Raw genomic sequence first — 72089 nt, forward strand, 5'->3', positions numbered from 1 at the left:
TAGGCTTCCAAGGCTGCCTGCGATCGTTTTGATGGAGTCCGAGGGGCCGAGTAGGATGACCTCAGATTTGCTCTGGTTTAGTTGGAGGAAGTTCTGGGCCATCCAACACTTTATATCCTCGAGGCAGTGCATAAGGCTGAGTAGATTTGATCGGTTGTTGTGTTTCAGGGGGAGGTAGAGCTGGTCGTCGTCTGCATAGCAGTGGAAAGAAATGCCGTGCCTTTGAATGGCTTGGCCTAGGGAGAGCATATACAGGGAGAAGAGAATGGGGCCAAGGATGGAGCCTTGTGGCACCCCACTGAAAATGCTAGCTGGGGAAGAGAAAGAGTTGCCTATGTTAGTAGAGAAACTCCTGTTTTTGAGGTAGGAAACGAACCAGCTCAGGGCAGTGCCATCAACACCAACCCCGTACCGAAAACGGCCAATTAGGATGGTGTGGTCGACTGTATCTAACGCTGCGCTGAGGTCGAGAGGAGCAGGATTGCACAGTCGCCGGAGTCGATGGCGAGAAGCAGGTCGTTGTGTACCTTCAACAAGGCAGACTCTGTGCTGTGGTGGGCCCTGAAACCTGATTGGAAACGTTCCAGGATGGTATTTTGGTGTAGGTAAGGCATTAGTTGGTCAAAAATTACATTTTCAAGGACTTTTGAATGAAAGATATGCAAAAAGCAAAGAAGATCAAAGAAAAGTGGAGCCCACAGGTCCATTGTTGGCTGCGGGGCAGGTGAAACTCAACTGGATGACAGTGAAACTAGTACGACGTCTAGGGTGGGGCAGGGATGGAGTGTTTACTTCATTATCTCTCATCAGCATTGCCCCCCACCCCTCCCCACCATTTCCTCTGGCCTGTCCTTCCTAAAAATCAACTATTGATGAGTATTTAACCTCCCAGCTTTGATTTCTATGCAACATGTTCCGTAACGGTTATCAGATCATACCTGCTCGCCTCTATTTGGGCCCTTGGTTCATCTGGCTTATTGCAACTGCTTCATGCATTAAACTCCGGGGTTTAGAAGGATGAGAGGGTATCTCATTGAAACATATAAGATTGTGAAGGGTTTGGACACGCTAGAGGCAGGGAACATGTACCCGATGTTGGGGGAGCCCAGAACCAGGGGCCACAGTTTAAAAATAAGGAGTAAGCCATTTAGAACGGAGACGAGGAAACACTTTTTCTCACAGAGAGTTGTGAGTCTGTGGAATTCTCTGCCTCAGAGAAGGTGGAGGCTGGTTCTCTGGATGCTTTTAAGAGAGAGCTAGATAGGGCTCTTAAAAATAGGGGATATGGGAGGAAGGCAGGAACGGGGTACTGATTGTGGATGATCAGCCATGATCACATTGAATGGCGGTGCTGGCTCGAAGGGCCGAATGGCCTACTCCTGCACCTATTGTCTATTGTCTAAGATGGAAAGCCTGTGGGCTCGTCTCTTTGCCACTGTTAATCACCTTATCCTGCTTTTCACGATCTGGCATCTTTCCTTGATATGCTGCTCTTTTGCTTGTGAATTCCACTATACTTTCTTTCACCTGACCCCCTGGATCTCCCTCTCTTGTCATCTTCCTCAAGTTCCCGTCGCTCGTTAGTCCGGTTCCATCCCTTTTTCATCAGCATTGGCCACGTCCACTAGGTCACTTTAACCGCCTCCTCCTTCCCATTCCCACGCTGACCTTGCTGTCCTGGGCCTTGTCCACTCCCAGAGTGAGGCCCGGTGCAAATTGGAGGAACAGCGCCCCATATTTCGCTTGGGCAGCTCACACCCGAGCGGTATGAACATTGACTTCTCTAACTTCTCTAACTTCAAGTAACCCTTGCTTCCCCTCTCTCTCCTTCTCTCCCCCTTCTCAGTTCTCCCACCAGTCTGACTGTCCCCGATTACATTTTAAATTTTTATCATTTAAAAATAAATTGGATAGATATATGGACGGGAAAGGAATGGAGGGTTATGGTCTGAGTGCATGTAGATGGGACTAGTGGGAAATAAGTGTTCGGCACGGGCTTGAAGGGTCGAGATGGCCTGTTTCCGTGCTGTAATTGTTATACAGGTATATGGTTATATGGTTCATCTCTGTCTGCTTTGTTGTCACCTTCTCCCAGCTAACAATGATCTATTCCACATTTTCCTTGAACCTCGTCTCTTTTGATGTCTCGTTTTCACACCTTACCCTTCCTTGTCTCTGTGTCTCCCTCTCCCCTGACTCTCAGCCTGAGAAAAGGGTCTCGATCCGAAACGTCAACCATTCCTTCTGTCTGTCCCGCTGTCTGTCCGTCCAGCTGAGTTACTCCAGCATTTTATGTCTTGTCTTCAGATCATCACTCATGTTGCAGGCTGCCCCTTATTCGACGGTCTCGCCGTCCCCGAATGGGTTCTAGTGTCCTGGATCTCTCTTCCACCATCATTGGGTCTGTGGTTCTGCTCCGACACTCATAGAACGTAGAGCAGTACAGTACAGGAATGGGCGCTTCGGTCCACAACGTTGGTGCTGAAGATGACGCCAAGTTAAACTGATCTCATCTGCTTGCACTTCCATGTGCTTATCTAAAACCCTCTTCAATGCCACTATCGTATCTGCCTCCACCATTACCCCTGACGATGTATTCCAGGCCCCCACTACCCTCTGTGTTCGACCGAACATATAAGATTATTGAGGGTTTGGACACGCTAGAGGCAGGAATCAGTCCAGAACCAGGGGCCACTGTTTAAGAATAAAGGGCCTGTCCCACGAGCATGCAAATCCATGCGGCAAGCGCGACCTAACGTGAGCCGTACAGCCTCGCGGGGCCGGTCCCACTTCGATCGCCGGAGCCGTATGGAGTTGTGCGGAGCTGGTCCCGACATCTCGCGGGGCTCCGAAAAACTGACCGCGTTCAATAATTCCGCGCGGCAACAGCCTGCCGGCCCGCAGCCACCTCGACGCCGTACGCATCGCCTCGACGGGCATGCGCAGCGTCTCAACGCCGGACGCAGCGTCTTGACGGCGTACGTCACGCGCGAACTTCCCGCGGACTTCGCTCGAACTTCACGTCACTCACTCGACCTCCGCGCGGCCCCCGCTTCCGGTTTGGTCGCGCTCGCCGCATGCTCGTGGGACATGCCCTTTAGGGACAAGCCATTTGGAACGGAGATGAGGAAACACTTTTTCACACAGAGAGTTGTGAGTCTGTGAAATTCTCTGCCTCAGAGGGCGGTGGAGGCGGGTTCTCTGGATGCTTTCAAGAGAGAGCTAGATAGGGCTCTTAAAGATAGCGGAGTCAGGGGATATGGGGAGAAGGCAGGAACGGGGTACTGATTGGGGATGATCAGCCATGATCACATTGAATGGCGGAGTGGACTTGATGGGCCAAATGGCCTAATTCTGCTCCTATCACTTATGACCTTATGAGTAGAGGCCCAGTGCCGTTAAACGTTCTTCAACGTTCCTCCAGCATGAAACTAAACTATGCACTGCCTTGGCCGAGACCCTCTCCCATCCGGTGAGTGCAGCCTTTACCTGCAGCGTGACCACCCCACTAAATGCGTCTCAGCAACAGTGGGGTGGCACCTCAGTGAACGCACCCACCTCCGTGCTGCAGTTGGCCAATAACTGCAGCTGTTAGCACTTCCTACGCACTCGGTCGCCATGGAAACCGGAAGCAACTTCCCACGTATTCCACAGGTCCCTGCTCCCCTGCTGTGGATTAAACTCCTTAATTAGACTCATGGCGCATTTGCCTGCATTTCACCCCCTCGCTCAGTGGGCGGCACGGTGGCGCAGCGGTAGAGTTGCTGCCTTTACGGCGCCAGAGACCCGGGTTCGACTCTGACTACGGGCGCTGTCTGTACGGAGTTTGTACGTTCTCCCCGCGGCCCGCGCGGGTTTTCTCCGGGAGCTCCGGCTTCCTCCCACACACTCCAAAGACGTACACGTTTGCAGGTTCATTGGCTTCGGTAAAATTGTAAATTGTCCCTTGTGTGTGTGGGATGGCGCCAGTGTACGGGGATCGCTGGTCGGCGCGGACTCGGTGGGCCAAAGGGGCCAGTTTCTGCGCTGTATCTCAAAACTAAACCTAGCTAATCTCTCGAAACCCTTCCATTCCGTTTACCTAATCAAAAGTCTTCTGAAGGGTTATATACCAGTAATGATGGGGATTTATCTCACTTCAAACATCCCTGTGACCACATGGGTCTCCTCATGGTGCTCCGGTTTCCTCCCACATCCCAAAGACGTGCGGGTTTGTAGGTTAATTGTTCCCTGATGTGTTGAGGGGCCAGATGCCGAAGTGGCATAAGGTAATTCATGTGTGTATATATTTATATTATGGTATATGGACACACTGATCTGTTTTGTAGTCAATGCCTACTATGTTCTGTTGTGCTGAAGCAAAGCAAGAATTTCATTGTCCTATACAGGGACATATGACAATAAACTCACTTGAACTTGAACTTGAACTAGTGTGAACGGGTGATCAATGGTCGGTGCGGACACTGTTTGTAGCCATGTTGTCACCATCCCCTCAGCCAACAATTAACCATGACAAATTGGAGGAACGCCATCTCATATTCCGCTTGGGCAGCTTACAGCCCAGTGGTATGAATATTGATTTCTCTCACTTCAAGTAACCCCGGCATTCTCTCTCTCTCTATCCTTCCCCCGCCCGAGTCGCACCAGCTTCTCATTTTCATCCAACAAACAGCTGACAATGGCCTGTTTCCCTTATCATCATTACTCTGTTGCATATCTTTCATTCATTGTTCTTTATCTCTCCACACCGCCATCAACATCTCTCGCTTCCCTTATCCCTAACCAGTCTGAATAGACAATAGGTGCAGGAGTAGGCCATTCGGCCCTTCGAGCCAGAACCGCCATTCAATGTGATCATGGCTGATCATCCCCGTTCCTGCCTTCTCCTCATATCCCTTGACTCTGCTATTTTTAAGAGCCCTATCTAGCTCTCTCTTGAAAGTATCCAGAGAACAGGCCTCCACCGCCCTCTGAGGCAGAGAATTCCACAGACTCGCCACTCTCTGTGAGAAAAAGTGTTTCCTCGTCTCCTTTCTAAATGGCTTACTCCTTATTCTTGAACTGTGGCCCCCTAGTTCTGGACTCCCCCAACATCGGGAACATGTTGTTTAAGAAGGAACTGCAGATGCTGGAAAATCGAAGGTACACAAAAATGCTGGAGAAACTCAGTGGGTGCAGCAGCATCTATGGAGCGAAGGAAATAGGCAACGTTTCGGGCCGAAACGTTACCTATTTCCTTCGCTCCATAAATGCTGCTGCACCCGCTGAGTTTCTCCAGCATTTTTGTGTACCATCGGGAACATGTTTCCTGCCTCTAGCGTGTCCAAGCCATTAACAATCTTATATGTTTCAATGAGAAATCCTCTCATCCTTCTAAACTCCAGAGTGTACAAGCCCAGCTGCTCCATTCTCTCAGCAAGGAGAAGGGTCTCGACCCGAAACGTCACCCATTCCTTCTCTCCAGAGGTGGACTCGACCAGAGTTTGAACTGAAATGGCAGACAAAGCAGACTTCAGGGAGGTGGCTGCCTTTGACAAGAGCAAATTGAAGAAAAAGGACACGGAAGTGAAGAACACACTCCCCACAAAAGAAATTATTGATCGGGAGAAGAAAGCAGAGAGCGGCTAGTTGCTGAAATTGTACAGTATCCATGGCGGAGGGAGTCGCTCAGCCTTATTTGGAGAGATGAAGCCCATTTCTTACTGTGAACTGAACTACTGAAGGGGCAGAGCATTGCTAAATGGCTGCTGGTTCTGAGACCTTTTGGACCACGGCTGTGATTTATCCAGTGTTGTAAATGAAATGAATAAAAATTCAATTTGCACAAAAAAAAAAAAAAAAATCCCTTCTCTCCAGAGATGCTGCCTGTCCCGTTGAGTTACTCCAGTTTTTTGTGGCTGTCTAGTAAAAAAAAGAAAACACTGATTTTTGCGCCCTAATGGGCCTGTTCTACTTAAGCGATTTTTCAGCGGAATGCCGGTGACTGTCAAGTTGCCAGCACTCGCCTGAAAAACCGGGAACTGGAACGGAGACTGTCAGAGTGGAACACACACACACACGCACGCACGCACGCACGCACGCACGCACGCACGCACGCACGCACGCACGCACACACACGCACACACGCACACACACACACGCACACACACACACACACACACACGCTCACACACACACGCACGCACGCACGCACGCACGCACACACACACACACACACACACACACGCACGCACGCACACACACACACACACATACACACACACGCTCACACACACACACACGCGCACGCACGCACGCACACACACACGCACACACGCACACACACACGCACACACACACACACACACGCACACACACACACGCACACACACACGCACACACACACACACACACACACACACACACACACACACACACACACACACACACACACACACACACACACACACGGTGCAAAGCCGTGGTGATACAGACACACACCGCGATGAACAGGAAGGTTGGCACTGTAATTAAGATGGCTAAAGCACAGTGTACGGTAAGTCCTTTAAAAGAGGGGAGAAGAGAGGGGGAAGAAGGGAGAAGGGGGGAGAAGGAGGGAGAAGGAGGGAGAGGGCGGAGAAGGAGTGGAGACAACTTTGAATAAGCCAGAGATACACGGCTGTGAAGCTCGGCGGACATTTAACATTACCGGCCGGTTATCCTTGGTTCTGCAAACTACTGCTTATGTTTTTTTTCCCCAATGAGCCAATGAAATTCACCGGTCAGCACCGGCTACAACCTACGAGAACCTCCGAGAACCTTCGACCTCTTGGCGACCCACTAGGACCTCCTGGCGACCCACCTACGGCACGAGAATTCTCGCTACTCTCCACGGCGACTTCATTCTAGTCGCCGCTAATTTTTCGACATGTTGAATAATTCTCGGCGACCATAATGAGGTCGCGACTAGTTCCCAGAATGTGGGAACTCCTCACGACCATGAAGGCGACTCCCCGGCAACCACCCGCGAACACGTGGCGACCATGTGGCGACTGCATAGTGTCCTGCAGTCACCTAAGTGGAACAGGCACAGGCAGAAACTCTACCACAGCGCCATCTTACTGGCTTTACCTTGCACTAAACGTTATTCCCTTATCATGTATCTTTACACTGTAAATGGCTCGATTGTAATCATGCATTGTCTTTCTGCTGACTGGATAGCACGCAACACGCTTTTTTTTTAGAGATACAGCACGGAAACAGACCCTTCGGCCCACCGAGTCTGCACCGACCAGCGATCGCCGCACACTACCGCTATCCTACACACACTCGGGACAATTTACACTTACACCAAACCAATTAACCTGCAAGCCTGCACACCTTTGGAGTGTGGGAGGAAACCGAAGACCTCAGAGAAATCCCACGCAGGTCATGAGGGAGAACATGCAAACTCCGTACAGACAGCGCCCGTAGTCGGGATCGAACCCGGGTCTCTGGTGCTGGTCTGCAAGCGCTGTAAGGCAGCAACTCTGCCGCTGCCTCGGTACCTCGGTACGCGTGACAACAAACTCAACTGAACAGCGCGCCCCCTCCTACGCCCTTGTGAAGGGCCTCGGGATGTTACGAGGTGCTATGGAAATGCAGGGCTTGTGTTTTTGAAGCCTCGGTTCGCATGAGTCACTCCAGACATCTGCTCACGGAGCCCGCTGAAGGAACGAGAGGAACCTTGCACCTCTCACACAGTGACAGATGTTTCTAATCACATCCCACAGGAACACACAATTCCAAGGAGCACAAACATATATTTAGCAGCGAAGACCCACTCGGAGAATAATGATGCAACTCGCTGCCTGCCTCTCTTGAAAAATACTTCGCTCCCATTAATTATCATTCCGCCTTCTGCTGTTGGCCTTCTGATCTCTCATGCCAATCTCCGGGGCGGTTTTGTGGATAGCTTCTGAGACGCGGAGACATGCGTTCAAGTCCCGCTGTCAGGACTTGTAGCAGGTAAAGTATAGGTTGTAACATGGAAATATTAGCAACCAGACAAAGCTGTCTCTGAACCTTTGTTCCATTCCCACGCCAAGATACTGGAGGATTGCCAGTATTATAAGCTAGCACAACGCGTTATTAAGGGCAAGGACTTATAACAGACCGATAAACAGTCATTTTTTCTCCACTTCGAGAAGTGTACGAGATAATAAATGACTCTCTGTGCTGCAATGTGTACGATGTTGGGGAGAGGATGTTCCAGACGCACTCTAATTGCCAGGACCCGAGGGTCTGAGCTATTGGGAGAGGTTGAGTAGGCTGGACTCTATTCCTTGGAGGGCAGGAGGATGAGAGGTGATCTTCAAGTTCAAGTTCAAGTTCAAGTGAGTTTATTGTCATGTGTCCCTGATAGGACAATGAAATTCTTGCTTTGCTTCAGCACACAGAACATAGTAGGCATTGACTACAAAACAGATCAGTGTGTCCATATACCATAATATAAATATATACACACATGAGTAAATAAACTGATAAAGTGCAAATAACAGAAAATGGGTTATTAATAATCAGAGTTTTGTCCGAGCCAGGTTGAAAAGCCTGATGGCTGTGGGGAAGTAGCTATTCCTGAACCTGGTTGTTGCAGTCTTCAGGCTCCTGTACCTTCTACCTGAAGGTAGCAGGGAGATGAGTGTGTGGCCAGGATGGTGTGGGTCTTTGATGATACTGCCAGCCTTTTTGAGGCAGCGACTGCGATAAATCCCCTCGATGGAAGGAAGGTCAGAGCCGATGATCTTATGGAGGTGTTTCAGATTATGAGAGGAATTTATAGGTTAATGCGCACAGTCTTTTACCCAGAGTAGGATATCGAGAACGAGGACATACGTTTAAGTTGAGGAGGGTGGGGGTTGATGGTGGGGGGGGGGGGGGGGGGGGGGGGGAGGGGGATATATAATAGTAACTGTAGGGGCAACTTGTTTTCCACAAAGGGTGATAGATATATGGTGATCTTATTGAGGTGTATAAAAGCATGCGAGGAATAGATTGGGTAGATGCACAGAGCCTCTTGCCCAGAGTAGGTGAATCGAGGACTAGAGGACATAGGTTTGAAGTGAAGGGGAAAAGATTTAATAGGAATCTGAGGGGTAACCTTTTCACACAAATGGGTGTATGGAACGAGCTGCCAGAGGAGGTAGTTGAGGCTGGGACTATCCTACGTTTAAGAAACAGTTAGACAGGTACTGTACATGGATAGGACAGGTTTGGAGGGATATGGGCCAAATGGTGGGAATAGTGTAGCTGGGAAATGTTGGCAGGTGTGGGCAAGTTGGGCCGAAGGGCCTGTTTCCACACTGTATCACCCTATGACTGCGGAGAAAAAAAAATAGACCGGGAATTGCTGGAAATACTCAGCAGGTCAGGCAGCATCCGTGGAGTGAGTTGGTGTCTCAGGTTGACGATCTTCATTGGAACCTGAAAAACCACAACTGTTTCTCTCTTCGTAGATGCTGCCTGACCTCCTGAGTATTTCAAGCATTTTCCGTTTTTGTTTAAGTTTCCTGCTTCCGCGCTGTATCTCTAAAGGCTGGTGTCTCTAAACCCATTTCTCCAGATGGGATTTTGACCAAGTGTGAAGCCGAACCCATCCTCCCGTTCTTGCTCCGGCTCCCAAGGGAACATTGAGCAGAGTTAATTAAAGTTGAACGTCGGAAAATGTGAGGTGTTGCATTTTGCAAGTGATAAAAAAAAGATGACACCTAAACAATAAGATGTGTAAACGGGCAAAGAGACCGAGCGATACAGAAAAATAACACTTCAATTATCAGAGGAGATGCTGACAGAACTGTTTAAAGTTGTGGGTGGACACAAAATGCTGGAGTAACTCAGCGGGACATGCAGCATCTCTGGGCAGAAGGAATGGGTAGACAAAAGTGCTGGAGAAACTCAGCGGGTGAGGCATCATAGAAACATAGTAAATAGGTGCAGGTGTAGGCCATTCGGCCCTTCGAGCCTGCACCGCCATTCAATATGATCACGGCTGATCATCCAACTCAGTATCCTGAACCTGCCTTCTCTCCATACCCCCTGATCCCTTTAGCCACAAGGGGCACATCTAACTCCCTCTTAAATATAGCCAATGAACTGGCCTCAAATACCTTCTGTGGCAGAGAGTTCCAGAGATTCACCACTCTCGGTGTGAAAAATGTTTTTCTCATCTCCCCTTTATCCATAAACTATGACCCCTTGTTGTGGACTACCCCACCATCGGGAACAATCTTCCTGCATCTAGCCTGTCCAACCCCTTAAGAATTTTGTAAGTTTCTATAAGATCCCCCCTCAATCTTCTAAATTCTAACGAGTAACATCCATGGAGCGAAGGAAATTGGCCCGAAACGTTGCCTATTTCCTTCGCTCCATAGATGCTGCCTCACCCGCTGTGTTTCCCCAGCATTTTTGTGGGAGGAAACCAGAGCACCCGGAGGAATCCCACGCGTGTCACGGGGAGAACGTACAAACTCCGTACAGACAGCGCCCACAGTCAGGATCGAACCCGGGTCTCTGGCGCTGTGAAGCAACGACTCTACCGATGCGCCACCGTGCCACCCTCTTCTCCACTTCTGCAGGCAGAGGAAGAGGTGACTGTTGGAGTGGGCAGGTGGGCGGTTTGTCAGCCTCCCTCCGCGGTTTGTCAGACTCCCTCCACTGTTCACACACAGTCCTAGCCTGGCTGTGATCAGCTGAGCTGGCAGCAGTGTTGAAGCTGTAATGTCACACGCTCTGTACAGTCCATTTCCCAGCGCTGTTGAACAAAGTGGTGCAGCAGATTTATTGTTAGCATCGCTGCTTTTGGGAGCCTCAAGGCAGTCTTTTGATGATGTTCCAGGATCTACTCAATATTCTCCTCCTCACCTTGAATATCACCAATGCCTCTCGTGACCTTCCCTTCACCACTGATTCTCCCTGTAAGTTCTCCAAACTGCAGCATCCCCGTAACTGGCATTTTGTGTACACCGCCTACTCCCTAATGGAAAGATAGAAACATAGAAAATAGGTGCAGGAGTAGGCCAATCGGCCCTTCAAGCCTGCACTGCCATTCAATATGATCATGGCTGATCATCCAACTCAGTATCCTGTACCTGCCTTCTCTCCATACCCCCTGATTCCTTTAGCCACAAGGGCCAAATCTAACTCCCTTAAACATAGCCAATGAACTGGCATCAACTACATTCTGTGGCAGAGAATTCCAGAGATTCACCACTCTCCAACCCCTTAAGAATTTTGTACGTTTCTATAAGATCCCCCCTCAATCTTCTAAATTCTAGCGAGTACAAGCCGAGTCTATCCAGTCTTCCTTCATATGAAAGTTCTGACATCCCAGGAATCAGTCTGGTGAACCTTCTCTGTACTCCATCTATGGCAAGAATGTCTTTCCTCAGATTAGGAGACCAAAACTGTACCCAATTCATATTTCATATTTCACTTGGCCAGTGGTATGAATATTGATTTCTCTCACTTCAGGTAGCCCCGGCATTCCCTCTCTCTCTATCCCTCCCCCACCCAAGTCACACCCCCAGCTTCTCATTTTCATCCAACAAACAGCTAACAATGGCCTGTTTCCTTGATCATCGATACTTTTTTTACATATCTTTCATTCATTGTTCTTTATCTCTCCACATCGCCATCTTTATCTCTTGTTTTCCTTAACCTCAACCAGTCTGAAGAAGGGTCTCGACCCGAAACGTCACCCATTCCTTCTCTCCAGAGATGCTGCATGTCCTGCTGAGTTGAGTTTAGTTTAGTTTAGCGATACAGTCGTTCGGCCCACCGGGTTCCCTCCGACCAGCGATCCCCGCACATTAACACTATCCTACACCCACTAGGGACAATTTTTACATTTACCAAGCCAATTAACCTACAAACCTGTACGGCTTTGGAGTGGGGGAGGAAACCGAAGATTTCGGAGAAAACCCACGCAGGTCACGGGGAGAACGTACAAACACCGCACAGACAGCACCCGTAGTCAGGATCGAACCTGGGTCTCCGGTGTTGCATTCGCTGTAAGGCAGCGTCTCTACCGCTGCGCCACCGTGACCGCCCAAACTCCAGCTACTCCAGCTTTAGATAACTTTGGCAGACTGAATAAAGGAGAATCCAAAGAGACTCGATAAGTATATTAATGGAAATGGAGTAACAAGAGAATAGAAGTCCGCACCAACCAGTGATCAGTTGTTCACATTAGTTCTTTGTTATCCCACTTTTTCATCCACTCCCCACACACAAGGGGCAATTCACAGAGTGGATACCCATGCGATGTGAGTGGATACCCATGCGGCCGCAGGGAGAACGTGCGGACTCCACATAGACAGCACGCAAGGTCAGGATCGCACCCGGGTCTCAGACGCTATGAGGTAGCGGCTCTACCAGCACCACTTATCCAATAGGAAAGGTTTGACGGGATGCGGACTAGTTCGGTGAAGCAACTTGCTCAGCATGCACGGGTTGGGCCGAAGGGCCTGTTTCAATGCTGTATTTCTCCTTGACTCTGTTTACAATCAGTAGCGTCTCACAAACGGCAATGTGATTACATCGAACAAGTTTGAGCTATTTTTCCACAGTATGCTGAATGTATTATATTGTTCTGAACCCAGCGCTGAGTTCAACATTTGCAGCTAATGATACTGCCAGGTCCTATTTGCATCTCATTTGGACCCTTTTTTTTGTCTTTATTTGTTCCCCGGTTTTACTTTGAGCCGTTGCCCTGTGCGTCAGTGAATCGATCCTGCCTGCCCCAAAGCCCCCCTTTCGTTCATTTTCCGTCCCCTCTTCCCTTCATGCACCCGCTATAAGAAGGATATCTGCAGCGGTAGAGCTACTGCCTCACAGCCCCAAAGACCCAGGTTCGATCCTGACCACGGGTGCTGTCTGTACGGAGTTTGCGCGTTCTCCCCGTGACCTGCGTGGGTGACGTTTCGGCTCGGGACCCTTCTTCAGAGTTGGTCTTGGCATCATCTTCGGCACAGACATTGTGGGCCAAGTCAAACTCTGTTTGTCTAAAGAAGGGTCCCAACCCAAAACGACACCCATCCTTTTTCTCCAGAGATGCTGCCTGACCCACTGAGTTACTCCAGCACTTTGTCACTATCTTTGGTATAAACCAGTACCTGCGGTTCTTTTGTTTCTGACTTTTAGTTTAGTTTAGTTTAGAGATACAGCGTGGAAACAGGCCCTTCGGCCCACTGTGTCCGTGCCGACCAGCGATCCCGCACACTAACACTATCCTACACACACTAGGGACAATTTACAATTTTTACCAAAGCCAATTAACCTACAAACCTGTACGTCTCCAGAGTGCGGGAGGAGACCGAAGCACCTGGAGAAAACCTACGCAGGTCATATGGAGAACGTACAAACTCCGTACAGACAGCACCCAAGGTCTGTATCAAACCCGGGTCTCTGGCGCTGTAAGGCAGCAACTCTACTGCTGAGCCACCATGCCACCGCAATTTTATTGTACTGTTCTATGTTCAATGTTCAATTTTATTGTACTGTTCTATGTTCGATGATGTCTGTGGACCAAACATTAGGTCAGGGCACTGCAATGGCAGTCTGTGCTACTGTTTGATATACAGCGTGGGTTTCACATCATGGGCCCACTATCCCTCTGTTTATAGCCCGTCCTCAGATTTGTGAAGGATGCAATTAACCCCAGATATCGCAATAACCTGGGAATGGCTGCAAATGAATGACAGACTAACACTCAGATCAGACCTGCTGCATTTCAGCCTTTCAGCAACACGACCACGCCCCCATTGTCATTTTTAGAGTGTTTTAAAAGTTTGTGTTAATGTTCTCTGGTTTGTTTTATGTGGGGGGAGGGGGGTGGGGGAGGGGGTCGAAGGAAACTTTTTTTCCATTTCTTACCTTGCCGGAAATGCGATTGTTTTCCGGGTCGTATCTCCGGTCGCTCTGCGGCCTAACATCATGGAGCTGGTGGCCTTGTTCAGGACTGACTTGGAGGTGAAGGGTATGATTGTGTGTGAGTGAGTGTGTGTGTGTGTGTGTGCGTGTGTGCGTGCGTGCGTGCGTGCGCGCGTGTGCGTGTGTGTGTGTGTGTGTATATTACAATTGGTGGAGAGGTGGAATATTGCTTTGGGGGACGAGCCCTCTCGTGTGAAGCTGGGACCCAACGGGTCCCACTTAGTCTAATCTTTAATTACAAGCCCAGTGAGACTTTCCCAGTCTGGTGTTAATCATCGCATCACCTACTGAGGAGAGGTTGGAATGATGTCTCATCTATTAAGGTGGATGCTGCCGAGTCTCACATGTGGATGATCATAATCATAATCAGACATTATTAGCTAAGTATGTTTTAGACAATAGACAATAGACAATAGGTGCAGGAGTAGGCCATTCGGCCCTTCGAGCCAGCACCGCCATTCAATGTGATCATGGTTGATCATCCACAATCAGTACCCCGTTCCTGCCTTCTCCCCATATCAACTGACTCTGCTATTTTTAAGAGCCCTATCTAGCTCTCTCTTGAAAGCACCCAAAGAACCTGCCTCCACCGCCTTCTGAGGCAGAGAATTCCACAGACTCACAACTCTCTGTGAGAAAAAGTGTTTCCTCGTCTCCGTTCTAAATGGCTTACTCCTTATTCTTAAACTGTGGCCCCTGGTTCTGGACTCCCCCAACATCGGGAACATGTTTCCTGCCTCTAGCGTGTCCAAGCACTTAACAATCTTATATGTTTCAATTAGATACCCTCTCATCCTTCTAAACTCCAGAGTGTACAAGCCCAGCTGCTCCATTCTCTCAGCATATGACAGTCCCGCCATCCCGGGAATTAACCTTGTAAACCTACGCTGCACTCCCTCAATAGCAAGAATGTCCTTCCTCAAATTAGGGGACCAAAACTGCACACAATACTCCAGGTGTGGTCTCACTAGGGCTCTGTACAACTGCAGAAGGACCTCTTTGCTCCTATATTCGATTCCTCATGTTATAAAGGTCAACATGCCATTCGCTTACTTCACTGCCTGCTGTACCTGCATGTTTATTTTCATAGACCGATGTACAAGGACCCCCAGATCCCGTTGTACTTCCCCTTTTCGCAACTTGATGTCATTTAGATAGCCATTAGATAAATGACGCCATTTATTGCAAGCACATTGCACTCACAGTTCAGTTGATTCACAGCTTAGAATGACAGTCATGACCTCTCCCTCGCGATCTTGCAGAGTGACTGACTCACGTCCAGGCATCCGAGGATTTATAGCCCTGCCCCCCTCCACCCCCCCCCCCCCCCCCCCCCCCCCCCCCCCCCCCCCCCCCCCCCCCCCCGGAAGGGGCGCTACCTTCATCGCGGTGATTGACAGGTGAGAGGACCAATCAGCTGATCTCAAGGTTTTTTAAACACGCATAACTTTTTTATTTTTCATTGATGGGAAAAATCCTCGGGACTGGCTCAGCGGAGGAGGACTGTGAGTAAGATGTCCAAAAATCACAGCAATACAGGGTAGCATTGTTTCTAAATTCAATATACAGCGCAGACAGGAAGGGGCCAAGAAGACTTTTAATTATATAGATCGATGGTTTGATTTTAGGAAGGATTTTAGTTTTGTTTAGAGTTTAGAGATACAGCATGGAAACAGCCCCTTCGGCCCACTAAGTTCATGCTGGCCATCGATCACCCATTCATTGTAGTTCTCTGTTATCCCACTTTCTCGTCCACCCCCTACACTCTGTATGAGTCTGTGACTATTCAATCTCTCTCTACCACAGTCATTTGGTAGACTGGAGTCTCTGGCGCCGTGAGACAGTAGCACCACCAGCTGGTGTGCTGCCATTGACGTTGTATCGTCTCCTGATTATTGAAAGACATCTCTCCGAACCATTTTGCAGCACCACTGAAAAAAAAATGAATTTAATAAAATTAATAAATTTACTTGGTTATTGGTTATTAATAATCAAAGTTTTGTCCGAGCCAGGTTTAATAGCCTGATGGCTGTGGGGAAGTAGCTATTCCTGAACCTGGTTGTTGCAGTCTTTGGGCTCCTGTACCTTCTACCTGAAGGTAGCAGGGTGATGAGTGTGTGGCCAGGATGTTGTGGGTCTTTGATGATACTGCCAGCCTTTTTGAGGCAGCGACTGCGATAAATCCCCTCGATGGAAGGAAGGATGGAAATTGGAGCACCCGGAGAAAACCCACGAGTTCACTGGGAGAGCATACAAACTCTGTACAGACAGCACCCGTAGTCAGGATCGAACCCGGGTCTCTGGCGCTGTAGGGCAGCAACTCTACCGCCGTGCCACTGTGCTGCCCTATGAGATGAGGTTGGGAGCGTTCCCTGGTGTTGGGCCGAGTGGCCTCAATTTTTGCTGTATACGTGTATATTCTGAGACTCAGTGCTCCTCCTTTGAAGTGCTTTACTTGTCAGTGCTTAACCTCAGGCACACCTTCTCCCCCTCCGTTATCAGGCTTCTGAACAGTCCTTCCATAAGCTATGGTACTGTCCGATTCACCTCTACCCCATGGCAGGCATTGGACTTTGTCTCTGCAACTGATGCGCTACAATGCTGAGAACTATATACTGCACTATATGCCGCCATTTATTTTCATGTATTTTGTGTTTTTATGACTGTTGGCAGATCAATTTCCCTACTGGAATAAATAAAGTTCTATTGTAATCAAGAATCAAGAGTCAAGATTTTTTTTGTCATATGTCTCAGATAGGACAATGAAATTCTTGCTTGCTGCAGCACAACAGAATATGTAAACATAGTACATAACGGGAGAAGAAAAGTTCAGTGTGTGTATACACATGCACACATACTCAATAAATAAATAAATATAGTGCAATAATAATAATAGTCTGTTGTAGTTCAGAGCTTATTTGTTGTTGTGTATAATAGCCTGATGGCTGTGGGGAAGCAGCTGTTCCTGAACCTGGACGTTACAGTTTTCAGGCTCCTGTACCTTCTTCCCGATGTCAACAATGCAATGAGTGTGTGGCCAGGATGGTGCGGGTCTTTGATGATGTTGGCTGACTTTTTGAGGCATCGACTTCGATAGATCCCTTCGATGGTGGGGAGGTCAAAGCCGGTGATGGACTGGGCAGTGGTCACAACTTTTTGCAGTCTTTTCTGCTCCTGGACGTTCAAGTTGCCGAACCTGGCCACGATGCAACCAGTCAGAATGCTCTCTACTGTGCACCTGTAGAAGTTCAGGAGAATCCTCTTTGACATACCGAATCTCCGTAAGCTTCTCAGGAAGTAGAGGCACTGATGTGCTTTCTTTATTATTGCATCAGTGTGCTGGGTCCAGGAAAGATCGTCAGAAATATGCGCGCCCAGGAATTTGAACATTTTGACCCTCTCCACCATCGTCCCATTGATATAAACAGGATTGTGCGAATCATGGCTGATCTATCTTTCCCTCTCAACCCCATTCTCTTGCCTTCTCCCCATAACCCCTGACACCTGTGCTAATCAAGAATCTGTCCATATCTGCCTTAAATAGCATGCAAAACTTTGGCGGCAAAAACAAGGGGGCAGATTGTCAAAGGGGTTAGGTTAGGTAAGGGGGAGGTGCAGCGAGACCTGGGTGTCCTTGTACACCGGTCACTGAAAGTTGGCGTGCAGGTACAGCAGACAGTGAAGAAAGCTAATGGAATGTTGGCCTTCATAACAAGACGATTTCAGTTTAGGAGTAAAGAGGTTCTTCTGCAGTTGTATAGGGTATTGTGTTCCGTTTTGGTCTCCTAATTTGAGGAAGGACATCCTTGTGATTGAGGCAGTGCTGCGTAGGTTCACGAGATTGATCCCTGGGATGGCGGGACTGTCATATGAGGAAAGATTGAAAAGACTAGGCTTGTATTCACTGGAGTTTAGAAGGATGAGGGGGGTTCTTATAGAAACATATAAAATTATAAAAGGACTGGACAAGCTAGATGCAGGAAAAATGGCCCCAATGTTGGGCGAGTCCAGAACCAGGGGCCACAGTCTTAGAATTAAAGGGGAGGTCATTTAAGACTGAGGTGAGAAAAAACTTTTTCACCCAGAGAGTTGTGAATTTATGGAATTCCCTGCCACAGAGGGCAGTGGAGGCCAAGTCACTGGATGGATTTAAGAGAGAGTTAGATAGAGCTCTAGGGGTTAGTGGAGTCAAGGGATATGGGGAGAAGGCAGGCACGGGTTATTGATAGGGGACGATCAGCCATGATCACAATGAATGGCGGTGCTGGCTCGAAGGGCCGAATGGCCTCCTCCTGCACCTATTTTCTATGTTTCTATGTTTCTATGTAAAACAAAGTTATTCACTGTACCTCGACACACGTGACAATAATAAACCTAAATCTGAATTATCCTCCCATGAGCTAGGGAACTGTGTGATTCACCTCTACCCCATTGTGGACATTGGACTTTGATTCTGGAACTGATGCGCTACAATGCTGAGAACTGCATTCAGCATTTTGTATCTTCTCCCTTGCTCTACCTATTGTACTATATTCATAAGATCATAAGATCATAAGTGATAGGAGTAGAATTAGGCCATTCGGCCCATCAAGTCTACTCCGCCATTCAATCATGGCTGATCTATCTCCCCCTCCTAACCCCATTCTCCTGCCCTCTCCCCATAACCTCTGACACCTGTACTAACTCCCTCTTTGCACGGCGGTGCTGGCTCAAAGGGCCGAATGGCCTACTCCTACTCAGTCTGAAGAAGGGTTTCAGCCCGAAACGTTGCCTACTTCCTTCGCTCCATAGATGCTGCTTCACCCGCTGAGTTTCTCCAGCATTTTTGCGTACCTACACCTGCACCTATTGTCTATTGTCTATAATCAAGAATCTATCTATCTCTGCCTTTAATATATCCTCTGACAGCCTCAACAGCCTTCTGTAGCAAATAATTCCACAGAATTCCACAGATTCACCACCCTCTCCTCATCTCCTTCCTAAAAGAACGTCCTTTAATTCTGAGGCTACGACCTCTAGTCCGAGACTTGCCCACTCGTGGAAACATCCTCTCCACATCTACTCTATCCAAGCCTTTCATTATTCTATACATTTCAATGAGGTCCCCCGCTCATTCTCTTAAACTCTCACTTGATTGTACTATGTGCAGTATTTTCTGATCAGATGCAAAACAAAGCTATTCACTGTCCCTCAGCAGATGTGACAATAATAAGTTTACTTTATTTGAGTTTAGTTTAGTTTATTGTCACGTGTGCCGAGGTATAGTGAAAAGCTTTTGTTGCGTGCTAACCAGTCAGCATAAAGACAATACATGATTACAATCGAGCCGTCCACAGTAAACAGATACATGATAAGGGAGCAATGCTTAGTGCAAGGTAGAGTCGGAGGTGGTAGCTCAGGACCACTCTCTAGTTGTTGATAGGATAGTTCAGTTGCCTGATAACAGCTGAGCAGGAACTGTCCCTGAATCTGGAGGTGTGCGTTTTCACACTTCTGTACCCCTTGCCCGATGGGAGAGGGGAGAAGAGGGAGTGGCCAGGGTGAGACTGGTCCTTGATGATGTTGCTGGCCTTTCCGAGGCAGCGTGAAGTGTTGATGAAGGTTGGTTTGTGTGATGGTCTGGGTCGCCTCCACAATTCCCTGCTATAAACGTAATAGAAATGCTAACGCGTCGTGATCTACAAAACAATATTGGTAAAAGGGATTAGGTTAGAAGCCAGCCTATGGTGTTGAGCTGAAAGGCTTCGGTCTCTGCTATAAACTTCTATACTCTGAGTCTCTCTCTGTGCTCCTCTGTTGAAGCCCTTGCCTTTGTCAGCGTTTAACCTTCATCGATTTTCTGACATTAGGGGTGAAAGCACTATTAATTTCCTTTATTTTACACAAGGGGGCTAGGTTTCCCTTTCTTTATTTTGGGTTTTAAACGTGTAATCGAGGCGAGCTGCGTTGTCTGGGAGGTGGGAAACACACACACACACACACACACACACACACACACACACTCACACACACACAGACAGAAGGGAGGTGGGACGAAGCCTTTCAGTGGCTGAGAGCGGGCGCTGGGACCCCGCGGAGACCCGGCGACTTGCTCGAGTCGAGAGAGGGGTGTGTGTGTGTGTGTGTGTGTTTGCAGGCAGCATTAAGCGTGGAGATGGAGATGGAGGGGAGGGGAGTGGGTGAGAGCCTCCAGCAGCGAGCTCGCCTTCGCATCGAGTGCAAGATTTGCAGAATGAGCGTGTGATTTTGTGTGCGCGGTTTATTTTGCAACCACTTAGCCTGTGGTCTGTGTGAGCCGGAGAACGGGGAGGTGCAGGTAAAAGAACATGGGAAGAAGGGACCACAGCAGAAGAGAGGAAGAATGAAGAGACTGGCGGTAATTAATGCACAGTGTGAATGGGGAAACTACTTTTATTTCATTGCATGCATTGCCAGCCGGCACCTTAATTCACCCAATGCAAATTAAACTTTTATGAAAATTATTTAAACTAGAGGGGAAGGGGGGTGCATTTTTGCAAACGCACTTTGCATGTTATGGGGTTTTCTGTGTGTTTGCAATTTCAAAGTGAGTTTTGTGATTGCAATTCTCCCGTGTGTGTGTGTGGTTGTTTTATTTTCTCTCTCTCTAGTCTCCTGTCTATGTGTGTGTGTTTTTTTGCGTGCAGCGGCATCTGATCGCAGTGTTTTTGGGTCTGTCCATGTGTGGGACTATCCTGGTGGTTTACACCGGCAGAGGCGTCTTCGGGCTGGGCTACGGTGCGGAGGGAAGGAGCGGAAAGGGTGCAGGACGCCCGGAGTCAGCGCCGACACCACCACCGCCGCCGCCGCCTCCTCCACTGACCGGTTACATCAATTTCATCGACCACAAGGTACCGCTCAGTCAGCCGCTGTCAGGACGAGCTAAAGGTTGAAGCCACAAATCATGTGGTCCCGGGGGTGTGGTAGCATGAATCACAAAGCGCTGGGAGATTAAGTGGAGATCTGACTGGATTCAGTCAAGCTAGGCTTCAGATATAGAGTTGGACAGAGAATCTGAAGTAACTCAGCGGGTCAGACAGCATCTCTGGAGAACATGGATAGATGGGTGTAAAAAGGAACTGCAGATGCTGGTTTAAACCGAAGATAGACACAAAGTGCTGGAGTAACACCAGCGAGACAGGCAGCATCTCTGGAGAGAAGGGATGGGTGACTTTTTGGGTCAGACCCTTCTTCAGACTCTTCAGATTCTTTGCAGAAACAGAGAACTGCGGATGCTGGTTTAAACCGAAGATAGACACAAAGTGCTGGAGTAACTCAGCAGGTCAGACAGCATCTCTGGAGAACTTGGATAGATGGGTGTAAGAAAGAACTGCAGATGCTGGTTTAAACCAAAGATAGACACAAAGTGCTGGAGTAACTCAGCGGGTCAGGCAGCATCTCTGGAGAATATAGATTGGGGATCTTTAGGGTCGGGACCCTTCCTCAGACTGAATTTTTTCTCTCTCGAGATGCTGTTTGACCCACTGGGTCACTCCAGCACTTAGAATCATAGAGTGATAGACAATAGGTGCAGGAGTGGGCCATTCGGCCCTTCGAGCCAGCACCGCCATTCAATGTGATCATGGGTGATCATCCACAATCAGTACCCCGTTCCTGCCTTCTCCCCATATCCTTGACTCCGCTATCTTTAAGAGCTCTCTCTCTATACAGTGTGGAAACAGGCCCTTCGGCCCAACTTGCCCACACTGGTCAACATGTCCCAGCTACACTTGTTCCAACTGCCTGCATTTGGTCCATATCCCTCCAAACCTGTCCTATCCATGTACCTGTCTAAATGTTTCTTAAAGGTCGCGATAGTACCTGGCTCAACTACCTCCTCCGGCAGCTCGTTCCATACACCCACCACACTTTGTGTAAAAAAAAAGGTACCCCTCAGGTTCCTATGTCCTTTGTCCTTTGTTTCTTGATTCCCCTACTCTGGACAAGAGTCCCGATCTATTCCTCTCATGATTTTGTCCACCTCTGGAGGTGAATAAGAGAACTGGCCATTAATTTGAGAGGGTAAAAAAATAACGTTCGCAGGTCCTATGGAGGGAAGGAGCGGTGGGATGGCGGATGTTGAAGGACTATTTGTTAGCATCAAGCTGACTTTCTCAGATGGACAATAGACAATAGGTGCAGGAGTAGGCCATTCGGCCCTTTGAGCCAGCACCGCCATTCAATCTGATCATCCCCAATCAGTACCACGTTCCTGCCTTCTCCCCATATCCCCTGACTCTGCTATTTTTAAGAGCCCTATCTAGCTCTCTCTTGAAAGCTTCCAGAGAACCTGCCTCCACCGCCCTCTGAAGGGGTGGGTGACAGGGGGTTGTGTCCCAGCCGCTGTTAGGGGTGTCAGGGATGTGTCGTTGAACCAAGCTTCAGCAAGAATCAAGAGCAGGGATTCCCAACCTTTTTCGTCCCGTTTACCCCTGGCAACTTTAATAGCATATAACAATGTTATTTCACTTATCTATGAACAACTAATGATGAACAGATACCAGAACCAAACACAGTCAGTCAATGAGAAGAAAATATGTACTAATCCAGAATCAACAAATTTACCACCTGGGTAGGCAAAATTCACCCCGGGTTGGGCACCCTTGATCAAGAGGGTTTTATTGTCATATGTCCAGATACGGGACAATCCAGAACTGAGGCTCTATAAGGTGCTGGTCAGGCCACATTTGGAGTACTGTGAGCAAATTTGGGCCTTATATCTGAGGAAGGATGTGCTGGCTCTGGAGAGGGTCCAGAGGAGGTTTACAAGAACGATTCCAGGGTTAGCATGTGATGAGCGTTTGACAGCACTGGGCCTCTACTCACTGGATACATAGAAACATAGAAAATAGGTTCAGGAGTAGGCCATTCAATCCATCGAATCAACACCGCCATTCAATATGATCATGGCTGATCATCCACAATCAGTACCCCGTTCCTGCTGCCTCCCCATACCCTTTGATTCCGTTAGCCCTACAGGCTATATCTCACTCTCTCTTGAATACATCCAGTCAATTGGCCTCCATTGCCTTCTGTGGCAGAGAATTCCACAGATTCACAACTCTGGGTGAAAAGGTTTTTCCTCATCTCAGTCCTAACTAGAATAACTGGAGTTTAGAAGGGTGAGGGGGGGGGGGGGGGACCTCATTGAAACTTACAGAATAATGAAAGGCTTGGATAGAGTGGATGTGGAGAGGATGGTTCCACTGGTAGGAGAGTCTAGGATTAGAGGTCACAGCCTCAGAATTACAAGGCGCTCTTTTAGAAAAGAGGTGAGGAGGAACTTCTTCAGTCAGATGGTTATTAATCTGTGGAACTCATTGCCACAGAGTGCGGTGGAGGCCAAGTCTGTGGATATTTTTAAGGCAGAGATAGACAGATTCTTGATCAGAACGGATGTCAAGGGTTATTGGGAGAAGGCAGGAAAATGGGATTAGGAGGCAGAGATCAGCCATGGTTGAACGGCGGAGTAGGCTTGACGGGCCGAATGGCCTAATTCTGCTCGTATTACTTGATGAATTGTGAACAATGACATTCTTACTTGCGGCAGCACGACAGATATGTAAACACAGTCGTCTCTAGACACTATTCTACACACACTGGGGACAATTTACAATTTTACCAAAGCCAATTAACCAACAAACCTGGGGAGAGACAGATCTCCCATCCTCGAGACATCAGTGAGGCGTATAGGTTTCAATGATACTTTATTCAATTATGTTTTATTGTCACCTGTACCTCAGTAGAGTAAAATTCTTTGTACATGTGTACAATACGAAAGAGTCGCCACATTTCTGGTGCTGACAAAGTCGCAAAGTTCCCATTAGAGTCCCCATGGTCCCCCTTTGTTTGGAGCCCCCGCCTCCCCCCCCCCCCCCCCCCCCCCCCCCCCACAGACACGATGGGCCGAATGGCATAATTCTGTTCCTGCGCCTTATGATCTTATGATTTTTAACTTCCAGTGATTTGTGTTCAAGAAAATGGATAGGAAGGATGTAGTGGGATATGGGCCAAATGGGACTGGCTCAGGTGGACAACTCGGTGGGCATGGTCAGGTTGGGCCAAAGGGCCTGATTCTGTGACTCTATGACTCTTAATACCTTTACAAATGGAGCGCAGGTTTGAAGGGCTGCTTCCACTCCTAACTCTTCTGACTCTTACAACAACAACAACAACAACAACAACACATCCCAATATATCACAATTCAATAACATTATTCTGCTTTTTTACTATTTTTCTATCTACCAAAGTAGGCAATCTCACAATTCTCCACATTATATTAGTCATACAGTGAAACGGCTTGGAAACAAGCCCTTCGGCCTACTTACCCACACCGGCCAACATGTCCCAGCTACGCTCAGTTCAGTTTACAGACGGCACCTGTAGTCGGGATCGAACCCGGGTCTCCAGCGCTGCATTCGCTGTAAGGCAGTATATATTCCGGTATATGAGATAAATAATATTCACACACACACACACTTACAGTAATTCGGTTCAGTTTATTGTCACGTGTACCAAGGTACAGTGAAAAGCTTTTTATCGCATGCTAACTAGTCAGCGGAAAGGCAATACATGATTACAATTGATCCATTTGCAGTGTCTAGATACATGATAAGGGAATAACATTTAGTGCAAGGTAAAGCCAGCAAAGTTCGATCAAGGATAGTCCGAGAGCCATCACAAAGTTTGAAAGTAGTTCAGCACTGCTCTCTGGTTGTGGAAGGATGATTCCGTTGCCAGAAACTGTCCCTGAATCACTAGTCCCACCTGCCCACGTTTGGTCCACATCCCTCCAATCCTATCCATGTACCTGTCTAACTGTATCTTAAATGTTGGGATAGTCCCTGCCTTAACGATCACCCCTGACAGCTTGTTCCATACACCCACCACCCTTTGTGTGAAAATGTTACCCCTCAGATTCCTATTATATCATATCACCTTCACCTTAAACCTATGTCCACTGGTCCTCGATTCACCTACTCTGGGTGAGAGAGACTGTGCATCTACCCGATCTATTCCTCAAATTCTGTATATTCCCCATATTCCGTATGTTGTGTCTCGCACACTAATTTTGGATTTGCTTGTGTGAGAAGACAGGCTCTAGATAGAAGGCGCTGTCTTTATTGTGGCTGCACAGATAGATATTGTCCCAGAAATTAGATCAAGGTTGAGCTATGTGAACCTGCCCTATATTTCCATGAGTTAAGAAGGCCTATAGTGTTTATAAAAGCTGTGGGGAATAACTGTAACAAAATGTTTGAGAAAGAACTGCAGATGCTGGAAAAATCGAAGGTAGACAAAGATGCTGGAGAAACAAAACGGGTGAGGCAGCATCTATGGAGCGAAGGAATAGGTGACGTTTCGGGTCGAGACCCTTGAAGGTCTCGACCCGAAACGTCACCTATTCCTTCGCTCCATAGATGCTGCCTCACCCGCTGAGTTTCACCAGCATCTTTGTATAACTAACAAAATTATCGTCGGAGATTAGCAACGCAGGGTATTTAAACCAAAGGGGCGACACGGTGGCGCAGTGGTAGAGTTACTGCCTGCCAGCGACCCAGGTTCGATCCTGACCACGGGTGCTTATCTGTACGTTCTCCCCCCGTGACCTGCGTGGATTTTCTCCGAGGTCTTCGGTTTCCTCCCGCACTCCAAAGACGTACAGGTTTGTAGGTTAATTGGCTTGGTGTAACTGTAAAGATTGCCCCGAGTGTGTGGATGATAGTGCTAGTGTGCGGGGATCGCTGGTCGTTGCGGACACGCTGGGTCGAAGGACCTGTTTCCGCGCTGTATCTCTAAACTAAACTAAAACCTGTAACGTGTGGATTATGTCTTCCAAGTAATTAATTTTTTCAAAGGAGGAAGCTGATTATGTTCACCAGAGAGTGCGTAAATAAATTGAGATAACTCATTTAGAAACGAACCCAGAAAGAATTATTTCTTAGACGGAGACACAAGGAACTGCAGATGCTGGAATCCAGCGCAAAACACAAAGTGCTGGAATAACTGAGGGGCTCAGGCAGCATCTGTGGAGGGAATGAATGGGCAACGTTTCAGGGTCGAGACTCTTCTGTAATCTTTAAGGTTAATACCTGGGATAGTGGGACTGTCGTATGCTGAGAGAATGGAGCGGCTCTGGCATGTATACACTGGAATTTAGAAGGATGAGAGGGGATCTTAATGAAACATATAAGATTATTAAGGGTTTGGAGGCAGGAAACATATTCCCGATGTTGGGGGAGTCCAGAACCAGGGGCCACAGTTTAAGAATAAGGGGTAAGCCATTTAGAACGGAGACGAGGAAACGCTTTTTCTCACAGAGTGTTGTGAGTCTGTGGAATTCTCTGCCTCAGAGGGTGGTGGAGGCCGGTTCTCTGGATACTTTCAAGAGAGAGCTAGATAGGGCTCTTAAAGATAGCCGAGTCAGGGGATATGGGGAGAAGGCAGGAACTGGGTACTGATTGGGAATGATCAGCCATGATCACATTGAATGGCGGTGCTGGCTTGAAGGGCCGAATGGCCTACTCCTGCACCTATTGCCTATTGTCTGTCTCCGCAAGGTCTTGCCCCTCCACAGATGCTGCCTGGCCCGCTGAGTTACTCAATTTTCTCCACGGATGTTGTGCCAGAGATTTCACCCTCACATGAAGGCTCTGGGTACAGGGTCAATTGAACCTTTACATCCACTCCCTGCAAAGATACAGCAGGGAAACAGGCCCTTCGGCCCACCAAGTCCGCGCTGACCATCGATCACCCGCTCACACCAGTTCGAGGTTATCTACTTTCTCATCCACTCCCCCCTACACACTGGGGGGCAATTAACCTACAAAACCGCACGTCTTTTAGGATGTGGGAACACCCGGAGAAAGCCCACGTGGTCATAGGAAGAGCATGCAAACTCCACATGGACAGTGTCAAGATCAGAATCGAACCCGGGCCTCTGGCATTGCGATTTAGCAGCTCTACCAACTGCGCCACCCCGTAAAGGTTCCTCAGTGATTTTAACTCGACACAGTGGTGTAGCTGGTACAACCCACTGGGTAATGGTTCCTATGTTCCCTTCCCACTCATACCTCGAGGAAACAGGCCCTTTGGCCCAACTTTCCCACACCAATCGACATGTCCCATCCACACTAGTCCCACCCGCCTGCGTTTGGCCCATATCCCTCTAAACCTGCCTCATCCATGTACCTGTCTAACTGTTTCTTGAAGTCTCTGCATCTGAGTGTTCCACCCACCGCCCCTCCCCCCCCCCCCCCCCCCCCCCCCCCCTCCTCCGTGTTAGGCTTTTACTTTAGAGGTACAGCGTGAAAACAGGCCCATCGGCCCATCTCGACTTGAAACGTCACCTATTCCTTCTCTCCAGAGATGCTGACTCTCCCTCCGAGTTCCTCCAGCATTTTGTGTTTATCTTCGGTTTAAACCAGCATCTGCAGTTCCTTCCTACACATTCATAATAATTTTGTTGCTCTGGTTCCGATCAGGTGCATATACACAGTGGATGTGGAGAGGATGTTTCCACAAATGGGAGAGTCTAGGACTAGAGGTCATAGCCTCAGAATTAAAGGATGCTCTTTTAGGAAGGAAATTTCTTTAGTCAGAGGGTGGTGAATCTGTGGAATTCTTTGCCACAGAAGGCTGTGGAGGTCAAGTCAGTGGATATTTTTTAAGACAGAGATAGATTTTAGATTCTTGATGAGTACGGGTGTCAGAGGTTATGGGGAGAAGGCAGGAGAATGGGGTTAGTAGGGAGAGATAGATCAGCCATGATTGAATGGTGGAGTAGACTTGATGGGCCAAATGGCCTAATTCTGCTCCTATCACTTATCACCTTATATAGATAAACACTCTTGGCTCTTGACGAGATTGGGCTGTCTAGTACCAGGGATCACAGTCTCAGTGTAAAGCTACTGTCATTCTCAGGGGAGATGACACATTTCTTCATCAGAAGGTAGCAAATGACTGCAAATCTATAGCTAACAAAGCCATTGAGAACCAGTCACTGAGTATTAGTCACAGGGACTTGAGGGGCAACTTTTTCACACAGAGAATGTAGAAACAAGGAACTGCAGATGCTAGTTTACAATTAAAGTCACAAAGTGCTGGAGTAACTCAGAGGATCAGGCCGTGTCGCTGGAGAACATGGATAGTTGAGTATTAGTTTAGTGTATTGTCACATGCGACGAGGTACAGTGAAAGGCTTTTTAAGTGTCAAACAGATACAGGATAAAGGGAATAACGTTTAGTACAAGGTCAAGTCCGATTACAGAGGGTCTTCAGTGAGGTAGATGGATGGTCAGGACCGCTCTCTAGTTGTTGGTAGGATGGTTCAGTTGCCTGATAACAGCTGGGAAGAAACTGTCTCTGAATCTGGAGGTGTGCGTTTTCACACTTCTGTACCTTTTGCCTGGTGGGAGAGGAGAAAAGTGGGAATGACCAGGTGAGACTCCAAGTATCAGTGTGTTTCCCGCCCCCCACCCCCCTCCCCCCCCCCCCCCCCTTCTCCCACCCCCTCCTTTGTTAGAGTTTTACTATAGATATACAGTGTGGAAACAGGCCCTTTGGCCCACCATGCCGACCAACTATCACCCTGTACACTAGCACTATCCTACACGCTAGGGGCCGTGCACAATTTTTTACAGAAGCCAATTAACCTACAAACCAGCGCGTCTTTGGCGTGTGGGAGGAAACCGGAGCACCCGGAGGAAACCCACGTGGTCACAGATAGAACGTGCAAACTCCGCACAGACGGCACCCGAGGTCAGGATGGAGCCCGGGCCTCTGGTGCGTGAGGCAGCAGCTCTACCCGCTGCACCACCGTGCTGTAGGCTTCTTCTGCGACGACAGTATGTTCAACACGGAGCAGCAGTCATGTAGATTGTTGAATGACGAAATTGTTTAGTCTGGCCTCCTGCCCGCCTGGCGGCAGATGAAAGGAGACACCACGACACGTCCGATTAGTCAGAGCCATTGGCCTTTAGTCGAGGAGTCTACCCAGGCATGAAGTGAGAACGCTTCAAGTGTGGAGACCTGTGGAGACCCAGGGCTTCAGAGTCACCCACGCAGCAACAAAACCCTGCAGACGCCGGAAAAGTGAATTAAAATACTGGCAGCACTCAGCAAACCTGACGTTGTCAGACGAGAGAGAGAAACAAGGAACTGCAGATGCTGGTTCAAAAGTTCAGAAGTGATAGGAGCAGAATTAGGCCATTCGGCCCATCAAGTCTACTCTGCCATTCAATCATGGCTGATCTATCTCTCACCTCCCATCCCCATTCTCCTGCCTTCTCCCCATAACCTCTGTCACCCGTACTGATCAAGAAATATGTGTAAGAAGGAACTGCAGATGCCGGTTTGAACCGAAGATAGACGCAAAAAGCTGGAGTAAATCAGCGGGACAGGCAGCATCTCTGGAGAGAAGGAATGGGTGACGTTTCGGGTCGAGACCCTTCTTCAGCTGCCTGTCCTGCTGAGTTTCTCCGTCTTTTAGTGCCAAATCAAGAATATCTCTGCCTTAAAAACATCAATTGACAGCTTCCACAGCGTTCTGTAGCAATGAGTTCCACAGATTCTCTACCGTGCTTTAATTCTGAGGCTATGACCTCTGGTCCTAGACCCATCCATTAGTAGAAACATCTACTCTATCCAGGCATTTCACTATTCGGTACATATAAATGAGGTCACCCCCTCGTCCTTCTAAACTCCAGCATGTAGAGGCCTCGTGCCATCAAAGGCTCATCATATGCCAGCCCACAAAAATACACAAAGTGCTGGAGTGCTTAGTTAGTAGGACAGGCAGCATCTCTGGAGCAGGTAGACAATAGGTGCAGGAGTAGGCCATTCGGCCCTTCGAGCCAGCACCGCCATTCAATGTGATCATGGTTGATCATCCCCAATCAGTACCCCGTTCCTGCCTTCTCCCCCCATATCCCCTGACTCCGCTATCTTTAAAAGCCCTATCTAGCTCTCTCTTGAAAGCATCCAGAGAACCTGCCTCCACCGTCCTCTGAGGCAGAGAATTCCACAGACTCACTACTCTCTGTGTGAAAAAGTGTTTCCTCATCTCGGCGACGTTTCAGGTCGAGACTCTTCTTCAGACCTTCAGACCTATCCATGTTCTCCAGAGTTGCTGCCTGACCCGCTGAGTTACTCCAGCAGTTTGTGTCCTTTTCGGAGCGGAGAGAACTCAGCGGGTCGGACTGTGAAAGGGAATGGACAGTCGACCTTTTGGGTCGAGACACTTCATCTGGACACATGTCCTCAACCTACTCCAGGTGAAGCATCTCGACCCGAACAAATTGACTGTCTATTTACCTTCCACTGACGCTGTCCGACACACTGAGTTCCTCCAGCACTTTGTTCTTTGCTCCAGGTTCCAGAATCTGCAGTCTCTTGTGTCTCCACTAGAGAGAGAAACTGAGTCTGAAGACCATCAGGGGAACACTTCAAAGCCAATCACACTTCATTAGAAGTGCATCAAAATTCTCTCTACTTACTTCTCTCTCTCCCCATCTCCTTCTCTCTCCCCCTCTCTCCATCTCCCCCTCACTCTCCCCCCCCCCCCCCCTCCCTCTCTCTCATCCTCTCCCTCTTCCTCTTTCTCTCTCTCCTCCCTCTTTTTTTTTCCTTCCAAAAACTTTATTCAGCACAAACACATGATACATCAAAACACAATCAGAAGTTACAATGTATCAAATAATCATTGTGGTACAATGATACGTTCATTATTTACAATACTCAACCCCCCGTGGACACCACCTAGAAACATAGAAACATAGAAAATAGGTGCAGGAGTAGGCCATTCGGCCCTTCGAGCCTGCACCGCCATTCAATATGATCATGGCTGATCACCCAACTCAGTATCCCGTACCTGCCTTCTCTCCATACCCTCTGATCCCTTTAGCCACAAGGGCCACATCTAACTCCCTCTTAAATATAGCCAATGAACTGGCCTCGACTACCCTCTGTGGCAGAGAGTTCCAGAGATTCACCACTCTCTGTGTAAAAAAAGTTCTTCTCATCTCGGTTTTAAAGGATTTCCCCCTTATCCTTAAGCTGTGACCCCTTGTCCTGGACTTCCCCAACATCGGGAGCAATCTTCCTGCATCTAGCCTGTCCAACCCCTTAAGAATTTTATAAGTTTCTATAAGATCCCCTCTCAATCTCCTAAATTCTAGAGAGTATAAACCAAGTCTATCCAGTCTTTCTTCATAAGACAGTCCTGACATCCCAGGAATCAGTCTGGTGAACCTTCTCTGTACTACCTCTAGGGCAATAATGTCTTTCCTCAGATTTGGAGACCAAAACTGTACGCAATACTCCAGGTGTGGTCTCACCAAGACCCTGTACAACTGCAGTAGAACCTCCCTGCTCCTATACTCAAATCCTTTTGCTATGAAAGCTAACACACCTGTTCCTTTCCTCCCTCTCTCTCTCTTCCCTCTCTCCCTTTTTCTCTCTCTCCCTCACTCTTTTTCTCTCCCTTTCTCTTCCCCTCTCTCTTTCACTCCCCCCTCCCCTTCCCCCTCTCATTTCTGCCTGACCATTTGACCATTCCCAGCAAAGAACCTATAGCGGAGCAAGATAGACCACTCCTGCTAAATGCAATGGGCTGACGTGTAGTAAGCAACGGAGCGGAACGTGGGCCTTTTTTTCATCCATTTCCGTAACCGGACCCGACTCGCAGTGTAATCAACGTTGCGGGGGAACAGTTTGTGTTAATAAATTATTATTCTGAAAATGAGGAGAAGATTTTTACCAAAAAACATTTATTTTTACGAGGATGTTTCCGTAACCGGCTTCCGTCTCCGCACTAGTATCTATGCTCCGCTATGGGATCTTTGGTGCGGAGACGGAAGCCGGTTACGGAAATGGGGCCGAAAATCACCCATGAATCTGCCCATGACCGTACTAAGTCTTTTTCGTCGAGTGGACTATCTTGCTCACTATAGGATCTTTGATTCCCAGCATTTGAGATTCAATATCCTCCCAGGCACACACTGTTTGCCACATGTCTTCAATAGTAAGTAAGTAAGTAAATGTTATTTATATACCACGTTTAAATCAACTCGCATTGAAAACAAAGTGCTTTTTACATGGAAGAAATAATTAAGTTTACGTACATCCATTGAAAAATCACTCATGTTCTGCATTGCAAACTGTTATTTCCTGGAGCACATCTGAACTAACTTGCCATTGAATGAAACTGCACGGACATTGTGGCATGGTAAACCAGTTTCACACACAGGCCCTTCGTTCACTGAAATATTATTCACTGGAGTCATTCGGAAACCCACCCCGGTCACAGGGGGAGCATAAAAACTCCGTGCAGACAGAGTCAAACCTGGGTCTCTGGCGCTGTGATGCAGCGACTACCGCTGCGCCACCGTGCCGCACCAATCTGGTTCATGGTGCCTCTACTCTGGATAAAAAGACTTGTGCTTTTTGTTTTGGCTTTAACGTTAGGCACCCACCCACCCACCCCAACTTCCAAGTAAGTTCACTCGCGTCCCCTGGTTCTTACAGTTTTTAACAAGGTGAAACAGCTTGTCGACATTATCTAGCTCGTTCAGCAACGACATTAGCAGCGAACAGGTTTCCACTCTGTATTAATCACTTGTTACCGCTCTGTCCATTAGGGACCAGCTCGTCGAAGTTACACGCTTTTTATGTTAAAAAGGAAAGCAAATGGACAGCAGTTTAATCTAGCCGGGTATATTTCTCAACACTCTCATTCCCTGTGGACACCAGGGCTAATTGACAGAAGAGAATCTTGGTCGAGGAACTGTCAGTACCATTTTCATCAAGGTCCGTTTCAAGGATTTGCTTTGTTCTAGCAAAGACAATTGTGGTCTGTGTCCTGTTGTGTGAGGTTGCCTTTACTCAGTGGAACTTCAACCAGTGGGACTTGGATAGAGTGGATGTTTAGAGGACATTTCCACTAGTGGGAGAGTCTAGGACTAGAGGTCACAGCCTCCGAATTAAAGGACGTTCCTTCAGGAAGGAGAATTTCTTTAGGCAGAGAATGGTGAATCTGTGGAATACTTTGCCACAGAAGGCTGTGGAGGCCAAGTCGGTGGATATTTTTTAAGGCAGAGATAGATAGATTCTTGATCAGTACGGGGGTCGGGGGTTTTGGGGAGAAGGCAGGAGAATGGGGTTAGGAAGGATAGATAGATCAGCCATGATTGAATGGCGGAGTAGACTAGATGGGCCGAATGGCCTAATACCGCTCCTATCACTTGTGAATTTATGACCAATCCGACTTTTCCCTCATTCTAATTAATCACTGAAGGATTTCTCAAAGTTAAACGGAAGGTTGGCTTTGTCGTTGAAGGAGTTGAAACCCGGGAATGCTTTTTTTCCCCGTCCTTCCACAAGAAGGGGGGGGGGGGGGGGGATATGGGATGTCCTGCCTCACGGGAAGATGGAGGTCAGATATCTCATGGAGTCATACATCTGGGACATTTAGGCACAAAATGCTGGAATAACTCAACGGGTCAGGCAGCATCTCTGGAGAGAAGGAATGGGTGACGTTTCGGGTCGAGACCCTTCTTCAGACAGATGTTGCTCATCGTCAATAAGATGGTCTAACCGGTCATCTTCGACCTTCATGATTTAGGTCCTCACCTTCAATATGCTGGGATTTTTAGTTTTGTTTAGAGGTACAACATGGAAACAGGCCCTTCGGCCCACCGACCAGCGATCATCCCGTACACTAGTTCTATCCTACACTCCAGGGATAATTTACCGAGGACAATTAACCTGCAAACCTGTACGTCTTTGGAGTGTGGGAGGAAACCGGAGCGCCCAGAGAAAACCCACGCTGTCACAGGGAGAGTGTACAAACTCCGTACAGACAGCGCCCGTAGTCAGGATGGATCCCGGGTCTTGTGCTGTAAGGCACTGGATGGATTTAAGAGAGAGTTAGATAGAGCTCTAGGGGCTAGTGGAATCAAGGGATATGGGGAGAAGGCAGGCACGCGTTATTGATTGGGGACGATCAGCCATGATCACAATGAATGGCGGTGCTGGCTCGAAGGGCCGAATGGCCTCCTCCTGCACCTATTTTCTATGTTTCTCAGGCAGCAACACTACCGCTGCGCCACCATGCCACCCTTCACCGCCGACTAGAAAATAGATCAGCCACAAATACCACGGCTCAAAGAGCGGCTCACAACCTGGCTATCCAGCAATCATTAATTCACCTCGACAAAGCGGGACAGTGGTGCAGTGGTAGAGCTGCTGCCCCACAGCGCCAGAGAACCGGGTTCAATCCCGACCTCGGGTGCTGTCTGTGTGGAGTTTGTACGTTTTCCCTGTGACCCGTGTGGGTTTTCTCCGGGCTCCAGTTTCCTCCCACACCCCAGGTTTGTAGGTCAAATGGCCCTCTGTAAAATTGCCCCAGTGGATGAGAAAGCGGGATAACATAGAACTAGTGTGAACGGGGAAACGGAGGCCAGCGTGGACTTGGGGGGCAAGATTGACTCCTATCATCAAACGGCTAGAGGTGACCTCACTCCCTTCACCACCAACAGGATGAGCGTTTGTCGGCACTGGGCCTGTACTCGCTGGAGTTTAGATGAATGAGGGGGGGGGACCTCATTGAAACTTACCGAATCGTGAAAGGCCTGGATAGAGTGGATGTGGAGAGGATGTTTCCACTGGTGGGAGAGTCTAGGACCAGATATCACAGCCTCAGAATTAAAGGAGGTTCCGTTGGGAAGGAGATGAGGAGGAATCTCTTTAGTCAGAGGGTGGTGACTCTGCCACAGAAGGATGTGGAGGCCAAGTCATGGATAGTTTTAAGGCAGAGATAGATAGATTCGTGATTAGTACGGGTGTCAGGGATTATGGGGAGAGTGGGGTTGAGAGAGAAAGATAGACCAGCCACGATAGAATAGCAGACTAGACTTGGAACAAACCTTGGACAACTTTCACCCTGGTAACAGTATACTGCGTCTGTCCAGGTAATTGGGGTGTTTAAGAAATGAGAACTCTTGGAAATCCAGTTGCCGCTGCCAGAATGTAAATTTGCATGGAAGTCTTTATTTTTCCAACTTAAAATTCTCGGCCACGGATGACTGATGGCAAAGTGTCATTTTACAAAACCAGGCAGGCACACATGCAGAATCTGACAGTGAATGCATGCCTTTTCAGAGCGTGACCATGAATGTAATTTAGTTCTTGGGCACGGTGTAACTCAGGAATTTAGAGGTACACACTAGCATAATCAAGGACGAGTCGCACCCCAGCCACCCCCTCTGCTCCCCTCTCCTATCAGGCGAGTGTGAAAACGCACACCTCCAGATTCAGGGACAGTTTCTCCCCAGCTGTTATCAGGCAACTGAACCATCCCACCGCCAACGTAAGAACAGTCCTAAACTACCATCTACCACATTGGAGACCCTCGGACTATCTTTAATCGAACTCTGCTGGACTGTACCTTGCACTGAACATTATTCCCTTTATCATTTATCTGTGCACTGTGGACGGCACGATTGTAATCATGCATTAGATAATAGACAATAGGTGCAGGAGTAGGCCATTCGGCCCTTCGAGTCAGCGCCGCCATTCAATGTGATCATGGCTGTCTGATCATCCCCAATCAGTACCCCGTCCCTGCCTTCTCCCCATATCCCCTGACTCTGCTATCTTTAAAAGACCTATCTAGCCCTCTCTTGAAAATATCCAGAGAACCGGCCTCCACTGCCCTCTGAGGCAGAGAATTCCACAGACTCACAACTCTCCGTGAGAAAAAGTGTTTCCTTGTCTCCGTTCTAAATGGCTTGCCCCTTATTCTTAAACTGTGGCCCCTGGTTCTGGACTCCCCCAACATTGGGAACATGCGTCAATAAGATATCCTCTCATCCTTCTAAACTCCAGAGTGTACAAGCCCAGCCGCTCCATTCTCTCAGCATATGACAGTCCCGCCATCCCGGGAATTAACCTTGTAAACCTACACTGCACTCCCTCAATAGCAAGAATGTCCTTCCTCAAATTAGGGGGACCAAAACTGCACACAATACTCCAGGTGTGGTCTCACTAGGACCCTGTACAACTGCAGAAGGACCTCTTTGCTCCTATACTCAACTCCTCTTGTTATGAAGGTCAACATGCCATTCGCTTTCTTCACTGCCTGCTGTACCTGCATGCTTACTTTCATTGTCTTTCCGCTGACTGGTTAGCACGCAACAAAAGCTTTCCACTGTACCCCGGTACACGTGAAAATAAACTCAACTCAACAAAATGAGGATGATCTGGTAATCGTGACAGACATCCATTTATATTCAGCAAAAATATATTTGCTGGAATAACTCATCCGGCCAGGCAGCGTCTGTGGGGGAAATGGACAGGAGTCTGAATAGGCGTCCCGACCTGAAACGTCGCTTGCCCTTTCCCTCCCACAGGTGCTGCCTGACTTACCCGTCGAGTTCCACCAGCACTTTGTGTTTTGCTCAAGATTCCAGCATCTGCTGTTCCTTGTGTCTCAATTTAAATATAGACTCGGATAAATCAAATTAGCAGGAATAGCGTAGACGACAAAATGCTTCCCTCAATCTCCGTGTGAAAAGGTTGCCCCTCAGGTATCTATGTACTTGTCTAAATGTTTCTTAAACGTTGTGATGGTCCCTTCATCAACTACCTCCTCCTCCTGCAGCTCCCTCCATACACCCACCACCCTTTGTGTAAAAAAGTTACCCCTCAAGATTCAAGAGAGTTTATTTTCATGTGTCAATGAATAGGACAATGAAATTCTTGCTTTGCTTCAGCACAACAGAACATAGTAGGCATGACTACAGAACAGATCAGTGTGTCCATATACCATTATATAAATATATACACACATGAATAAATAAACTGATAAAGTGCAAATAACAGATAATGGGCTATTAATGATCAGAGTTTTGTCCGAGCCAAGTTTAATCTGATGGCTGTGGGGAAGTAGCTATTCCTGAACTCTGGTTTCCCCCATCACCTCTAACATAATGGTTCTCAATTCTCCTACTCTGGGCAAGAGACTCTTTGTGTCTACCCGATTTATTCCTCTCATGATTTTGTACACCTCTACAAGATCACCACTCACTCCCCCCCACGCCCCCTGCGCTCCAAGGTATAAAGTTCCAACCTGCTCAACCTCTCCCTATAGCTCAGACCCTTAAGTCCTGGCAACATCCTAGTAGATCGTCTCTGCACCCTTTCCAGCTTGACAACATCTTTCCTATAACACGGTGCCCAAAACTGAACACAGCACTCTAAATGTATAGGAAGGAACCGCAGATGCTGGTATAAACCGCAGATTGACATAAAACGCTGGAGTAACTCAGCGGGGCAGGCAGCGCTTCTGGAGAGAAGAAATGGGTGACTTTTCGATTCAGATGCTTCTTCAGACTGAGAGGAGGGGATGTGGGAGACACAGAGATAAGGAAGTGTAAGGTGTGAGAACGTGACATCAAAGAGGGCGGAGATCGATGAACATGTAGAATGGATCACTGTTAGCTGGGAGAAGGTGAGAACAAAACAAAAAGAGACAATATAATCGGGGACAGTCAGACTGGTCGGAGAACTGGGAAGGGGGAGGGATGGAAAGCAGGGGTTACTTGAAGTTAGAGAAGTCAATATTCATACCGCTGGGGTGTAAGCTGCCCAAGCGAAATATGAGATGCTGTTCCTCCAATTTGCGCTGGGCTACGGCCTCACCAATGTCTTTTCTAACTGAAACATGACCTGCCAACTCCTATACTCAATGTTCTGACTGATGCCGGCCAATGTGCCAAAAACTGTCTTGACCTCCCTATCCACCTGTGACGGCACTTTCAAGGAAACTAGATCAGAATATGTCGCTTAAAGCAGGGACGGCAAACATTTAAAGAATTAATACCTAGCTGACGATAACCATATATTCCTTGGAGGCACAAAGACTTCTCCTGAGAAGTAATCCAGCCATGGCTAACGAGAAGTTGAAAGGCAGCATTAGATCAAAGGAAGAGAGTTAAAATGTTGCTGAAAAAAGAGCAGTAATCTGAGAGAAGTTTAAAAAAAAAGGAATAAGAAAATATAAAGTAAAGGGGAAGAATTTAAAAGGAATCAAATAAATCTGATATTTAAATCTTCTACACCGAGGGGAAAAGAGAAATTTAATATAAACACATTGGAGGAATTGCCATCGGGGAATATGAAAACGGCAGAGAAATTAAACTAAAACTTAATAAGGGACAGGAATGTTTAATTATGTGACATAGAAACATAGAAAATAGGTGCAGGAGTAGGCCATTCGGCCCTTCGAGCAATATTATCATGGCTGATCCATCCACAATCAGTACCCCGTTCCTGCTTTTTCCTCATTTGTTTTTATTGTTGACAATGAAGTTCTTACTTGAAGCAGGCGTAACAGGTCTGTGGACAATTTACACAATCCACATAGATAATATATAATAAACAAAAAAAATCAATAAATGAATCATCTCAACACTAATTAAAAAAATACAAAGCCCTCAGTGCAGCCAAAGACTAATTGGTTTGTAATTGAGGTTAGTGTTCACAGTTCATAAATCATAGGACCAGAAGTAGGCCATTCGGCCCACTGAGTCTACTCCGCCATTCAATCATGGCTGGTCTATCTCTCCCTCCTAACTCTATTCTCCTGCCTTCTCCCCATAACCCCTGACACCCGTACTGATCAAGAATCTATCAATCTCCGCATTAAAACTACCCAATGACTTGGCCACTTGTTTGTTTTGAGACAATACCTCGTTACCATCTCAGAAATGTACCAACAACTTCATGAGTGGATGTGTTACCCAAACTCTTCAGAGAAACCATCCAATCGTGACCGATCTGTGCAATGTTCAAGTGCCTGGTGGTGGTTGGGACGAAGGTGTTCATGTTCATAAGTTATAGGAGCAGAATTAGACCATTCGGCCCATCAAGTCTACTCCGTCATTCAATCATGGCTGATCTTTCATTCCCTCTTAACCACCTTCTCCTGCCTTCTCCCCATAACCCCTGAATCTGCACTAATCAAGAATCTATCTCTGCCTTAAAAATATCCACCGCCTTGGCCTCCACAGCCTCGTGGTTTTAAAGAGACAAGAGTGTTTAATTGTCATATGTACCATAAACAGAACAATGGCATTCTCCCTGCAGCAGGATAACAGATCTGTAAACACAATGTACATAGAATGAATGAATGAATGAATGAATGAATGAATGAATGAATGAATAAGTTTATTGGCCAAGCATGTTCACATACAAGGAATTTGCCTTGGTGCTCCGCTCGCAAGTAGCAACACGACACACAGTAAACAATAATAATATACCATAAAACATTAAGAATACAATATTATAGTTTAAACATGTGAATGAAATAAAACACCAGAGCAAAAGCAGGCTACAGACTTTGGTTATTGAGTCGAGCTACTGCTGGTGGAAAAAAAGCTGTTTTTATGTCTGGCTGTGGCAGCTTTGACAGTCCGGAGTCGCCTTCCAGAGGGAAGTGATTCAAATAGTTTGTGGCCAGGGTGAGAGGAGTCAGAGATGATCTTCCCGCTCGCTTCCTGGCCCTTGCAGTGTACAGTTCATCAATGGGGGGAAGGTTGCAGCCAATAACCTTCTCAGCTGATCGAACACGGGTGGCACGGTGGCGATTGGATTAATATCATAACCATAACCCCTGAGCTATATGTGGCCTTGCCGAGGCAGCGTGAGGTGTAAATGGAATCAATGGAAGGGAGGTTGGTTTGTGTGATGGTCTGGGCTGCGTCCAGATGTCTTGCGATCTAGGACGGAGCTGTTCCCAAACCAAGACCATCGGTAATAGGTACAGGACAAAAACTCAGCGGGTCAGACAATATCTTTGGAGAAAAGGAATAGGTGGCGTTTCAGGTTGAGGCCCTTCTTCACTCCTTCTATCCAGAGATGCTGTCTGACCCGCTGAGTTACTCCAGCTTTTTGTGTCTATCTTTGGTTTAAACCAGCAACTGCAGTTCCTTCCTGCACTGTTACAGGGATGGTTTGGTCATTGGGACCTGGTGTGTTCAGCAAAGATCCTACAGCGAGCAAGATAGTCCACTCGACGAAAAACACGTAGTACGGTCATGGGCAGATTCATGGGTAATTTTCGGCCCCATTTCCGTAACCGGCTTCCGTCTCCGCACCAAAGATTCTGTAGGATACTAGTGCGGGGACGGAAGCTGGTTACGGAAACATCCTCGTAAACATAAAAATTATTTGGTAAAAATCTTCTCCTCATTTTCAGAATTATAATTTATTAACACAAACTGTTCCCCCGCAACGTTGATTACACTGTGAGTCGGGTCGGGTCGGGTCGGGTCGGGTTCCTGAAATGGATGAAAAAAAGGCCCACGTTCCGTTCTGTTGCTTACTACACGTCAGCCCATTGCATTTAGCAGGAGTGGTCTATCTTGCTCCGCTATAGGATCTTTGGTGTTCAAGACTGACTGCCTTCCCAGGAGTTATTGAATGAATGTGTTTTCTCCAACACTTTGCTGTTACAGTATTTCCATTTTCACACCATTGCTCTCTTTGATCGATTTGGTTTGTTACACCCTGTCACACACTTCACATAACTCCCTTCCCACTCACAGTGATCCTGTAGAAAGGATTACTTTCTAATCACAAGAGCCCAGCTGGGATCACTGCCGCCTCTCAACTGGAGGACAAGGCTTCAGGTTTCTCTCCAGAGACTTGAATGCGGAATCGAGTCAAGTTCAAGTTCAAGTTCAAGTGAGTTTATTGTCATGTGTCCCTGTATAGGACAATGAAATTCTTGCTTTGCTTAAGCACACAGAAAATAGTAGGCATTTACTACAAAACAGATAAATGTGTCCATATACCATGATATAAATATATACACACATGAATAAATAAACTGGTAAAGTGCAAATAACAGAAAGTGGTTGTTAATAATCAGAGTTTTGTCCGAGCCAGGTTTAATAGCCTGATGGCTGAGGGGAAGTAGCTATTCCTGAACCTGGTTGTTGCAGTCTTCAGGCTCCTGTGCCTTCTACCTGAAGGTAGCAGGGAGATGAGTGTGTGGCCAGGATGGTGTGGGTCTTTGATGATACTGCCAGCCTTTTTGAGGCAGCGACTGCGATAAATCCCCTCGATGGAAGGAAGGTCAGAGCCGATGATGGACTGGGCAGTGTTTACTACTTTTTGTAGTCTTTTCCTCTCCAGGGCGCTCAAATTGCCGAACCAAGCCACGATGCAACCGGTCAGCATACTCTCGACTGTGCACCTGTAGAAGTTAGAGAGAGTCTTCCTTGACAATCCGACTCTCCGTAATCTTCTCCGGAAGTAGAGGCGCTGATGAGCTTTTTTGATAATTGCGTTAGTGTTCTCGGACCAGGAAAGATCTTCAGAGATGTGCACGCCCAGGAATTTGAAGTTCTTGACCCTTTCAACCATCGACCCGTTGATATAAATGGGGCTGTGGGTCCCCCTCCTACTCCTTCCAAAGTCCACAATCAGTTCCTTGGTTTTGCTGGTGTTGAGGGCCAGGTTATTGCGCTGGCACCATATGGACAGTTGCTCGATCTCTCTTCTGTACTCTGACTCATCCCCATCAGTGATATGCCCCACAATAGTGGTGTCGTCAGCGATCTTGATGATGGAGTTCGCACTGTGGTTCGCTACGCAGTCATGGGTATAGAGTGAGTACAGCAGGGGGCTGAGCACGCAGCCTTGAGGTGCTCCCGTGCTGATTGTTATTGAGGCTGACACATTTCCACCAATACGAACAGACTGTGGTCTGTGGACGAGGAAGTCGAGGATCCAGTTGCAGAGGGATGCGCAGAGACCCAGTTCTGCGAGTTTGGTAACCAGTTTGGAGGGGATGATTGTGTTAAATGCCGAGCTGTAATCAATGAATAACAGCCTGACATATGAGTTTTTGTTGTCCAAGTGGTCCAGTGTGGAGTGGAGGGCCAGCGAGATCGCATCCACCATTGATCTGTTGTGGCGGTATGCGAACTGCAGTGGGTCCAGGTTTTTGTCGAGGTAGGAGTTGATTTGCTCCATGATCAACCTCTCAAAGCACTTCATCACCACCAGCATTAGTGCCACTGGTCGATAGTCATTGAGGCACGTCACCTTACTCTTCTTGGGCACCGGTATTATTGATGCCCTTTTAAAGCAGGTGGGGACCTCAGACCTCAGAAGTGAGAGGTTGAAAATGTCCGTAAAAACTCCCGCCAGTTGGTCCGCACAGGTTTTTAGAACACGACCGGGTATACCATCAGGTCCAGGTGCTTTTCGGGGGTTCACCCCTCTGAAGGATTTCCTGACATCGGCCTCAGTGACTGAGACTGAAATGCCATCACAGCGAATGGGGGATCGGGAAGGCACATCAGTATTCTCCCTGTCAAAGCGTGCGTAAAACGCATTGAGCTCGTCAGGGAGTGATGTTACACCGGCATTCGAGCTGCCTCCTGAAGTAACGGCACAGATACTGAGTGAGTGTGGTAGTGAATGAGTGTGGTAGTGAATGATTGTGAGTGTGGTAGTGAATGATTGTGGTAGTGAATGAGTGTGGTAGTGAGTGTGGGAGTGAGTGAGTGTGAGTGAATGAGGTGGGTGTAGTAGTGGGGGGGTGTAACACTGAGGGAAGTGTGTTAGTATTTGAGATACAGCATGGAAACAGGCCCTTCGGCCCACCGAGTCCACCGACCATCGATCACCCATTCACACTGAATTCTGTTAACCCACTTTCATTACACACAAAGGGCAAATTTACAGAGGCCAATTAACCTGCCGTGCCGTTCAGCGATCACCCCGCACACTAGCACTATCCTACACACGTGGGACAATTTACAAATTTTACAGAAGCCAATTAACCTACAAACCTGCACGTCTTTGGGATGTGGGAAGAAACCAGAGCACCCGGAGAAAACCCACGCAGGTCACAGGGCGAGCGTACAAACACAGTTCAGGCAACACCCGTAGTCAGGATCGAACCCGGGTCTCTGGGTCTGTAATGGGCCTGTCCCACTTAGGCGACTGCAGGACACTATGCAGTCGCCACATGGTCGTCACATGTTCGCGGGTGGTTGCCGGGGTGTCGCCTTCATGGTCGTGAGGAGTTCCCGCATTCTGGACGCCGTGAATTATTCAACATGTTGAAAAATTAGCGGCGACTAGAATGAAGCCGCTATGGAGAGTAGCGAGAATTGTTGTGCCGTAGGTGGGTCGCCAGGAGGTCCTAGTGGGCCACTAGGAGGTTCTTGTAGGTTGTAGCCGGTGCTGACCGGTGCATTTTATTGGCACAATGGGGGAAAAAAACGTAAGCAGTAGTTTTCAGAACCAAGCATAACCGACCGGTAATGTTAAATGTCTGTGGAGCTTCACAGCCGTGTATCTCTGGCTTCTTAAAAGTTGCCTTCACTCCTTTTCCATCCTTTCCCTCACCTCCTCTCACCCCTTCTTTTAACGGATTTTCCGTACACTAGACGTCTTAATTACAGCGCCAACCTTCCTGTTCATCGCGGTGTGTGTCTGTATCACCTTGGCTTTGCACCGTGTGAATTTCACTCAGACAGCGTCCCTCCGCTTGCCCTGTCCCCCGCCTGCATAACGGGCTGGTGAATGAAGCGATGTGTGTGTGTGTGTGTGTGTGTGCGCGTGTGTGTGTGTGTTCCACTCTGACAGTCGACGTTCTAGTTGCCGGTTTTTCAGGCGACTGCCGGCAACTTGACAGTCACCGGCAGTTGCTTGAAAAATAGCCTAATAGCCCTGTCCCACAGTGCGAGTTCATTCCAAGAGCTCTCCCGAGTTTGCCCTGATTCGAACTCGGAGATTTACGGTGATGGCTGCTCGTCGGTACTCGGGGCTCTCGTGGACATTTTTCAACGAGCTTACCTGCCGTTAGCGAGTCTTCCCGAGTACCTGCCGTTAGTGTTATGAGCCGCTAAGAGACGTCCCCGAGCTCCGACGTACCCGCTACGTTCATTCTCCGTGCATAACACGAGTTAGATTTTTTTTAAACTCGGGAGAGCTCTTGAATGAACTCGCACCGTGGGACAGGGCTTTAAGTGAGGCAGGCCCATTAAGGCAGCAACTCCACTGCTGCTGCAGCACTGTGTTCTGTGTGAAACGTCTCGGGAAGAATGACGTGTGATTAGTATTCCCGCAATTATGTGAGCTGTGCATCAAGGTTTTCCTTGCATTTGCTGAGAGTGATCTGAATGTGAATATCGCGTGGAGAATTTCCATTCACGAACATTGAACATTTTGTTTTATCCAAGTCGAATCTTACACGACACATCAAATCAGGGCATGAATTCATTGAACTTTCAGCTCTGGAATATTAGTTTAGTTTAGAGATACAGCAAGGATGAGAGGGGATTTTATTGAAACATGTAAGATTATTAAGGGTTTGGACACGCTGGAGTCAGGAAGCATATTCCCGATGTCGGGGGAGTCCAGAACCAGGGGTCACAGTTTATGAATAAGGGGTAAGCCATTTAGAACGGAGACGAGGAAACACTTTTTCACACGGAGAGTTGTGAGTCTGTGGAATTCTCTGCCTCAGAGGGCGGTGGAGGCAGGTTCTCTGGATACTTTCAAGAGAGAGTTAGATAGGGCTCTGTTGTGATTCTGCTGTTGGAATAACAAAGTCTCACACCGTGTTTAAGGGCCAAAGATTGTATTAACGTTACAGCATAGGTAATTTCATACTGGCACGTTACTCTAAAAGTGTGAGAACAAGGCAGGGAAGCTTTCTGTTAAACTAGTGGGCGTAGCTACAAAGCATGACTCATAACATGAGTGACACTATTCTAAAGATAGCGGAGTCAGGGGATATGGGGAGAAGGCAGGAACGGGGTACTGATTGTGGATGATCAGCCATGATCACAGTGAATGGCGGTGCTGGCTCGAAGGGCCGAAAGGCCTAATCCTGCACCTATTGTCTATTGAAACAGGCCCTCCATCCCAACGAGTCCACGCCGACCCATTTACACACTAGCTGTACACACTCGGGGTAGTTTACAGAGGGCCAATTAACCTGCAAACCTGCACATCTTTGGGATGTGGGAGGAGACCTGAGCACTCTCTTTATGAAACAGAGTGCTACTCCAGCACTTTGGGTCCTTTTGTGCATTAACCAGCATCTGCAGTTATAGAGCAAGGAAAACAAGGACAACAAGGAAATGGGCCCTTCAGCCCAACTTGCCCACTGCTGGAGTAACTCAGCGGGTCAGGCAGCATCTCTGGAGAACATGGATAGGTGACGTTTCGGGTTGCGACACTTCTTTAGACTTCATGAAGATTCTTCCAGATCCAGAAAATTGGAGCATTAGGAAATGTTTACAATCTAGAGATGTTTGCCGTGAATCAAATGAGGCTGTGGAGAGGGAGAGATTCATAGAAACGTAGAAAATAGGATATGCATGGGTGATGTTTCAGGTCTGAAGAAAGGCCTCAACCTGAAACGTCACCAATCCATGTTCTAAGGAGATGCAGCCTGACCCTCTGAGTCAAAGTCAAATTTATTCGGCACCTGCACCCGAAGGTGCAGTGAAATGAATTTGCCAGCAACGATACACTTAAAAAAAGAACACACAATACATAATAGAATTTAACACAAACATCCACCACAGCATTCTGCACTGTGGTGGAAGGCAACAAAGTTCAGGCAGTCCTTCTCCCTTTGTTCATCCGTGGTCGTGGCCATAAACCCTCTGTAGTCGCCGCTACTGAAGGCCGGATGTACAGGCCCTCTCGTCGGGATGATCCAAACTCCGACGTCGGGACAGTCGGACACACTCCGCAGCTTGGAGTGCCCGAATGGATGTTATAGGCCTCAAGATGTTATAGGCCTCAGGATGATATAGGCCGCGGGTTACTCAAGCACGTTGTGTCTTTTTACCTCTCTTTACAGCTATCTCAGGCAGTGTTCTCGTAAGCCTCTTGTTCAACCCTCTCCAAGTCCTCAACATCCTTCCTGTTGACAGACAAAAGGACACAAAGTGCGGAAATATCTCAGCGGGTCAGGCAGCTTCTCTGGGGAACATGGATAGGTGACATTTCAGGTCTTCGGTCTGAAGAAGGGTCTGGACCCAAAACATCACCCATCCATGTTCTCCAGAGATGCTACTCCAACACTTTGTGTCCTTTTGTGTAATAGCCAGCATCTGTAGTTAAGGAGCCACACAACAAGGAAACAGGCCCTTCGGCCCAACTTGCCCACACTGGCCAACATGTCCCCGCTACACTAGTCCTACCTGCCCGCGTTTCACCCATATCCCTCCATACGTGCCCTATCCGTGTACCTGTCTAACTGTTTCTTAAATGTTGGGATGGTCCCTGCCTCAATTATCTCCTCCGGCAGCTCGTTCCATTCACCCACCACCCTTTGTGTGAAAAAGTTACCCCTCAGGCTCCTATTAAATCTTTTCTCCTTCACCTTAAACCTACTGTATGTGCTCTGGTCCTCGATTCCCCTACTCTGGGCAAGAGACTCACGGCGTAGATCTACCCGAACTATTCCTCTCATGATTTTGCACACCTCTCTAAGACAGTGTCATGGAGTGATACAGTGTGGAAACAGGCCCAACTTGCCCACACCGGCCAACATGTCCCAGCTACACTAGTCCCACCTGCCTGCGCTTGGCCCGTATCCCTCCAAACCTGTCCTACGCACCCCTCATCCTCCTGCGGTCCAAGGAATAGAGTCCCAGCCAACTCAACCTCTCCCTATAACTCAGACCCTCCAGTCCTGGCAACATCCACCTTTGTGTCTACGATCTGGTGGACATCGGCCGCACCTAAACGACCTCCCTCTTTGTCCGCCCAGGGCCTGCAGGTGCGTTGCAGAAGCTGTGCCCTGGTCACCAGCTCGGGGCACCTCATCGGCAGCGGGCGGGGGTCGGAGATTGACCGTGCGGAATGCGTGATCCGGATGAACGACGCCCCGACACGGGGCTACCAGGAGGACGTGGGCCGGAGGACCAGCCTGAGGGTGGTGGCCCACTCCAGCATCCAGCGGCTGCTGCAGAAGGGCGGGGAGCTCCTCAACGCCAGCCACAACCCGGCCTTCATCTTCTGGGGGCCCAGCAGCTGCCTGAGGAGGGACGGCAAGGGGCGGCTCTACAACCAGCTGCAGCTCATCCACCGGTTCCTGCCCGCACTCAGGCTGCACACCATCAGCCGCCACAAGATGCTCTACTTTGACCAGCTCTTCGAGCGCGAGACCGGCAAGGACAGGTACAGAGTCAGGCGCGTTTTAACGGTAAACAACCCGAAGGTCAGTCGAGTTTGAACCCGAATCTCTGGCAACTCCGCTGCACAACCGTGCCACCCATAATATATATATACTAAAAAATCTGTGTGTGTGTGTGTGTGTATATATATATATATCTATATATAAATATGTGCCATTCATAATATATTTATGTAATATATTTATATATTAAGGGTTTAAAGGTGGTGCAGCGGTAGAGTTGCTGCCTTACAGCGTCAGAGACCCGGGTTCGATCCTGACCACGGGTGCTGTCTTTACGGAGTTTACACGTCCTCCTCGTGACCTGCGTGGGTTTCCTCCTTCACCCAACACTCTTGAGATGTGCAGGTTTGTAGGTTAATTGGTGTCAGAAAAATTCTAAATTGATCCTAGTGTGTGTACATTGTAAATCGTCCCTAGTGTGTGTAAGTGCCTGTGTTAAGGGTCATCGCTGGTCAGTGCACACACGGTGGGCTGAAGGGCCTGTTTCCGCAAACTAAACTAAACTAAACTAAACGAGGAAGAGCTTACAGCATCCAATTAGCTGCCAACCCGTGGTCGGGGGTAGGGGAAGCCAGATGGTCACTGGGTGCCCCCTCACTGTCCATCTTCAAATCCTCCCTAAAAACACATTTTTATTCTTTGGCTTTCGACACTGGCTGAGGCATTGCTCCTGTTTTTAGTGCTTTTAATGTCTTTTAATTTTTAGTGTGTTTTTTATAGTCCTTCGTTTTACGTTTTTTAATGGTTTTTAATTGTTTGTAATAGCTTTTTGTCCATGAGTTCTCATGTACAGCACTTTGTGGCAACTGCAGTTGTTTAAAGTGCTTTATAAATAAAGTTATTATTATTATTATTATTACATGCAAACTCCACACAGACAGCACCAGATGACGCCTAGGCTGTTGGAGCAGTGAGGCAGTGAGGTCAACTAGCAGCAGCTGGTAAAAAAAATCAGGGCCGATCTTTTACCTCAGTTCCACTTGAGTGAATGAATAAGTTAATGAATGAATTAATGAGCGATGGATATGTTATTGAATTATACTTTATTACCATATGTGACATATCACAGTGAAATTCTTTGTTTTGTTTACCGTACACAAAGTATGGAACGAGTTTGCGATTCCGTGTGATCACCCCATATCCCTGCTTTCCCTTAATATCTGGGTGGCACGGTGGCTCAGCGGTAGAGTTGCTGCCTCACAGCGCCAGATCCCCGGGTTCGATCCTGACCGGGCGCTTGTCTGTATGGAGTTTGTACGTTCTCCCTGTGACCTGCGTGGGTTTTCCCCCCACACTCCAAAGACGTACACCTTTGTAGGTTAATTGGCTTGGTGTAAATGTAAATTGTCCCTAGTGTGTGTAGGAAAGTGTGTAGGGGGCGGGAATCGCCAGTCGGAGCGGACTCGGTGGGCCGAAGGGCCTGTTTCCGCGCTGTATCTCCGAACTTAACTAAGACCTGTAAAATGGGTGGGTCACGTTTAACAAGTAATTAATTTTTTTCTAAAACTAATTGTCTCCAGAACCAGGGGCCACACAGTTTAAGAATAAGGGCTAAGCCATTTAGAACGGAGACGAGGAAACACCTTTTCTCACAGAGAGTGGTGAGTCTGTGGAATTCTCTGCCTCAGAGGGCGGTGGAGGCAGGTTCTCTGGATGCTTTCAAGTGTGAGCTAGAGAGGGCTCTTAAAGATAGTGGGAGTCAGGGGGATATGGGGAGAAGGCAAGAACGGGGTACTGATTGGGGATGATCACATTGAACGGCGGTGCTGGCTCGAAGGGCCGAATGGCCTACTCCTGCACCTATTGTCTATTGTGTGTTGTCTCACATGATCAATAAATACTTTTGCACCACTGATACAAAAGGATGTTCCTTTCCCAGGAAAACCTCCAATTCTTGGCTGAGCACTGGCTGGTTCACCATGATCATCGCTCTTGAGCTTTGCGACAGAATCGATGTTTACGGCATGGTTCCACCGGACCGGTGCAGGTAGGCTGTGAGATGTTGCTCGATGTTGTGGTACCAGATCATGAGGTCCCTGTGTGGTCTTCCTGCCCCACCCCTCCCCACCACTTGTCGACACCCTCAGACCACCCATGCTGTGCCAGCAGCCCTCGAGGTCCAACCATCTTGATGCGTCGGAGAGGATTTTCCCAGTCTTCCCAATGCAGGTCCACCACCGATTTTCCGGCAACTGGTGGTCCGGCACCGCCTTTAAACCCGGACAAAATTACGAGACCGCGCTTGAGACCCCCCCCCTCCGCCAAAAATTGGCGCCTAGACCGTGTGCAGGGTCGTGTGCGTAGGATAGTGCTTGCTCAAGGGGGGAATCGCTGGTCGGCGCAGACTCGATGGGCCGAAGAGTCTGTTTCCGCGCTGTATCTCTAAACTAAACTAAACTAAACTAAGCTCTCACCTTGAAGCTGAGCCCTCTATCCTTTGACATTTCCACCCTGGGAAAAAGGTTCTGACTGTCTGAGGGAGGGTCCCGATCCAAAACGTCACCTATCCATGTTCTCCAGTGATGCTGCCTGACCCGCTGAGTTACTTCAGTTTAGTTTATTGTCACATGCATCGAGGTACAGTGAAAAGCTTTTGTTACTTGCTAACCAGTCGGCAGACCGACAATACGTGATTACATTCGAGACATTTACATTGTACAGATACGTGATAAGGGAATAATATTTGGTGCAAGATCAAAGCAAAGTCCGATCAAAGATAGTCTGAGGGTCACCAAAGAGGTAGATAGTAGTTCAGCACTGCTCTCTGGTTGTGGTAGGATGATTCAGTTGCCTGATAACAGCTGGGAAGAAACTGTCCCTGAATCTGGAGGTGTGCGTTTTCACACTTCTATACCTGTTGCCTGATGGGAGTAAATGACTCCCCCTCCCATTCCCACCGTCCTTTCTGTCCTGGGCCTCCTCCACTGTCAGAGTGAGGCCCAGCTCCAAATTGGAGGAACAGCGCCTCATATTTCGCTTGGGCAACTTACACCCCAGCGCTATGAACATTGACTTCTCTAACTTCAACTAACCCTTGCTTTCCCCCTCTCTCTCCGTCCCTCCCCCACCCAGGTTGTTAATAATAATAATAATAATAATGGATGGGATTTATATAGCGCCTTTCTAATACTCAAGGCGCTTTACATCGCATTATTCATTCACTCCTCAGTCACACTCGGTGGTGGTAAGCTACTTCTGTAGCCACAGCTGCCCTAGGGCAGACTGACGGAAGCGTGGCTGCCAATCTGCGCCTACGGCCCCTCCGACCACCACCAATCACTCACACACATTCACACACATTCACACACCATATAACCATATAATAACCATATAACAATTACAGCACGGAAACAGGCCATCTCGACCCCTCTAGTCCGTGCCGAACACATAATCTCCCCTAGTCCCATATACCTGCGCTCAGACCATAACCCTCCATTCCTTTCCCATCCATATAACTATCCAATTTATTTTTAAATGATAAAAACGAACCTGCCTCCACCACCTTCACTGGAAGCTCATTCCACACAGCTACCACTCTCTGAGTAAAGAAGTTCCCCCTCATGTTACCCCTAAACTTCAGTCCCTTAATTCTCAAGTCATGTCCCCTTGTTTGAATCTTCCCTACTCTCAGTGGGAAAAGCTTTTCCACGTCAACTCTGTCTATCCCTCTCATCATTTTAAAAACCTCTATCAAGTCCCCCCTTAACCTTCTGCGCTCCAAAGAATAAAGCCCTAACTTGTTCAACCTTTCTCTGTAACTTAGTTGCTGAAACCCAGGCAACATTCTAGTAAATCTCCTCTGTACTCTCTCTATTTTGTTGACATCCTTCCTATAATTAGGCGACCAAAATTGTACACCATACTCCAGAATTGGCCTCACCAATGCCTTGTACAATTTTAACATTACATCCCAACTTCTATACTCAATGCTCTGATTTATAAAGGCCAGCACACCAAAAGCTTTCTTTACCACCCTATCTACATGAGATTCCACTTTCATGGAACTGTGCACAGTTATTCCCAGATCCCTCTGTTCACCTACATTCTTCAATTCCCTACCATTTACCATGTACGTCCTATTTTGATTTGTCCTGCCAAGATGTAGCACCTCACACTTATCAGCATTAAACTCCATCTGCCATCTTTCAGCCCACTCTTCCAACTGGCATAAATCTCTCTGTAGACTTTGAAACTCTACTTCATTACCCGCAACCCCACCTATCTTAGTATCATCTGCATACTTACTAATCCAATTTACCACACCATCGTCCAGATCATTGATGTACATGACAAACAACAGTGGACCCAACACAGATCCCTGTGGCACCCCACTCGTCACTGGCCTCCAACCTGACAAACAACCATCCACCATCCACCACGTTGTTGTACTTGCTTCGAAGTCATCTTGTTGAGTCTCATTGTGCGTAACTCGTTTCCACCAAGGCCACAGTTAACAATGGCCTCTCCCCTTTATCATCATCCATTTATTTCTTCATTTGTCATATATCTCTCTCTCTATATATCTGTATCTCTTGTTTCCATTTGCCCTGATTCTCAGTCGGATGAAGGGTCTTGACCCGAAACGTCGCCTATTCCTTTACTCCAGACCCGCTGAATGACTCCAGCTTTTTGTGTCTAACTCCAGCACTTTTTTTTTTTTTTTCAATTTCAATTATTAAAAAAATAAATATTACACTACAATAAAACAAACCAGAACCCACCACCATAATATAATACAGACAAATATCCTTAATAAACTACTGTACAGTTATCTTACACTCCTTCTCAAGGATGCATTCAACACCCTGCGGAGCCCAGTGGTCCCGGAGCTCCCCCAGGGTGCCCGTAGACAGGGCGTATTCCCTTCGAACCCCAGCCGGGCACGGACCTATCCCCGGAAAAGGGGCAGGCAGCCAGCTCGGGCAGAGCCCTCCACCGCCTAGCGTCGTGACTGGCGGATGGCCAGCTTGGCCAGGCCCAGGAGCAACCCAACCAGGACATCTTCGGCCCTCTACCCTCTCCCCCATGCACAGAGTGTCCGAAGATGAGGATGGTGGGTGAGAAATGTAGCCAGAAGGCAAAGGAGAAGCCCCTTTAGGTATTGGAACTGGGGCTGCAGCCTCACGCACTCCAGTGGCAGGCGGCTGGCGAGTCTGTGAACCGCGAGAGAAACAGGCTGCAGGGAACACCTCGGTGCAGTACCCTCCACCCCAGGTCCCCGATGTAGAGGGGGAGAATCCCTGCGTAGAGGGACCCCCACCAGGCCCCCCCCCCCCCGCTAACCCCAGCACTTGGTGGGTTTTTTCCCCCGACTGTCCACCCACACTCTGTCTCTCATGGACCACCAGTACATAGACCCAGCGGTTAGCGTGTTCTGGGAAAAGAAGAGATGACTCTGACATAAGTCACAGATTAACAATTGTTGAATTACACTTGTAAGCAAACGTACTCTGCAGATTTCTGTTAAGTGACTGCTCAAGCAAGCCAATATACTGATAGTGTTTTAGGAAATTGGTTTTTACATTAATGCTTGATTACAAGCTGGAAAATAAAGAGACAAAAAGTCCCATTTATACTTCCAGTGAAGCATTTCAGTGCTGGATTTGTCAGAGTAATCAGTGCTAATTAAACTAAGTTTATTTTTCCAAATATTGCATTTCTTAATGTTCACCCCAATGGAATTGAATTACGGCTAATAAACCATTGCTCAGACCCTCCAGAATTAAAAAGCTTATGGAAATATTACCGAGGTGTAATTAATATTTTTGTAAAAGCACCATTAACAGTCTTTTCCATCGGCCAGTGAAAGATTCCAGTTTTACATTTCTTCTAGATAGAACGCTAAATGCTGGAGTAACTCAGCGGGTCAGGCAGCATCTCTGGAGGAAAGGAATAGGTGACGTTTCGGGTCGAGATCCTTCTTCAGACTGGGAGTCTGGGGGGAGGGGGGGAACTAGAGGCACGAAAAGGTTCAGAACAAATCAGAGCCGGCACCGATGGCCAAGGAAAGGTGGAGCCCACAATGGTCCATTGTTGGCTGTGGAAGAGGAGATGACTGAGGTAGCGTCCAACTTGGGCCCGACTTACCCACTTCGACCAACATGTCCCAGCTACGCTTAGAGTTGCCAACTTTCTCGCTCCCAAATAAGGGACAAAAGGTCAAAATACGGGACAAAGTCCCGACGGCAGTTCGTTGACCGACTCGGCCGTGGCTGGATGAATGATGAGTTGGCCCGGGTGCTGGACTGTACACTAAGCCCAGCCGGCGGGCCAGCTGAGGAGTTTCGGCCCGGGCCGCGCGACATCACGCGCAAAGTCTGGCACCCCGTCCAACTCGTGAACCGATGGTGGTGGTGTCGACGGTAAGCGAAGGTCTGAAAGTCGGACAGCTGGCCGGGTGCCGACCGACGGGGCCACGGGCGAGGCGCTGCTGCTGCTGCTGCTGCTGCTGCACTCCATGGGCTGCACTACGTCGGGACAGGTGAGGCGGGGCCGGACGCGGCGCTCCCACCCGACAGTCCCCTCCACCCGAGTAGCAGCAGTCAAATACGGGACAATGGCGGTCCCATATGGGACAAACCAATTCAGCCCAAAATACGGGAGAGTTGGCAACCCCAGCTACACTCGTCCCACTCACCTGCATTTGGCCCATATCTCTCTAAACCTGTCCTATCCATGTACTTGCCTAATTGCTTCTTAAACGTGGCGATAGTCCCTGCCTCAACTACCTCCTCCAGCAGCTCGTTCTGTACACCCACCGCCCTTTGTGTGAAAAGGAATCTCTCAGATTCCTATAAAATCTTTCCCCCTTCACCTTAAACCTATGCCCTCTGGTCCTCGATTCCCCCACAGATCTGTATCTCTAAACTAAACTGAATGAAACTTTCATCTGAACTCAGTGGGCAATCGTTGCGAGCTTTGTATTGGGGTAGCCATCTGAAAGTTATGCGGCCTAGTCTCACACCCGCATTTGTGGGACCTACTAGGCCTGTGTTGCTGCAGTGTGTAGCCCACCAAGTCCGCCCTGACCAACGATCCCCGCACACTAACACTATCCTACACACTCACACTAGGGACAATTTTATATTTTTATACATTTATACCAAGCCAATTAAACCTGTACAAACCTGTAGGTCTTTGGAGAGTGGGAGGAATCCAAATGACTCGGAGAAAACCCACGCGGGTCACGGGGAGAATGTGCAAACTCCGTACAGACAGTGCCTGTAGCCAGGATTGAACCCGGGTCCCTGGCGCTGTAAGTCAGTAACTCTGCTGCTGCGCCACCGTAGGGATCTACTAGGACTGTGTTGTGGCAGTGTGGACAGGCTTCAATGTGGACGTCCAGATAGGACAGGTTTGGAGGGATAAGGACCAAACGCAGGCAGATGGGACTAGTGTAGCTGGGACATGTTGGCCGATGTGGGCAAGTTGGACCGAAGGGCCTGTTTCCACGCTGTGTCACACTATGACTCTATCACTCTGCAGCCCAGGGTACTGTGGAGATGTCAAGCAAGAACTGGCACCTGAAGGAGATATTCAGGCATGGGATAGATTCAAAATGCTGGAGTAACTCAGTGGGACAGGCAGCATCTCCGGAGAGAAGGAATGGCTGACAGTTCGGGTCGAGGCCCTTCTTCAGACTGATGTCAAGGGAGATACATAGATAATAAAGAGCAAGGTGTGAAAACAGGACAAAGGGGAAGGCGATCGAGGAAAATTATGTTCAGGCATGGGACCAGAAACTTATAGAAATATAGGAACACAGAAAATAGGTGCAGGAGTAGGCCATTCGGCCCTTCGAGCCAGCACCACTATTCAATATGATCATGGCTGATCATCCCCAATCAGTACCCTGTTCCTGCCTTCTCCCCATATCCTTTGATTCCGTTAGCCCTAAGAGCCATATCTAACTCTCTCTTGAAAACTTCCAGTGAATTGGCCTCCACTGCCTTCTGTGGCAGAGGATTCCACAGATTCACAACTCTCTGGGTGGAAAAGATTTTCCTCGTCTCAGTCCTAAATGGCCCTACCCCCTTATTCTTAAACTGTGTGACCCCTGGTTCTGGATTCCCCCAACATCGGGACCATTTTTTTCCTGCATCTAGCCGGTCCAATCCCTTAAGAACGTTACATAGCTCCATAACATCCCCTCTCATCCTTCTACATTCCAGTGAGTTGGTCAGTGAGACAGGTTTTAACGAGCAGCTTAAAGCGTGATGAAGTGCGGAAGTATGGGCAGACAAATGCTTGGCTTAGGTCCTTGGCAGCTGATGAGTCAGCTAGTCGTGCAGCAATTAAAGCCAGGGTGATGAGCTGGCCAGAATTTGACAAATGCAGATAGCCGGAAGGGCAGTGAGAGGCTCCAGGAATAATCAAGGGTGAGAAACACAAATATATGCAGATGCTGCAATATGAAGCCGGAGGGGGGGGGGGAGATGTAACACCCCCCCGCCTACACTCGTTCCCCGCGGGCCTCATATTGCAGCATCCGCAGATATCTGGCCCATATAATAATAATAATAATGGATGGGATTTATATAGTGCCTTTCTAATACTCAAGGCGCTTTACATCGCATTATTCATTCACTCCTCAGTCACACTCGGTGGTGGTAAGCTACTTCTGTAGCCACAGCTGCCCTGGGGCAGACTGACGGAAGCGTGGCTGCCAATCTGCGCCTACGGCCCCTCCGACCACCACCAATCACTCACACACATTCACACACATTCACACACAGGCAAAGGTGGGTGAAGTGTCTTGCCCAAGGACACAACGACAGTATGCACTCCAAGCGGGATTCGAACCGGCTACCTTCCGGTTGCCAGCCGAACACTTAGCCCATTGTGCCATCTGTCATCCCTCTCAACCTATCCATGTACCTGTCTAAGGTAGGCAAAAATGCTGGAGAAACTCAGCGGGTGAGGCAGCATCTATGGAGCGAAGGAAATAGGCGACGTTTCGGGTGGAAGCCCTTCTTCAGACTTAGTCTTGACCTGAGACGTCACCGATTCCATCGCTCCATAGACGCTGCCTCACTCGCTGAGTTTCTCCAGCATTTTTGTCTACCTTCGATTTTTTTCCAGCATCTGCGGTTCTTTCTTAAACATGTACCTGTCGAAATGTTTCTGAAATATTATGATTGTACCTGCCTCAACTACCTCCTCTGGCAGCTCGTTCCAGGCATCCACCACCCTTTGTGTAAAAAGGTTACCCATCCCATGTCCCCTTTAAATCTTACTCCCCCTCACCTTAAACCTATGTCCTCTGGTCCTCGATTCACCTACCCTGGGCACGAGACTCTGCCCAATCTATTCCTCTCATGTTCTTATACACATCTATTAGATCACGCCTCATCCTCCTGCGTTCCAAGGAACGGAATCCCAGCCTACTCAACTTCTCCCTGTCGCTCAGGCCCTCGAGTCCTGGCAACATCCTTGTAAATTTTCTCTGAACCTTTTCCAGCTTGACATCTTTCCTATAATATGATCCCCAAAGCTGAATACTTTAAACGTGGCCTCACCAACGTCTTATACATCTGTAACATGACCTCCCAAATTCAGTACTCAGTACTCTGCCTGATGAAGGCCAATGTGCTGAAAGCCTATTTGACTACCACGTCTACTCGCTAGAATTTAGAAGATTGAGGGGGGATCTTATAGAAACTTACAAAATTCTTAAGGGGTTGGGCAGGCTAGATGCAGGAAGATTGTTCCCGATGTTGGGGAAGTCCAGAACAAGAGGTCACAGTATAAGGATAAGGGGGAAATCTTTTAGGACCGAGATGAGAAAAACATTTTTCACACAGAGAGTGGTGAATCTCTGGAATTCTCTGCCACAGAATGTAGTTGAGGCCAGTTCATTGGCTATATTTAAGAGGGAGTTAGATGTGGCCCTTGTGGCTAAAGGGATCAGGGGGTATGGAGAGAAGGCAGGTACAGGATACTGAGTTGGATGATCAGCCATGATCATATTGAATGGCGGTGCAGGCTCGAAGAGCCGAATGGCCTGCTCCTGCACCTATTTTCTATGTTTCTATGTTTCTACCTGTGACGCCACTTTGAAGGAACTATACACCTCTACTCCTAGATCCCTCTGTTCTACAACACTCCCCAATGACTGTGTAGGTCCTGCCCATGTTAGACTTTCAAAAATGCAACATCACACATTTCTGTGTATTAACCATTCAACCATTCCTCAGCCCACCTGGCCAATCGAGAGAGATTCTGCTGCAATTTTTCACAACCCTCTTCACTATCTGCAAAACCACCCACTTTTGTATCATCAGAAAACGTCCTAATCTTGCCCTGTACGTTCTCATCCAACTCATTGATGTAGATGACAAACAGTAATGGGCCCGGCATCGAACCCTGACCTGAGGCACACCACTAGTCATAGGCCTCCAGTCCGAGAAGCAACCTTCCACCATCACCCTCCGCTTCTTTAGTTTAGTTTAGTTTTTGTTAGTTAATTTTAGCGATACAGTGAGGGAAGAGGCCCTTCGGCCCACCAAGTCCGCACTGACCAGCGATCCCCGCACACTAACATTACCCGACACACACTAGGGACAATACACATTTGTACCAAGCCAATTAAGGTACAAACCTGTGCGTCTTTGGAGTGTGGGAGGAAACCGGGGATCTCGGAGTAAACCCACGCAGGTCACAGGGAGAAGGTACAAACTCCGTACAGACAGCGCCCGGGGTCAGGATCGAACCCGGGTCTCTGGCGCTGTAAGGCAGCAACTCTACCGCTGCGCCACCGTGCCGCTCACCGTGTGTTGTTGGATCCCATGGGATGTAACCTAACGGGCAGCACGGTGGCGCAGCGGTAGAGTTGCTGCCTCACAGCGCCAGAGACCCGGGTTCGATCCTGACCCCGGGTGCTGTCAGTACGGAGTTTGTACCTTCTCCCTGTGACCTGCGTGGGTTTTCTCCGAGATCTTCGGTTTTCTCCCACACTCCAAAGATGTACAGGTTTGTAGGTTAATTGGCCCGGTATAAGTGTAACATTGCCCCTAGTGTGTGTTGGGTAGTGTTGGAGTGTGGGGATCGCTGGTCAGCACGGACTCGGTGGGCCGAAGGGCCTGATTCCGGGCGGTATCTCAAAACTAAACGAAACAAAAGTAAACTAAACTAAACTGATGATAGCTGAATGGATAGGAAGTTGGCTTCATGGAAGGAAGCAGAGGGTGATGGTGGAAGGTTGCTTTTTGGATGGGAGGCCTGTGACTAGTGGTGTGTGCCTCAGGGTTCGGTGCAGTTCGGGCCCGTTACTGTTCCGGTCGGCGCGGCCTCGGTGGGCGAAGGGCCCGTGTTTCCGCGCTGCATCTGTAAAACTGAACTAAAGTGAAAAGCCTTCCGAGTGTATTGACGTGACTGCCCTTGCCCCCTGCTGTAGGGACCCCACCCACCGGCAGGTGCCCTACCACTACTACGAGCCGGCGGGCATCGACGAGTGCACCATGTACATCTCGCACGAGCTGGGCCGCAAGGGGAGCCACCACCGCTTCATCACCGAGAAGCGCGTGTTCGCCGGCTGGACGCGGACGCACAGCCTCCACTTCCACCAGCCCGAGTGGGGGCCCGTCTCCGAGGCAACGGCCTCCAACCGCACAGCGGCCAACGCCGGCCCCTGAGCCGCCAGAGGCGCACTCGCACTACCCGCTGAGCGCCAAGCCCCGAGAGGACAATAAACTCAAGCTCAAAACTCTTTCATAAACCTCCCATCGCACGGAAGACGAGAGAGCGTGCGTTGACAAGACACCGTTCACGGATATTCGGGGAAGGAACTAGCAGACGCAAGGAACTGCAGATGCTGGTTTACAGGGAGAAGGGGGGGGGGGTGGGGCGGAAGGCACAAAGTGCCCGAGTAACTCAGCGGGACGGGCAGCATCTCTGGAAAGAAGGAATAGCTGACGTTTCGGGCCGAGACCCTTCTTCAGACTGAGTAGAGCCCTCGCTGGAGAGAGGAGGAGACACTCTTCAAAGTAGACACACCTCGACACAAGACGCTGGAGAACACGGGCAGGTGACCTTTCAGGTCGGGACCCGTCGTCAAACTTCAATTACTCCTACACTCTTGTGTCTCTCTTTGTGGAGGACAGCCAACGGGTGGAACGAGGGAAGGCAGGGATCTCTTTACATCTGGGAAACCGATTGGCTTTTGGTTTCAAGCATAGCAAAGGGGCAAGGTTTAAATTATTAATACTGATTTGGTTCATCTTGCATGCAGACTTTCACAATTCTTGCAAGGTATTTTTTGATTTCCGTGTACGTGTGTGTGCGCGTGTACGTGTGTCGCTGATCTGGTCCCAATCACAGACCTGTAATACTATTTATATCAAAAGAGATTTATTACGGTGTTGGGCGGCAACGAGTCACTTTTGAACTTCTGCTGACATTTTAACCAAATGCCATGGAGCACTGGAAGATGGAGACACTAATGAATCTTCCTGCGTGCCAAGGAATACTATCACTGTGACAAAATCCTGGTGGTAAAATAAAAGTTTCAACTCAGCTTCTCAGCTAAGAGATGACTGGAGTGTGGGACAGAAGGAGGCCAGTCAGCCCCTCTTTTCTGTTCTATCCTTCAACTCGACACGAGGATATTGGTTTAACGTGAGGGCCGAAAGATTTTGGTTCATTTAGCTTATAGATACAGCGCGGTAAAACAGGCCCTTCGGCCCATCTAGCCCGCACCGACCAGAGATCCCCGCACACTAACACCATCCTACCCACACACACACGAGGGACAATTTTTTTTTTACAATTAGCCTACAAACCTGCACGTCTTTGGAGTGTGGGAGGAAAGCAGAAGATCTTGGAGAAAACCAGCACAGGTCACGGGGAGAACGTGCAAACACCGTACAGACAGCACCCGTAGTCAGGATCGAACCCAGGACTCTGGCGCTGTGAGGCAGCAACTCTACCGCTGCGCCACCTGAGAGATTCATGCAAAGGGTGGTGGGTGTAAGGAACAAGCTGCCGGCTGCAGTTGAGGCAGGTACCATCGCAACGTTTAGGTAACATTTTGACAGGTACATGGACAGGTACACAAAAATGCTGGAGAAACTCAGCGGGTGCAGCAGCATCTATGGAGCGAAGGAAATAGGGAACCTTTCGGGCCGAAACCCATCTTCAGTAACAATGAGGCAGGTTGCTTGGTGACCACATGTACAGTGAAAAGCTTTTTGTCAACTAAAAGCCACACCAGAGACCCGGGTTCGATCCTGACCATGGGTGCTGTCTGTGTGGAGTTTGTACCGAAGATAGAAACAAAAAGCTGGAGTAGCTCAGCCGGGACTCAGCAGAATCTCTGGAGACAAGGAATGGGTGACGTTTCAGGTCGAGTCCCTTCTTCAGGAGTTTGTGCGTTCTCCCTGTGACGGTGTGGGTTTTCTCCGGGTGCTCCGGTTTCCTCCCACACTCTAAAGACGTGCAGGCTTGTCGGTAAATTGGCCTCGGTAACAAATTGTAAAATTGTCCAAAGTGTGTAGGATAGTGCCAGTGTGCGGAGTGATCGCTGGTCGGCGCGGACTCGGTGTATCTCTGGAACGGAGACGAGGAAACACTTTTTCTCACAGAGAGTGGTGAGTCTGTGGAATTCTCTGCCTCAGAGGGCGGTGGAGGCCGGTTCTCTGGATGCTTTCAAGAGAGCTCTAGATAGGGCTCTTAAAAACAGCGGAGTCAGGGGATATGGGGAGAAGGCTGGAACAGGGTACTGATTGGGGATGATCAGCCATGATCACATTGAATGGCGGTGCTGGCTCGAAGGGCCAAATGGCCTACTCCTGCACCTATTGTCTATTGTCTATTGTCTAAACTAAACAAAAAAAATTTAAACTTAAACTAATCTAAAGATAGCCGAATGGATAGGAAGTTGGCTTCGTGGAAGGAAGATGAAGGTGATGGTGGAAGGTTGCTTCTCGGACTGGAGGCCTGTGACCAGTGACGTGCCTCAGGGTTCGGTGCTGGGCCCGTTACTCTTCCCCTCGGCGCGGACTCGGTGGACCAAGGGGCCTGCTTCTGCACTGTATCTCTAAAATCTTAAATGTAAAGAAAAGACATAGAAACATAGAAAATAGGTGCAGGAGTAGGCCATTCGGCCCTTCGAGCCTGCACCGCCATTCAATATGATCATGGCTGATCATCCAACTCAGTATCCTGTACCTGCCTTCTCTCCATACTCCCCTGATCCCTTTAGCCACAAGGGCCACATCTAACTCCCTCTTAAATATAGCCAATGAACTGGCCTCAACTACCTTCTGTGGCAGAGAGTTCCAGAGATTCACCACTCTGTGTGAAAAATATTTTCCTCATCTCGGTCCTAAAAGATTTCCCCCTTATCCTTAAACTGTGACCCCTTGTCCTGGACTTCCCCAACATCGGGAACAATCTTCCTGCATCTAGCCTGTCCAACCCCTCAAGAATTTTGTACGTTTCTATAAGATCCCCCCTCAATCTTCTAAATTCTAGCGAGTACAAGCCGAGTCTATCCAGTCTTTCTTCATATGAAAGTCCTGACATCCCAGGAATCAGTCTGGTGAACCTTCTCTGTACTCCCTCTATAATGGTCTGTACTCCCGACATGGTTACAATCAAGGTGTCCCCAGGGCACAGATACAGGTTGAAGGGTGATTCACCAGCCCAGCTCGATGGAGATGAGAGAGAGAGTTTGCAATCCACTGCAGGCGATCCTTCATCGCAGAGGTAGATGCCTCGCGGCAGAGGGTCTTGTGTTTTCCCAGTGATCTTGCTGTAGCGGACAACGTCCCTTGCGTCATCTGCACCTCATCTCTCCCCCACTCCCCTCCAATGGAAGAGCTGGAAGACTGCTCCGTTTCCAAGGGCTACCAACCCGTCAACATTCCACAAACAGACACGGCTCAGAAACGAGGGGACTAATTCACTGTAAATTAGACACAAGGGGATTTTTCATATCAATATTTTATTAGCTGAATATGTTTAACGCTAAGCTATGAAACACTGTTCAAAATCACGTGCCCAATCATGCGAGAGTTATTCATGGACTCTCTCACGCGCAGACATTTCCTTTACTATCGGGATAGAATAGATTTACTTAGAGTTATAGAGAGATATAGGGTCATACAGGTCCTTCAGGACTGGAAACAGGCCCTTCAGCCCAACTTGCCCACAGCGAACTACAGTAGTCCAACTTTTAGACAATAGACAACAGGTGCAGGAGTAGGCCATTCGGTCCATCAAGCCAGCACCGCCATTCAATGTGAGCATGGCTGATCATCCCCAATCAGTACCCCGTTCCTGCCTTCTCCCCATATCCCCTGACTCCGCTATCTTTAAGAGCCCTATCTAGCTCTCTCTTGAAAGTATCCAGAGAACCGGCCTCCACCGCCTTCTGAGGCAGAGAATTCCACAGACTCACAACCCTCTGTGAGGAAAAAGTGTTTCCTCATCTCCATTCTAAATGGCTTACCCCTTATTCTTAAACTGTGGCCCCTGGAGGGGAACCTGGTTCTATTGACCCACATCCCTCTACAATAGTCCTGCGTTTGGCTAATATCCCTCTAAACCTGTACTAGCCATGTACCAGTCTAATTCAGTTCAGTTTAGTTTATTGTCACGTGTACCGTGGTACAATGAAAAGCTTTTTGTTGCGTGCTAACCAGTTAGCAGAAACAGAATACGTGATTACAATCGATCCATTTACAGTTTATTGATACATGTTCAGGGAATAACGTTTAGTGCAAGATAAAGCCAGCAAAGTCCGGTCAAAGATTGTTCAAGGTTCATCAATGAGCTTGATAGTAGTTCAGGACCACTCTCTGGTTGTGGTAGGATGATTCAGTTGCCTGATAACAGCTGGGAAGAAACTGTCCCAGAATCTGGAGGTGTGCGTTTTCACACCTATACCTTTTTTCCTGATGGGTGAGGGGAGAAGAGGGAGTGGCCAGGGTGCGGTTGGCCCTTGATTATGCTGCTGGCTTTGCCGAGGCAGCGTGAGGTGAAGATGGAGTCAATAGAAGGGAAATTACTTCTTCAATGTTGCGATAGTCCCTGCCTCAACTACCTCCATGGTCTGGGCTCCAGATAGAAGCTCCCTCTGCAGCTCTGCTTGAGTGTAGTCTGTTGTGGGTGAGAATCAAGCTGGGCACTAAATGTGCAACGACGGGGACATTAATATTGGAAGATAATTAATCAAGATACAGAAGTGTGAAAATGCACACCTCCAGATTCATATTGAATGGCGGTGCTGGCTCGAAGGGCCGAATGGCCTACTCTTGCATGTGCTCTCTATGTTTCTATGTTCATTGGAGACCATCATATGAAGAAAGACTGGATAGACTGGGTTTGTACTCGCTAGAATTTAGAAGATTGAGGGGGGATCTTATAGAAACGTACAACATTCTTAAGGGGTTGGACAAGCTAGATGCAGGAAGATTGTTCCCGATGTTGGGGAAGTCCAGAACAAGGGGTCACAGTTTAAGGATATAGGGGAAATCCTTTAGGACCGAGATGAGAAAAACATTTTTCACACAGAGTGTGGTGAATCTCTGGAATTCTCTGCCACAGAAGGTAGTTGAGGCCAGTTCATTGGCTATATTTAAGAGGGAGTTAGATGTAGCCCTTGTGGCTAAATGGATCATGGGGTATGGAGAGAAGGCAGGTACAGGATACTGAGTTGGATGATCAACTATGATCATATTGAATGGCCTACTCCTGCACCTATTTTCTACGTTTCTATGTTAAATTGATATACGGTGGGCATTTTACTACTGAAGTGTGTCAGGACCAGATGTGGTTTCCATATTAACCCAGGTCACATTATACAATATGTACACACCTCAGATAAATGATAATTCTCCTTCCATGGTCAGATCATCCTCTTGAACCTCACTTTCTCCTTCCTACATTTATTGAGAATAACCAGCAACTTGTGTAGAAAAGAACTGCAGATGCAGGTTTAAATCGAAGGTAGACACAAAATACTGGAGTAACTCAGCGGGACAGGCAGCATCTCTGGAGAGAAGGAATGGTTGACGTTTCGGGTCGAGGCCCTTCTTCAGATTCTTCTTCACCAGCAACTTGGCCTGGACCATCCATAGGGGCCAAGAAAACACATCGTCGCCTCTACTTCCTTGGAAGTTCGGCATGTCCCCAACAACTCTCACCAACCCCTACAGATATGCCTTGAAAAGCATTTTACATGGATGCCTCTGACAGCTTGGTTTGGGAACAGCTCCATCCAAGACCGCAAGAAATTGCAGAGAATTGTGGATGCAGCCGAGGCCATTACACAAATTTTATTATTAAAGCTTTATTTCAGACACAGGTCCATATAACACATCAAACAGTACAAAAAATTACAAAGACACATTAAAAAATTGCATATTAGCCTAAAATATATATAAGCTATTGCACCAATGACGTCTTAGCCTAGAAGTGAATCTATAGCAGCTTTTCAGAGGGCTGACTAGGGCTTCAATTATGTGGTTCTCTGATTTGTCCAGGCGACACATAAAACTAAACATCAGCTGTCTTAAGAGTGCCTCACAGTTTGGCACTCTAGTGGACACAAACAATTGACTGGCACTATGCCACCTAGGGACACAAAGTAGCAACCTCATTGCATCATTGTATGCAACCTTAAGCCTCTATATAAGGGGTAAGCCATTTAGAACGGAGACGAGGAAACACTTTTTCACACAGAGAGTTGTGAGTCTGTGGAATTCTCTGCCTCAGAGGGCGGTGGAGGCCGGTTCTCTGGATACTTTCAAGAGAGAGCTAGATAGTGCTCTTAAAGATAGCGGAGTCAGGGGATATGGGGAGAAGGCAGGAACGGGGTACTGATTGGGGATGATCAGCCATGATCACATTGAATAACGGTGCTGGCTCAAAAGACCGAATGGCCTACTCCTGCACCTATTGTCTATTGTCTAAACCAACCTCCCTGCCATTGACTCCATCTTCTCTTCATGCTGCCTCGGCAGGGCCACCAACATGATCAAGGACTAGTCTCTCCCTCTTCTTCCTCTCCTCTCAGGCAAGAGGTTCAGAAACGTGAAAATTCTCACCCCCTAGATTCAGGGACAGTATCTTTCCAGCTGTTATCAGGCAACTGAATCATTTTATCACCAACTAGAGAGTCTTCTGCTCTAGATATCAGTTGCTCTACATCGGTGAGACCAAGCGTAGGCTTGGCGATCGCTTCGCCAAACACCTCCGCTCGGTTCGCAATAACCAACCTCATCTCCCAGTGGCTCAGCACTTCAACTCCCCCTCCCATTCCAAATCTGACCTTTCTGTCCTGGGCCTCCTCCATGGCCAGAGTGAGGCCCACCGTAAATTGGAGGAGCAGCACCTCATATTTCACTTGGGCAGTCTGCACCCCAGCGGTATGAACATTGACTTCTCTAATTTCAGGTAGTCCTTACTGTCTCCTCCCCTTCTCAGCTCTTCCTCAGCCCACTGGCTCCTCCTCCTTTCTTCCTCCCGCATTCTCTCTGGGACCTGCGTGGGTTTTTTCTGGGTGCTCCGGTTTCCTCCCACGCTCCAAAGACGTGCAGGTCTGTAGGCTAATTGACTTTGGTAAAATTGCAAATTGTCCTCTGCCTCAGGCGGGTTCTCTGGATGCTCCTATTGTCTATTGTCTATTGTCTATTGTCTATTGTCCCTGGTGTGTGTTGGATAGTGCCAGCGTTTGGCGATCGCTGGTCGATGCGGACTCAGTACGGGCCGAAGGGCCTGTCTCTGTGCTGTATCTCTAAACTAAACGCTTCTTAAAAAAATTCCATGCTCAGCATGTACTGCTCATGAGGCTATCAGTGATCATCTAAACAAGGTTGCTCTGGGTTTATAACACCAGATAGCATCTTTAACACACAGAGATACTGGAAACGCTGCAGAGAAGGTATAAACAGAGTTTGCCAAGACTAGGATGTGGGGAAATGCCTGACTCTCTTTGTGAAAAGGAATCTAATTAATCTGCAAAGTGACAGGAAGATTTGACAGGCTATATATTTCCAAACATGGCGAGACTAAAGCTAGGGTAATCATTAATAAATCCGATAAGGAATTATTCACAGGAAACTGGTTCATTCAGAGAGTTTCAGAGTCCAGGAGAGATACAGCGAGGATACAGGCCCTTCAGCCCACCGAGTCCACGGCAACCAGCGATCCCCGCACACTAACACACTATCCTACACACACTCGGGACAATTCACAATGATATCAAGCCAATGAACCTACAAACCTGTAAGTCTCTAGAGTGTGAGACGAAACCGAAGATCTCCTCGAAATCGAATTCAAAGTTGATAGTTCGAGACCATTTGTCGAAAGAAGGGACACAACCCAAAACATCGTCCGAGTTTTCCTTCCACAGATGCTGCCTGACCTTGTGTTTCTTTTACTTATGAAGGCTATTGGAATAAGAGCATTTAAAAGACATTTGGACAGGGACATGTATAGGAAAAGTTTAGAGGGATATAGACAATATAGACAATAGGTACAGGAGTAGGCCATTCGGCCCTTCGAGCCAGCACCACCATTCAATGTGATCATGGCTGATCATCCACAATCAGTACCCCGTTCCTGCCTTCTCCCCATATCCCCCTGACTCCACTATCTTTAACAGCTCTCTCTTGAAAGCATCCAGAAAATTGGCCTCCACTGCCATCTGAGGCAGAGAATTCCACAGATTCACAACTCTGGGTGAAAAGGTTTTTCCTCAGCTCCGTTCTAAACGGTCTACCCCTTATTCTTAAACTGTGGCCCCTGGTTCTGGACTCCCCCAACATCGGGGATGTTGGGCCAAACGTGAGCAAGTGGGACTAGCTTAGATGGGACGTCTAGATTGGCATGGGGCAAGTTGGGCTGAGGGGCCTGTTTCCGTGCTGCATGACCCTATGAGGGCCATATCATACACTATTGGCCTCCGCACTTCAGGAAATAGAGGATGAGAGGTGATCTTGTTGAGATATAATACTCACAGTGGTGGGCGGCGCGACTTTCGTCAGCAGCGGCCTCTGCAGTCCGTCTGCGTTTTTATTATTTTATGTCTATGTTTTTATGTAGTTTTTGTTATTTTTTGTTGGGGTATGTGTGTGGGGGGGTGGGGGGGGGTGGGGGTAACTTTTAAATCTCTCCCTGCACGGGAGACCCGACCTTTTCTTTGTCGGGTCTCCGTTGTCGTTGGGGCTGCAACGAGGAGCGGCCTCCAACAGGAAGACCGGGGGCTGTGGTGCCGACTACTCACCTCACCGTCGCGGAGCTGGCCGAGTCCAGAGTGGGTGGAGCTGTGGTGGACGCTGCTGCGGCCCGACCTCCGGAGATTCGGTGGCTGCAACTGCGGGTTTGGCGGACGGCGGCACCGGGAGCCCGCGGGTCCCTGCTGGGAGACCGCTTTTCGGGGCTTCTGCAACGGCGACTTCTCCCGCCCGAGTTGCGGGGTTGAAGAGCACCTGAGCGGGGCCTTACAGCACCGCCCCGCGCGGCTTGGAATGGCCGCGGGACTTTGCGAGCGCACGCCGGGGGCTCTAACATCAAGAACCCGGTGTGCGACCTTGCATCACCTGGCGTGGCTTTAATGGCTGCGGGACTTTTGACTTTGACTTTTGACTTTGACTCTGACATCGGGGGGGGGGGGGGGGGGGGGGGGGAGTGCAGTGGAGAGATAATTTCTTTTGGCCTTCCATCACAGCAATGTGATGGATGTTTATGTAAATTATGTTGTGTCTTGGGTCTATTTTGTTTGTAATGTATGGCTGCAGAAACGACATTTCGTTTGGACCTCAAGGGGTCCAAATGACAATAAATTGAATTGTATTGTATGTATATACAGGGTGGATGCTGAGAGGATGTTTCCCCAAGTGGTGATGAATGGAACTGGAGGCCTTCGTTTCAGATCAATTTTAATGGAAATGAGTGGGTTCAAGGGGTCAATTGATCTGTTTATGTCTACGTTTATGATTGTGACATGTGCCGAGATACAGTGAAACCCTTTGGCCAACCTGCTACCCAAACAGATCAGATATACTCTACACAGATACGATCAGTACAAACTCAAGTACAATAGGTAGGGCAAAAGGGAAGATACAGAGTAAAGTGAATTGAAGAAATGTTATTAGCCAAGTATGTACACATACAAGGGATTTGCCTTGGTGCTTTGCTCGCAAGTAACAACACGACATAACGTAGACAATTAAAAATAAAACATTATAATTTAAACACGTGAAGAATTAAATAAAATACCAGAGCACAAGGAGGCTACAGACTTTTGGTTATTGAGTAGAGCTACTGCTCGTGGAAAAAAAACTGTTTTTATGTCTGGCTGTGGCGGCTTTGACAGTCCGGAGTCGCCTTCCAGAGGGAAGTGATTCAAAGAGTTTGTGGCCAGGGTGAGAGGGGTCAGAGATGATCTTGCCCGCTCGCTTCCTGGCCCTTGCAGTGTACAGTTCGTCAATGGGGGGGAGGGTTGCAGCCAATAACCTTCTCTGCTGATCGGACGATTCGCTGCAGCCTCCGGATGTCGTGCCTGGTGACTGAGCCAAACCAGACCATGTTGGAGAAGGTGAGGACCAGACTCTACGATGGCCGTGTAGAATTGGACCATCATTGCCTGTGGCAGATTGTGTTTCCTCAGCTGCCGCAGGAAGTACATCCTCTGTTGTGCCTTTTTGACTGTGGAGTCGATGGTGGCCTCCCATTTAAGTTCCCTGGAGATGATGGTTCCAAGGAACTTAAAAGACTCCACAGATGTGACTGTGGTGTTGTTGATGGTGAGTGGGGGGAGGGGAGGGAGAGCTCAATGCAGAATACAGTTGTCAGCATTGTTCCTTCGACAAAGTCCAATGTCCTCAATGGTTAGAGGTGAATCGAACAGTATGGAAGGACTGACGATAGACACAAAAAGCTGGAGTAACTCAGCGGGACAGGCAGCGTCTCTGGAGAGAAGGAATGGGTGACGTTTCGGGTCGAGACCCTTCTTCAGAAGTGATTCCTCCTGCTCTCCAGCTCCCCATTGCTTCTCTCCAGAGATGCGGCCTGTCCCAGAGTTACTCTAGCATGTTGAGTCAATCTTCAGTGTAAACCAGTATCAGCATTGTAGCACATCATTTCCAAAGACAAAGTCCGATGTCCGCAATGGGGTCGAGGTGAATCGGACAGTACCCTGGCTTATGGGAGGACCGTTCAGACGCCTGATAACAGAGGGGGAAGAAGCTGTTCCTGAGTGTGGTGGTGCGCGCTTTCAAGCTTCTGTATCTTCTGCTGGATGGGAGCGGGGAGAAGAAGGAATTAAGGGGTTGGACAGGCTAGATGCAGGAAGCTTGTTCCCGATGTTGGGGAAGTCCAGGACAAGGGGTCACAGTTTGAGGATAGAGGGGAAATCCTTTAGGACCGAGATGAGAAAAACATTTTTCACACAGAGAGTGGTAAATCTCTGGAATTCTCTGCCACAGAAGGTAGTTGAGGCCAGTTCATTGGCTATATTTAAGAGGGAGTTAGATGTGGCCCTTGTGGCTAAAGGGATCAGGGGGTATGGAGAGAAGGCAGGTACAGGATACTGAGTTGGATGATCAGCCATGATCATATTGAATGGCTGTGCAGGCCCGAAGGGCCGAATGGCCTACTCCTGCACCTATTTTCTATGTTTCTATGTTTCTATGAATGACCAGGGTGATCATAAGGCAGAATGATCTGCCTAACCTGTAAGGACTGTCAGGGTCCTTGGACGGCATCGGGGGAGGAGGTACTGCATCTCCTACGGTTGGAGAAGAACTTTCCAGGTGAGGCAGAGGTTCACTTGCACCTCCTCCAACCTCATCTACTGTATCCACTGTTCAAGGTGTGCACTCTCATACATCGGCGAGACCAAACGTAGACATCTCCATTGTGCGAGTGGGGTAACAGCATGACTCTAAAACAACTTGACTCTTGTGTGAAGGGGCGACCGATGGCCAGTATGGACCCGGGTGGGCCGAAGGGCCTGTGTCCATGCTGCATCTCTATACGAGACCCAAAAGCGAGTTCGGTGAGGGGAGGGTAAACACCAAACTCACTTTAGTTTAGTTTAGAGATACAGCACGGAAACAGGCCCTTCGGCCCGCCGAGTCCGTGCCGACCAGCGATCCCTGCACATTAACACAACCCTACACACACACACCAGGGGCAATTTACTCTTATACCAACTATACAAACCTAACCCAATTAACCTACAACCCTGTACGACTTTGGAGTGTGGGAGGAAATGGGAAGATCTCAGAGAAAACCCAGGCGGTCACTGGAAGACGTACAAACTCCGTACAGACAGCAGGCATTGTCCCAGGATGGAACCCGGGTCTCCGGTGCTGCAAGCGTTGTAAGGCAGCCGCTGCACCACCGTGCCACCCTTCATCAATGCTTATCCACAGCTGCAGTGTGAGAGTTTCAGATATCACTGACCCACATGAAAACCAATCAATAAATGCAGGAGGAACCTGTCGGACTGTATCAGTCTCTTATGTGACTGGGGTTCCGGCAGCGGTAAATACGGACTCTCTGCACTTAAAAGCCTCCTCGCTAATTAGCTCAGCGGGCAGACTGTAGGCAAGGAGAGAGAACAAATCACACAGAGAAACAACTGTCACAATAACTAAATTTATCTTCATACTGTACATAAAGGTACCAAGGGTTTGGCTAATTCTAACACTCTGCATGTCTGAGTTTCAATCTGTCTTCAACGTTGTATCTTTGCACTAAATGTTAGAGAGTCAGTCATAGAGTGATACAGTGTGGAAACAGGCCCCTCGGCCCATCTAGCCCACACTGAGCTAGACTAGTCTCACCTGCCCGCACTTGGTCCATATCCCTCCAAACCTGTCCTATCCATGTACCTGTCTAACTGTTTCTTAAACCCAGCCCCAACTATCTCCTCTGGCAGCTCGTTTCTTACCCCCCCCCCCCCCCCCCCCCCCCCCCCCCCCCCCCCCCCCTCCCCCCTTTGTGTGAAAAAGCTACCCCTCAGATTCCTATTAAATGTTGTACCAATAGACAATAGGTGCAGGAGTAGGCCATTCGGCCCCTCGAGCCAGTACCCCTATATCCTTTATCTTTGCACTGTGGACGGCTTAATTGTTTAGTTTAGTTCAGTTTATTGTCACGTGTACCGAGGTATGCCATCACATAAACCAATCTCCCATCTATTGACGGTAGACAAAAATGCTGGAGAAACTCAGCGGGTGCGGCAGCATCTATGGAGCGAAGGGAATAGGCAACGTTTCGGTCGAGACCCTTCTTCAGACTGATGTGAGGGTGGGTGGGGTGGGGGGGGGTTATGAAAGAAGAAAAGGTTCCGGCCCCCCCTCACATCAGTCTGAATAAGGGTCTCGACCCGAAACGTCGCCTATTTCCTTCGCTCCATAGATGCTGCTGCACCCGCTGAGTTTCTCCAGCATTTTTGTCTACCTTCGATTTTCCAGCATCTGCAGTTCCTTCTTAAACATCCCTTCTATTGACTCCATTTATACCGCACGCTGCCTCGGGAAGGCCAGCAGCATCATTTAGTTTAGTTTAGTTTAAAGGTACAGCGTGGGAAGAGACCCTACAGCCCACGATCTCCGCACACACTAGCCCTATCCCACACATTTGGGACAATTTACAATGTTTACCAAAGCCATTTAACCCACAAACCTGTACGGCTTTAGAGTGTGTGGGGGGGAAGCAGAGCACCCGGAGAAAACCCACGCGGACATGGGGAGAATGTACAAATTCCGTAAAGACAGCGCCCATAGTCAGGATCGAACCGAGGTCTCCGGCGCGGTGAGGCAGCAGCTCTACCACTGCGCCACCGTGCCGTCCCATGCTGGGTGGAAATGCTACTGCTGTGCTTGAAATGGCCACCGGTAACCGCTGGCTGCAAGAGTGGCA

The 72089-nt window shown here is 48.4% G+C and overlaps 2 protein-coding genes across 4 annotated transcripts; both read left to right on the plus strand.

Annotated features, from left to right (window-relative positions):
• The first annotated feature begins 5440 nt into the window (after positions 1 to 5440).
• On the plus strand, positions 5441 to 5842 carry LOC116978030 (thymosin beta-10-like). The gene has a single exon (XM_033029026.1). The coding sequence runs from the start codon at positions 5494 to 5496 to the stop codon at positions 5626 to 5628; it is 135 nt and encodes a 44-aa protein (XP_032884917.1). The 5' UTR covers positions 5441 to 5493; the 3' UTR covers positions 5629 to 5842.
• A 14264-nt stretch (positions 5843 to 20106) lies between these two features.
• On the plus strand, positions 20107 to 59031 carry st6galnac5 (ST6 N-acetylgalactosaminide alpha-2,6-sialyltransferase 5). Of its 3 annotated transcripts, none has more exons than XM_033029027.1 (5): positions 20107 to 20323; positions 20577 to 20816; positions 46782 to 47191; positions 49090 to 49197; positions 58606 to 59031. In XM_033029027.1, exons 1-5 carry the CDS (start codon positions 20309 to 20311, stop codon positions 58841 to 58843), a joined length of 1011 nt encoding a protein of 336 aa, XP_032884918.1. In that variant the 5' UTR covers positions 20107 to 20308; the 3' UTR covers positions 58844 to 59031. The 3 variants fall into 3 exon arrangements, with proteins under 3 accessions (XP_032884918.1, XP_032884919.1, XP_032884920.1); XM_033029028.1 differs by having other exon boundaries at positions 20613 to 20816; XM_033029029.1 differs by lacking the exon at positions 20577 to 20816.
• Positions 59032 to 72089: the final 13058 nt, after the last annotated feature.

This window comes from Amblyraja radiata, chromosome 10, assembly GCF_010909765.2.
Source record: "Amblyraja radiata isolate CabotCenter1 chromosome 10, sAmbRad1.1.pri, whole genome shotgun sequence".
Lineage (NCBI taxonomy): Eukaryota > Metazoa > Chordata > Chondrichthyes > Rajiformes > Rajidae > Amblyraja > Amblyraja radiata.

Coding starts and splice junctions, on each gene's coding strand:
- LOC116978030 (XM_033029026.1), top strand. CDS start 5,494: ATGGCAGACAAAGCAGACTTCAGGGAGGTGGCTGCCTTTGACAAGAGC.
- st6galnac5 (XM_033029027.1), top strand. Junction 20,817..46,781: donor TCAATTTCATCGACCACAAG/GTACCGCTCAGT, acceptor TTGTCCGCCCAG/GGCCTGCAGGTGCGTTGCAG. Junction 47,192..49,089: donor CGCGAGACCGGCAAGGACAG/GTACAGAGTCAG, acceptor TTCCTTTCCCAG/GAAAACCTCCAATTCTTGGC.